The sequence below is a fragment of the Dermacentor silvarum genome, chromosome 3 (assembly GCF_013339745.2).
Source record: "Dermacentor silvarum isolate Dsil-2018 chromosome 3, BIME_Dsil_1.4, whole genome shotgun sequence".
Lineage (NCBI taxonomy): Eukaryota > Metazoa > Arthropoda > Arachnida > Ixodida > Ixodidae > Dermacentor > Dermacentor silvarum.
In genome coordinates this window covers 153,752,109-153,817,733 of record NC_051156.1, presented here as the reverse complement: position 1 = coordinate 153,817,733, position 65,625 = coordinate 153,752,109, and the positions used below count along the sequence as shown (strand labels likewise).

Below are 65,625 nucleotides of genomic sequence, written 5' to 3'. Positions count from 1 at the left end.
GGTCAGAGAGAAGGGCGTTGAAATTAGTTTCGAGGCGAATCTCAAGATTTCTTAGTTTTTTGTCGAAATGGTCGGAGAGCTCTTTCAGTTTAGAGTCGACATCGGTCGGCCCGGAGGCAGGCGGTGAGGGAGGGATGCGTTGTTTTTTTGAGGGTGGTGATTGAGGGGGAGCGGTGTTGGTTTGTGTTAGAGTAGGAGGTGAAGTTGAGAGAGAAAGAGTAGGAGAGGCAAGTGAGCGCTGAGTGAGGGCGGTGAGGCGGCTTACCTCCTCCCGAAGGGCCCGGAGCTTCCCTTCGTTGTGGTCCGGAATTTTCTGGGTGGAGGCAGGCGGCGATTTCCTTACACGGTCGGCCCATGTGAGGTCCTGGCGGGGCTTGTTGCTGCGGTCACGGGAGGCGGAGCGCGCACTGCTTGCACTGCGCGATGACTTTCGAGGGGCTGGCGTCTGCTCCGGGTTCTTGACTGGTGTCCGATAGCTGGCTGGGTAGTGCGTGGTTGCGGGAGGGCGTACCGGTACTTGCATTGTATGTTTCCAGTATGATGCCCGTCCCCACAGACGATGCACTTGGGTGGGCAGGTTGGGGGATCGCTCGGCGTGTGCGTTTCACCGCAATTGTGGCAACATCCGCTGGCTGGTGCGGGGCAGACATCCTGGTGGTGTCCGATGCGGCGGCAGTTGTAGCATGTCTCCATTTTGGGTCGATGGGGAAAACATGTGTGAACACCCGCCCAAAAGCGGATAGCTTTGGGCAGAGGTCCAGTGGCGAAAGTGATAATGATTGACCGCTTTTTTCCAAAGGACCGCGCGTCAATGATTGGGAGCTCAGGATTGAAGGGGACAAGTCCATTTATGATTTCCGCGTGTGACTCACCACTGTGGGCCATATGAATGACGCCCCGCACGGCGTCATCGGGCGGAGCGAGGTAGGCGGTGGCATCATTTGAGGTAGTGCCGATGGTAATTGATGTGATTTGGGCATAAGTGCGAGCTCGAGCCTCCACTGGTGTGCTGATCGTGAAGGTGTTGTTGGCTGGGTGCCGCCGCACCTGGTCCTGGGCGAGCGCTTCCTGCAGGGGTATTTTAGTCGCTGCGCATATCGCTGTGAAAAGCCTGCGGGGGGTCTCCTTGGATACGTGGAAACCGCCGCGCGGTCTAACTACGACCTTGAGTCAAAGCTGCCGAAGGTGAGTCGCTGTGAGGCAGCAGCGATAGCTGCGTGGCCACCTGTTCACGAATAAAATATTTTATATGCTGCGATAGGGTCAAGTTGGGCAGAAGGTCGGCAGAAACCGCAATTCTCGAGACGGAATCGGCGAGCTGAATGTTTTGGCGAGCGATGGAACGTTGGCGGCGCAGCTCGTCAAAGCTCTGACATAGGTTAGTAAGGATTGATACGCTTGTTGGTCTTTTTGCCAGCAGCATCTGGAATGCGCCGCCCTCTATGCCCTTGAGGATGTGCTTAATCTTGTCATCCTGTGACATGGTGGGATTTACCCGCTTGCAGAAATCGAGAACATCCTCGATGTAGCTGGTGAATGTCTCTCCAGGCTGCTGTGCGCGCAGACGCTGTTCAGCGCGTAGCTTACGCACAGCGGGGCGATCAAACACTTCGGCAAAAAAGGTCTTAAATGCTGACCTGTTTGAAAAGTCTGATTCGTGGTTGAAGAACCACAGTTTGGCTACGTCGGTGAGGTAGAAAGACACATAGGACAGCTTAGACTGGTCGTCCCATTTGTTATGGGCACTTACACGTTCGTACGATGAGAGCCAGGCTTCCACGTCGTGTTCGGCGGTCCCACTGAAAATGGGTGGATCGCGATGAAGAGGGACGCCGGCGCAGACGACAGTGGCAGCCGGTGGTGCAGGCAACGAAGTGGCTGGATCAGGCATAGTGCAGGGCGATCGTGTTGGTGTTGGCAGGGTTCGAGGGCGGAGCTCCAGGACGAGGCGAAGGATCTCAGCAACCTCCACCAAATGCGACGAGGTTTATTGTCGTCGATAACGTTGTAAGAACGCTAGGTACCGGTAGGCACTGCAAGGGCTGTTTGTAGCACGGGGTTCTCTCGCGATCACAGCACGGTCCTTCGTCTTCCTCTTCAGTCGGCACATACCCAGGGGCGCCTCTGCTTCATTACAATATATATATATATATATATATATATATATATATCTGTCTGTCTGTATAAGTCTCTCACCGTTTTTCCGCCTACCTTTGTCACTGTTCTAATGGGTAGCGCATCAGCTGCAGTGCATAGGGAACCGGGTTCGAAGTCAACCATCGGGCCAACTTTGGTAACTGAGCATGTGGAAATGTGTACATATTTGCCGCTCTCCAACGAACCTATTTCATATTGGCACCGGTGACTGTAGATGCGGTAATGGCCTGTATAGGGATGACAATGTATCGCTATATAATGGAACTATTTGATGTCGACATGGAGGTATGGGTATGTGCCACTCGGTTTAAGCTAGTCAATGAACCCCAGCTTCGGTCACTGGGTATGCGCCGATAGGTATGTGCTGCTTTTTCCATGAATGTCTTTGATGCCAACTTGGGCAACTAGATATGTGCCACTCAACCTACAATGACAAAAATGAACCTTTATATGTCTCCGTTGCTGGGCGGGACCGAGCCCACGTCACACTGTTTCTTCAAGAACAGCAACCCGAAGCTTTCGTAGGCTGCGCCCCAAATACACTGGGGAGGTGCAGCTATGGTGGACGTGGAGCTCGCTTCTGACTTGGTGGCTTCTGCTTCTTTATCTTCCCTTCATAGTCACATCGAGCTTTCATCGTCACGGTCGATGGCTGTGTTAGGCTAGCGTCTCTTATATATGCGCCATTTACTGATATATGCCTTAGGTATTCAGCACCAAGTGGCAGCCTCTGTGTTAGTGGATGCTTGTTGAAGGAAATTTGCACTTCAAGCTCCATACGAGCCGCACATAAGAATGCGGACAGTTCGAGCTGACCTGAGCTAGGTTCAGATGCATAGTGGTGCATGCATCCCTATATGTCGTGCGGTATATCAGGGCCTGTTTTTTCGAATTGGGCTGAGGAATCCTTATGCGTCAATAAACACTCTATTATTGTTGGTATTTGTACGACAGGCCGTTGCTCTACGCTCTGCATTGTGTTGCGGTAATTTCTTGAAAACGGATTTGCAAATATAAACAAGACGTCTCGCCATCGTTCCGGAAGTGAAATGAAAACTGGCGCATCTGAAGATCGTGAGTAAAATGTTAGGGAAAGCAATCTTCTGCCGTCCTCCATATTTTTCTGGCATAGATAGCGACCCTTCATGCCAACTTTGATGAAGTATCCGAGTGTTGCCTGACCAGAATACTTATGCAGTTTCAAACTCGAGCATGTCTCGGAAGGCCTGTTATAGCACGCAGGCATTTAAGGTACACTTTCAAATATTTCAGTTTTCTTTAACGTGAAGCACGCCACTCCGTAACGCACATTCGACGCTAGGGTCACCAGGCACAACGCATTTATTGTTCGTGCCTAGGCCCCACCTAAGTAGTTTGTCATACGGCGGACGAGCTGAAGCTGTTGGTATTAGGTTGTCTTCAGGCGGCCCTATCTATTCCTTTGGTCCGCCGTGTTGGCTAAGTAAAAACACCCACGATTCTGACTCATGGTTGCGAGATGGGCCAACCTGCAATTTGAAGGTCCACCTTCGCCCATAAAAAGTAGTAGCCTCCCACGAAGACAAATGTGGTCTTATCTGGGGACGGCAATAAGGCGGTGGATTGCATGTAATCTCAGTAGGATCCAAAGTTTTTTAGATGGTATCTCGAACTTCTTTAGTTCCCAATGTCGTTCCCTTGGGGTCTATCCCCAATGTAATTTCGTATGAGTAGAACGTTCGACCGAGACGTTGAATTTTACTTAAGTATACTTCCAAAACTCTCATCATAAGGTTGAAAAAGAGAGGTGAGGGGATGTACTTTTGCGGTCCTTCCACTGGTGCTCGGAAATGTCTTAAGTTTTGTCGAGTTGCCTTCTCGAACTTGCGACCTGTGAGGAACGGCCATACAAGGTTTATGATGCCTGTGCGGGACGCGGTATTCTTTAAAGCTCCTCGAAGCACCGAGTGTTCCACAATATCGGTCCACCGCCAGCCGGTGCAACTGGAGGAAATTGTTTTGCGTTCCCAGGCCTGGTCCAAAGCCTGTCTGGGCCTCATTAAAGAATTATGGTTGATCCCACTTTCATAGGATTCGGTAGAACACGAAAGTGAAATGTGTCTTCACAGAAGCTGTTGCATGTTTGTGTCGTAAACTCACCGAACGGTTTGCGGGCCGGCGACCATGTTGCAGGTTTGTGGCGCGCGGCGTCCTGTTGGCGAGTGGCTTGGGCGAAGTTGCGAGCATTCTGGTCCGGCTCCGTAGTGGCTATGGCAGCCAGTCGAGCTGCGACGCGCACAGCTGCAGGAATGCCAGTAGGCAGAGTTCGCATCGTGCGCTGGGAACGCGCGCGCGCGCGAGAGAGAATAAACATCTTTCTTAGGTAAATGAAGCTTCGGAGAGGCGTCCCCATTCCAGAATGTCTTGAGCTCGGGCCGCGTCCTGAGCCCTCGCAATCAGCTGTTGCTGAACCTCGAGGTCGGAGCTGGCCAAGGCTCTCTCCCAAAGCTCATTGGTGTGATAAGGGTTCGGAGAATTTAGTGAGGCCTGTCTGCAACACCATACTATGTGCATGAAGGACCCGGGCTCTGAGCAGAAGCGGCATTGCGGAGAAGGAAGGAAGGAAGAACAGACGGAAAGACAGGGAGGTTAGCCAGTTCTCAGACCAGATGGCTACCCTATGCTGGGGAAAGGAACTTCTTTAATTCCTAGTGTCGTGTCCTTGCGATCCACCCACAATGTAATTTTGTATGAGTAAAACGTTAGGCCGAGACGTTAAATTTTACTTGAGTATACTGCCAAACCTCTTCTCACAAGGTTGAAGAAGACGGGTGAGGGGATGCATTTTTACGGTGCTTCCCCTGGTGCTCGGAAAGGTCTTAAGTTGTGTCGAGTTGCCTTCTCGACCTTATCACACCATCATACCATCAGCGTGACGTCACTGAAATTACTATCAGGGTTTGAGACCTCCTTTTACGTTGGCGCATCGCTTCGCTTTGTCTTTACCACAAATTATTTTTACAGTTCTACCCTTCATCAAGCATCCTATATCACTCCCGCATCGCGCATATCATACCGGACCAGTCACTCGCAGCAGGTTTCACGTTCACGAACATCAACATTTCTAGCCTCGCTTTTTCTTCGCATGGCGGAAGACTGGAACGGCCTCCCTCCTGCCATTGTCGACATAACCTGCCCATCCGTGTTTTTACAACCGGTCACTGACCATCTCAAACTACGTTGTACTTGAATTTTCATTAGATACGTATGTTGTGTGTATTTATATGCGTGTATGTGTATGTACATATGTAAGCGTTAATATGTGTGTGTAATTGTGTGCGTAATTGTGTGTAATTATATATATATATATATCTTACTTGAACGAGTGTAATGTCGAATTTTGTACCCACCCCTTATGTTATAGCCCCTGAAGTTGGGGGTCTTTAAGGAAAATAAACTGAACTGAAGGGGTATTGTGTTCGCCCCAAAGTATGAATTGCTATGGGGCATTGTTCAGTACCCGATATAAATATTGACGATGCAAATTAAACTAAATGCCTTGAGATCAACATCTTCATTGAAAATACGACGAATAAAATCAAAATTTTTAGTGTTTTCATTTACTTGCACAAGCACTTTATATCATGCATGAGCGGCCCTCTGAAGCAAAGTTAACTACATTGTTTGGAATATTCGAACAGAGGCTTTGTGTGCATATATTTAACAATGAGTAAGTGCTTACTGGAAAACATTCAAAATCTCGATCAACAAGTTTAACTGATAACTACATAGCCGCTGTTCTGGCTTGAAATCTGAACTTGAAGATGCAAACAAGACGGCTTCTTCGCACTCTGTTGTGCTCCGTCTTCATAGCGAACGATATCCTATCAGGGTTAGTTAGTACGCCCATTAAATATTCTTGCTTGAGAGTGGTAGCCGACGTTGCATGCTTGCCTTTCGGTGATCTGACTTCAAAGTATATGCTTATAGATTGATCTCCGGCACTTTGCATGTATATATACATCCTTCGAAGCACACTGTAGGACCTCGTGCAAGGCCTAGCTATAGACAGGCTGTCGGAAGTCTGTCTATCTCGATTAATGCTTATGCTTTGAAGATTATGCCATGAATTACTCCCCCCCTCCAGGATTGCGTCACCATTTCTCTGGAATCAGTGCGAAAGACGAATGTCGCAAACAGTGACCGACCAAACTTCTCTGGAATAGACTCACAAAGAAAGCTAAGCCATCCCTCACATACTCACAAGAAGGTTCAACATGTGACCTGCGCTTTTCAGTATTTTTGCTCTCCGCAGTACAGAGCTTGTCATTCGACCTTGAACGAGCTACATCATGGAACTCACCCGGATTCCTTTGCGTTAAATAGGCGTTTTCGTCTGCGCTTGGCAGTCATCGAGACATTAAGTCATATTCTTGGATTAAAAAAAAAGCATCCCTACGAATACATTGATTATGTGCAGTTGGTGTAACAACCTGTAACTTTGCATACCTTCTCCACAAGGAAAACATTATTGGTCATTGTACGCCTTCCACAGTGGACACTTGACCACTCAGTATATTGAAGAACGAACAAATGAATAAGTTGCATGAAATGAAATTCATTGCAGAAAATTATTACAAAAGCCAACATTTTGAAGTCAGGAATAAATGAAGCAGATCCAACGTGGACTTTTGAAATCTATATAGAGTGTGGCGACACACTATGCGCATATTTCGATGCGCAGAGAGAGAGACGCATCGGAGCGTCCGCGATGCACTACGTCTCCGACTGCACTGCGTCTCTGCACCGCGTCACCACCGTAGTGTCTCCCGAGGTATACGTCACCGACGGCTCCTATAAAAACAGGCTGGCCTGCTTCGAAGGGGTTCCTTCTTCTCCCGCCTCCGAGACAAGCGTAGCGTCGGTATGCTTGTCCACTGCCGTTGCTAATCGAATAAACAGTGTTACGTTTTTATGTTGGGATTCGTCCTTCAGCAGACACGACATCCAACATCTGGTGACCCGGACAACGGACAATATCGAATCGCCATGGACGAGAAAGACGCCCTTCAACAACAGCTGGAGCTTCTCCAGAGGCAACTTCACACGCAGCAGGAGGTGATCCAGAAGCAAAAGCAACAGCTTCAAGAACCGCACCGCCAGCTCAATGATTCCGTGCAGCAGCATCCTGGCGAAGCCTCCGCTGAGGTCGTCAGAACCCCGGCAGACGACATCCCGCACGCTGCCCCGCACGACGTCTGGCATGTCGCTGTCAAGCTTCCGCCGCTTTGGGCCGACTCGCCCCAGGTATGGTTCGCCCGGCCAAGTCGAGGCCCAGTTCTTCCTCGCGCGCATCACGCAAGACCGGACCCGCTACGATTATGTTGTCGCCCACCTCGATGCGCGCTACGCCAACGAGGTCCGGGATAACTTTGCCAACCCACCAACGGCCAACCTTTATGAACACCTCAAGACTGAACTCATCCTCCGCCTGTCACTCTCAGAAGACCAGAAGGTACGACAACTCCAATCCGCAGAACTCGCTGAACGCAAGCCTTCGCAGCTCCTCCACCACATGCGTGCTCTCGCGGGCAACATGGAAGTTCCGGATTATTTACTGAGAGCACTTTGGCTTCAATGACTTCTAACGCACGTCCAGGCTCAGCTTACGCTACCTCTCGACCAACTTGCCGAGATCGCTGGTCGTGTCATCGAGGTGTCTTTGCCGCAGTTGTCGCCCACCGTCCAGGCTGTCGCCGGAACGCCGAGCAGCACAGAGCTTGCGCGCCGCATCGACGATAACAATCGACAGCTCAGCTCCGTTCAACGACACCTGGATCAACACTTGCTGACACGCCACTCGCAAAGCCGTGGCCGTAACACCGCCCCGTCGCAGCAGCCTCGTGACGACGACCGGTGCTACTACCATGGACGCTTCGGGGACAGAGCACGACAATGTCGACCATCCTGCTCCGCTGGACATAAGGGAAACGCCAACGGCAGCTCTTAGACACGGCTGCGAGCTGCCAACCTGGAGGCCAGTCGCATCTTCGTCACCAACCAAATTACAAAGCAGCGGGTCCTTGTCGACAGCGGTTCCGATATTTGCTGCTACCCACGAGCCGATCATCAAGGTACCCGTCCTCCTACGTCTTTCGAGCTCAGCGTGGCAAACCAGTCCACAATCAAGACTTACGGCTCGCTCCACCTGCACGTCCAGTTTAAAAACCTACGCCGTGACCTTCATTGGAATTTTGTCATCGCCGACGTCATCTTGCCTATCATCGGCTGAGACTTTTCGCCGCACTACAAGCTCCTTCCGGACTGCCGCCACCACCAGCTAATCGAGGCGACAACGGGACATTCTTCGCCAGGACAGCAAACGACCATCCACCAGCCAAGCATCAAAGTACTCGGTGTCGAAAATTATTCGCCGTACCATGCCATCCTCGCCGGATTTTCCGGTTTGAACCGCCCTAGCGGGTTGCCACGTGATGTGCAGCACACCACTGCGCCCTACATCCGGACCACTCCAGGCACCCCGAGTTTTCTGCCGCGCCCGTCGCCTTGCCCCGGACCGCATGCGCATAGCCAAAGCAGAGTTCGAAGCCATGCTCCGTGAGGGAATCGCCTGCCGCTCCGACGGCCCATGGGCCACGCCACTTCACCTTGTCCCGAAGAAGATCGAAGGCTGGCGGCCCTGTGGGGACTACCGTGCCCTCAACGCATGCACCATTCCGTACAGGTACCCCGTTCACCACATACAGGACTTCGCCCATCGCATTTATGGCTGCCACGTTTTCTCCGTGCTAGACTTGGTGAAGGCCTACACGCAGATACCCGTCAATCCCGACGACGTCCCGAAAACTGCTATCATTACCCCTTTAGGCTTGTTCGTGTTTTCCTTCATGAGCTTTGGCCTGAGGAACGCTCGACAAAACTTTCAATGCTTCATCGACGAAGTCGTCCATGGCCTCGACTTCTGTTTTGTCTATCTTGACGAGATATTGGTCTTTTCCCGTAACGCCGACGAACACCACAGGCACCTTCGTATACTTTTTCAACGCCTCGATGACCACGGCCTACTCGTCAATGTCCCAAGGAGCACGCTCAGCGCTTCAGTCGTCTAATTCCTCTGTCATGAAGTTTCATCAGAGGGAACTCGAGCTTTGCCTCAACGCATCTCAGACCTGAAAAATTACCCTCAACTCACCACCGCTAAAGAACTTCGCCATTTCCTCAGCATGCTGAACTTTTACAGGCGTTTCTTGCCACACGTAGCCGGCTACCAGGCTCCCCTCCATGATGCCTTGGCTGGTCTACGAGGAAACCAACCCGTCACGTAGACACCGGCTTTAGCGCAACTTTTCGAAGAATGCTCTCAGCTCCGAAAACGACCCCTTCTGCGGCCAGTCGCACCGACGAAACCACGACCCCCGCCCCATCGAGTTCGCCAGCTTACTACAGAGAACTTCTGGCGATGTACGAAGCAGTTCAACACTTTCACCACATTCTCGAAGCACCACACTGCACTATCTATACCGATCATAAACCTCTGACATACGCCTTCTCTCAACGCCAGGACAAACCCCCGCCTGTCCAGCAGAACCAGATCTCGTTCATTGCCCAGTTTACCACCGACATTCAACATGTCAGTGGGAAGCACAACGTGGTCGCCGACGCGCTTTCACGTGTGGCAGCTATCAGCTTTTCGCAGATAACTGACGTCTTCGCCGAGGCTCAGACTACGGACATCAAACTGCAGGAACTTCTTAAGGGCGGGTCCTCACTACAGCTGCAACAGGTCCCCATACCTATAGATCGACAACGGCTATCTACTGCGACATGTCAACAACACGAAGCAGGCCTTACGTGCCCCTGTCCCATCGCTGTGGCCTCTTCAACCAGCTGCATAATCTCAGCCATCCTTCTACACATGCTTCTACACGCCTCCTGGCTGACCGATATCTGGCCCTGCATACAGCGGGATTGCCACACCTTGGCGCGCTCCTGCATTCACTGCCAGCGCGCTAAAGTCACCAGGCATGTCACTTTACTTCTCGAAGCATTCCCCCAGCCCTCTGGTCGGTTTCAACACGTCAACCTTGACATCATAGGGCCCTTTCCCCCAGCTGGACCCTATGGCCTACTGCCTCACCGCCATCGATCGGTATACTCGATGGCCTGAGGCATGGCCCCTCGAGGGAATCACCGGCATAGATGTCACCTCGGCCTTCTTCGCCGGCTGGATTGCTCACTTCGGGTCCCTTCGCCGCGTCACCACACCAGACCAAGGACGACAGTTCAAATCGCTCTTTTCAGGCTCCTCGGGCTGACCATCGGGTTTGAGCGCTCTAAGAACACCAGCTACCACCCCTGCGCCAACAGGATCATCAAGCGCTTCCATCGACAGTTCAAAGCAGCCATCATCTGCCACCCGGACTCAAACTGGCTCGAAGCCATTCCACCCGTCACCCTAGGTCTTCGCGCCTCCTTCAAGCCGGACATTCAGGCTACACCCGCAGAGCTCGTCTACGGGAACCACTCCGTCTCCCAGGCGAATTTCTTGCACCACCACCATCGACCACCGCGACGTCAGATCCCGCCGATTTCGTCGCCCTGCTCCGACGCACCATCGCTGCCCTCCACCCGTCACCTGCACCTCACCACTGTAAGACTGCCCCTTTTGTCTTCAAGGATCAGGCACGTGCCCGCACACTTTTCTCCGCGACGACACCGTCTGCAGGCCTTTCCAGCCACCTTACAGCGGACCCTAACTAGTTCTCCGTCGCGACGACAAAACCATCACCCTGCGCGTTAACGGAAACGACGTCCGCGTCTCTATCGCCCGCTGAAGCCAGCCTACATCGATTCCGCTGAACCAGAAAATACCAGTGCATCCACAGGCGTCCATCCACGACCCCCTACATCGCAGCCTCCTTCAGTCACTACACGCTATGGACGTCGGTTACGCTGCACAGATCTTTACAGGCCCTGAGGGCTCTCCACTCCGCGGGGGGGGGGGGGGGTGATGTGGTGACACACTCTGCGCATATTTCCGCGCAGCCTCCACCTTGTTATCATCCGGCCCAGCGTAACATGGCTACACGCTGGACTGCGTAACCGATAAAACACAGTGCCACCACTGCGTCACCCAAGGTATGCGTCAGCGACGGTGGCTGCAAAAACCGGCGGCTCGGTTGGGAAGAGTTGCTTTTTTTCCTTCCGCTACCGAGACAAGCGTAGCGCTGGTAGGCTTGTCCGCTGCCATTGCTAATCGAATAAACAGTTGTTACGTTTTTATGTTGGGATTCGTCCTTCTCCAGGCGCGACATCCCACACTACGTTTGGTGGCCTGGGATTGGCAAGGTTATCGAATAAACAGTGCGACAGTGCCGTGAATTGCATTTAACGCAGAAGAGTGCACCTAAAGTTCCTGTTACCACCTGGGACCGTCCCCAGACACCGTGGAACATAGTGCACATTGATTTCGCAGGGCCACTACACGGGCACACCTACTTAGTTCTTGTGGACGCGTACACAAAGTAGGTGGAAGTCCGTCACGTGACACAACCAACATCCACAGTTGTCATCGATGTACTCCGAAGTCACTTCCCTACGCTCAGAATACCCTGAAAAGTCGTCTCCGACAACGGAAGAGCCTTTATTTCTAGCGAGATAAAGCAGTTCTGTGCGGCAAATGGCATACAGGCCATCACATCCCCAGCGTATCACCCTGCAACAAAGGGCCAGGCAGAACGCTATGTGGCAGAACAGAAGAGACCGCTCCTGATGGATACAGAGTGCTCCATACAGTGTCGACTTGCGAGGTTCCCCTATCGGCAACACACCCCTGTTCACACGACTGCAGGAATGACACCTGCGAGAGCGACGTTTGGACGAGAACTTTTGTGTCCTCTCGAGCTACTCAAGCCGGAGACGGAGACACAGATCTCTAAGCCTAACGGAACGAACGCCTGACCAGTGTTTGCTCCTACGCCTGGACTACTGTCTCCTCATATGTTTTACAACGTAAGCTGTTATGAGTTCATTCCAGTAGCCGTTTTGGTTCGGGGTGGTTGTGTCCGCCGCCGCCGCCGCGTAACCGCTATCGCCGGAATTGCGAAAAAAAGCACCCGCTCTCCGCCGGGATCGAGCCCGGGCCCGCTGCATGAGAGTCTGATACTTTACCACTGAGCCACGCAATCGCTTACTATCAGACAGCAGAAAAATTCCCTTTAAACGCGCCCTATAGGCAGGCGCACAGGCGCAGACGACCCTACCCTCCACTAGTATGATGGCGCCATCAAGTTAAGGTGCCTGCAACCGCCGCGTGTGCAGGCGCAGCTGACGAGATGCGATTCAGACGAGGCGCGCAATCAATGCTATCCCGATGTTAGATGTGGGCCACGTATTCTGGGTCCCACTTCGGTACATGTTGTGGCGTCTCCTCGCAAGGTACGCACCACTGCTGAAGAGGAGAATCGTACAGCTACGTGCGCGGCTGCAACCAGGCATCGTCGTGCTCAGCAGACTGTGCAGAGAGCATTAGAAGCCACAGCTCGCCGTCGACGTCGGGCGGACAGTTCCGATCGTTCTCGTCAAAATCGAGGCGAAGGCAATTTGCCGCGAAGACCCTGTTCTATAGAAAGGCTACAGAATCACAAGTTCTCAGTTTCTCGTAGGACAAAGCATATAACGCTATTTTTTTTCTTCATATGCAGTTAGCACAGAGTGTGGTACCCACGTATAGTAGCATAGTCTACGCGCTAAATCATTTCATAAAAGTTGAATTCTACTCATGCGTGCACTTCACAAAAAATTTATTTGGAGTCAATATCAGATGTATCACTACCGAATAAAAACAGGCTCTCCCGTAATCAAGAGTAGGTATAAGCAGCGCCTCCTCTATTTTTTCAATGCCACCCAGATACGGCCGATTCAACACACATATGCGAACGGTTCACCACCCTCTCCGATTACCCTTTCGTACTCTCTCCCGTCGGCTAGCGCTCGCTCTTGCTTTACGGCCATGGGTGAGATTACCTTCTGGGTGGCGTCTCACAGTCGCAGTTTCACCCTAAAGGCGAAGCATCGGTTGCGATAGCAAATTAGTGGACAACTTCACAAAATAAGGATAGTAGTTTTATCGTCCGTATAAACTTGTTAACATAGGCACACTAACTGAACTAACAAGCATGGTGTCACGCGTGCACAAGCAAACTGAACGCATCTCACTCGATGACCGAGTGACTTCGCGGCTAAGATGACGGCATCCGGCCGGTAATAAGCACTATGACAGATCGATGAGTACACTGGGTAAAACTGTTGACTGCTTAAGTCTAGCCTGCCTTGCACTACGTGCAGGTTAGTAGGACCACCATGGACACTAAGGTAGAACCGAATTACGTTAACGCATTCATGGTTCAACTGGAGAATAGGTTCCTTGACACATGTGCGCTAAAGCTGTTATGGGAATTTTACGGGCAGCTCTATTTGTGGGTAACTGTACTTTATGGGTAACTTCAATGATGTTCATCAATCAATTTTTCTCTCGCCAATCTAGTCAGTTTCTACCATCAACTTTTAGACGTCACAGTGTCCTCTTCTGTTTATTGACATGCTTCACAGAAAACCGAGGGCCTACCCTCGCTATCTTCATTTTGACAGTAGCCACACGTAGCATAAGAAGACAAGCGTACTATACATTCAGGCCCTCCGATTTTAAAGGATGTCAGTCGCACATTCTGACTTTCGATACTACTGTGATGAACTACGCGATGCGCTAATAGTACATAAATATCCGCCTGAAATAATTGACGGCGCCATTATGCCTGTCGACGCAGAAGAAAAAGATGCGAGCTTCTAAATTCGAAGAAACGTGCTCTACAGCGACCATCTACTAACTTATTCTTAACGAATTCTGTAACAGTACCAAATGTTAACCACATGCTAAAAAAGCATCACAGCATCCTCATGCAGAGTGATCGTGGAAAAAAAAAACGTATTTTCGGAACTACCATGTGCAACATATACCGTCGGTCAAGAAATTTGCGCGATATGCTATCGTCGTCCAAGAAAACGCCTTCCGTTCATGCAGATTGGCGTCCTTGTCGCAAGAGTTATATATAATTTCACTTGCTCTAGAGGGCAGCGAGCAATACTAATTTGGTTGTATTCTTGTAACTCACGCGCGGGTTATTTCATGCTCTGCATGACTTAGCTAAAACACACTGCATAAATATGGCCAGTCACTGACTTCATGATACTCACAGTGTCACTGTGATGGTGTGCAACTTAATGGCTGTAACACCGTTGTTCGTACGTATGAACTCGGCAAAATGAGCACACTTCGCTTAATTAGTGCCTAATAGTATAAGACAAAATATTTGTGAAGAAGTAGGCACGCAGACGATTCAGACCAAGGGGACTTTATAGACGAATCACACATGGCTCGTAGTATTTTCGGCGATCAATTGTATGTACGTCAGCTGTCGGCGCACTTCGCATTTCTCAAATTGGTGCAAGTTCCGTTATTACAAATGCCAACCAGGCACTCTTGCTCGCCTCCGGAATGCTTCCCGTCACTCATTATGTATTTCTGCAATGAGAAAGTAGTTCAAGATCGTAAGACAATAGCAAGCAGAAACAGAAAATGTGGTGATCATTGCGCTGGGTTAGAGCGTTGCTAATATACTGCACTTTAAGATAATAATAATTTGTGCAACCGCTAACATAAGGTGGTCTTTGCAAAAAAAAAAAAGTTTTGTACAGAGCCAAAACAAAAGTTACGCACCAACAACGCCGCACTCAGATGTAATCTTGAGGACTTTTTAAAGTAGAAGTTTCACACAAGGACAAGTTTCAATTTTCTTATTCATAGCTGAGTATCAGGAAGAGAAAATATGCTATGCCGTGGAAAAAAATTTCAGTGCCTACTTCATGAAAATTATGAGTATATCTTAAATGTGATAGCACTTTATGCGTGTCCTCACATTATTTTACTATTCTTCGTTCAAAGCCTCGAAACTGTGCCGAACTTGTACAGGAATGTCAACCTTATTTAGCGTTGTTGATTCTTTGCCAGGATAGTTATAATACATAGTCAGCCTTATGTAATTACATGAAACGTTGGCTGCATAACAAGCAGGCCCCCATGGCAGTAAGGAAACGGGCTCGGAACGGTGCTCTTAGAAAACCTATCTGTATGCGGTCGTCTTCCGAAATCAAGACCAGATACTCTCTATGACACAAAAATTTATTATGAGAAAGTCTTTCTTAGTGAGGTACCACCACGTTTCCTAATCTGGTTTGTTTCTAGCCTCTTACCATGGGCCAATCCCGAAGATAGTGGCCTAAAAATGTGGGACAATATGTGCCCTTGGGACCACTGCTCGCCGTTGTATCCGATGGCAGGATTGGAACAGAGGACCCCAATCACATCAGCTCGATGATCTATTACACCACGGGTGCAAGCCCCGAAATACGCAAAATAAATTTTTATTGGTTGTACCTGTTCTTAGAAAAAGAGGTGACACTCAAAGCACTACGATAGCGGTGAGAAGAGTGTGCTCGAGTCGAAATCTGATATGCGGATCAGAGGCATTGGCTATACAAGACGCATTTGACTTTACAGCGCAATCACTGGGGCTTGCCTAAGTTATAGAATCTACAGCCTATTCTCGCCGAGAATGCACTCTGACTACGCAAGCTTAGGCGACAACATAAACAACATATAGAACCAGCGACAACATTGCAGAAACTTATGATGCAGAAAGTCGCGTCTTGCAATGAGCTAAACCTTTGAACGTTTGTTAGTCGATGAAAGACGGTTACCTGGAAAGATAAATGAGTGCTCGTGGACAATATATTTAACTTACCGCACATCCCACTCCATTTCTTACATGATGGCCCTGTCCATCACTACATTGGTCTGGGTGATGTTTCTGCATAAAATAAGAAATAGCGCTACATCTACAGGAAGCAGATATTTTTGAAATACTTTTGATGAAAAGCCATTCAGAGGCTGTTTTATTGGCATTAGAATGTAGTGTTAGCAGTTTTTAAAAGAAGATTTCCTTGTAACTGCCAGTTTTGAGCCGTCGTTTACATAAGACATAACGCAAATGAGCTCTTCATCATCGTCATAAAATATAAAACATATTGTGCGAATGCATAGCAGCTTTCTCAGGGCAGTGGAAATGAATCGTTCGCTAGTCCTGCGGAGTAACAATGTTTTAAGTTGTCATAAGTCGCGAAGGGTAGCGCTTCTTGCCTATATGACAGTGCAGTACAGCCCAGGCGAAACGTCAGCAAGTAGCCACGGACGGCCGAGTTGGGGGTGCGCGATGTTGAGGCCAAACGTAAGCGAAGAGCCTCCGACCCTGAATTTAGGGCAAACGAGGCGGAATGCCTGCAACAGCGTCGTCTTGCCACAAGCTTCGCTTACCCCCATTTTCGAGACAGGATAAGGACTGCTGACGTTTTTATAAGTATGCTATTCTCGAGCGATGCGCCAACGACGTCATTCTTGGATTGGATATTTAGTCGACTCACTAGGCGCTCATGGACTGTGCTACCGGCGTAACTGTACTTGAATTTCCTGATCTTGCCGGTATTTCAGCTGTAACGCCCCTTCACTTGTGATCAATTGATTGTGTGCGGTTGCAACCACAATCCATTAAGTGTGTCATCTTGTGGGAATCACCATCCGTTCCTGACGATGACTACATAGTGTCTCCGCTGGTTGGCATTCTATAGACTAGCTCTAAATGTTGCCGTTCCGCACACGTCACCAACAAACAAGCACACCTTCCACTCCTCAACTTCAGATTCTCGACTCAAGTTATACTAAATATATACAGGGTGTTTCACGTAACTTGAACCATATTCGTATATACCGGCTGGAAGGCAGGGGGGGACATGTAAGGTTGCCTTACCGCGCGAGAGATACGCCTTTGGTTCAAGTTGTGGGACACGCTCTATACATTTAGTGGTGATTAAGTGAAGAATAAACGATATATATGTGCAAAGCACACACACGTCTACGTGTGTGTGTTTTTCAGATATATATTGAATCTCAAGATTGCTCAACAATGCTCAGTAATACTCAATATTATTCAACAATACGTCAACAACAATTAGTTTAATGACTTTAATGTTGTGGAGTGCTCAACAACTTTATTGTTGAGGTATCGCTGTGTACGTTCAATAGCAACTGAGGCATTATTGAAAGGATATTGTGTCAACAATTCCTCAACAATATGCCAACAACATTTCAATACTCAGTTTTATAAGGGGTATACGGCAATTTTCTGGTTCCATTTCTCCACTTCCCCTTTGTTAGCATGTTTGTAAATGTGTTTTAGTTTTTACCATGACATTGGCATTGCTTTCTTTCGAGTGTCTGATTGCCTGTTGTTTACGTTACACACCGTGAGCGTTATACACAAATGAAGCAGTGCTGTAGCGCTTACAGTAATAGGTTATTACAGCATAGTTACAATCAATGTACAAACTATAAAGTTTCAACGAAAATATATCGGTCTCGAAAAGGCTCGCTAAATTGAGAGCGCCATGAAGTGCGCTCTCCGTGATACGCAATTCAATGTGCACAACTCTGGGTATTTCTTCTTTAGTGGCACGAGCATCGAGTGACAGTCTTGTTTCTTGCGCAGCACTTCCGGTTCACCTCCTGAGACTACTGACGACTAAATTCAGATATAATAGAAAAATATATAGTACAGTACGAAATTCATGGGTTTCATTATAGATATAATATCAGAGCTTAAGTTTAGTTACAAGTTGAGTTACTGAAATGTCTGGAATAATTAGAAATAATTAGAAATCACTGATTACCGGCGACGAAATTCAAAATAAATCAGAAAAAAATTGTACAGAAGAAAAGTTATGGGTTCCATTATATGTGAGATTTAGAGCAAAAGGTAAGTTAAGGGCTGAGTTACTCAAGTGTCTGGAATATTTATAATTGATTAGAGGAGACGACCGGGCACGAAATTCAAAATAAATCAGAAAAAATATAAAAAAACACTACAGTACAAAATTCATGGGTTTCATTGTGTATGTGATATGAGAACATAACTTTAGTTGCAAGTGGAGTTACTAAGTGTCTGGAATAACTAGAAATAATTAGCTGAGAAGAAATTCAAATTAAATCAGAAAAATACTACAGTACACAATTCATGGGTTTCATTTGGATATGTCACAGTGTAAGTTTAGTTACAAGTTGAGTTACTGAAGTCTCTGGAATAATTAGAAAGAATTAGAAATCACTCATTACCGCACACCAATGCACAGAACACCAACGCCGAGGTGCGTGTGCCACTAAGAGACACCTAAGTCAAAGATTAAAGTCTCCTACCGTTTTAAGACGATAGTCTTTCTTGGGCTACCCAAACACGAAAAACTCCGTCCGTCCGTCCGTCCGTCCGTCCGTCCGTCCGTCCGTCCGTCCGTCCGTCCGTCCGTCCGTCCGTCCGTCCGTCCGTCTGTCTGTCTGTCTGTCTGTCTGTCTGTCTGTCTGTCTGTCTGTCTGTCTGTCTGTCTGTCTGTCTGTCTGTCTGTCTGTCACTCGAATAAACCGCCCGGTCAAAACCGATTCAACCGCCCGCGGCCAAAACCAACCAAGCTACTGGCACTGGTGGCACGGGGTCATACACGTCAACATTATACAGCGCAAAAGAAACCCCAAGCCAATTTGAGGCAAATTATGTCTACACAACAGTGATCTGCAGCGTTAATTTAATTAAGAACACACATAGGACTGGTTTTTACAATAGTAAATGAAAAATCAACGCGTTAGAAATGGTGTCGAAGAGACACTACGTGTTAAAAACAAGCCGTCTGAAGCCGCGGCTTTAGTAGCCGGCTTTAAGCCAACAGTAATAAAAGATCCCAACAGATGGGCGCGAGAGCAGGGTGAACGCGGAAAACTTGAATTGAATTCAGTAAAACCTCCATTCCATCCATCCTGGGAGGAGTGAGAGGGGAGGGGAAGAGCGTAAGGGGTGGTAGGGGGAAGAAAAGAGGTTCTTACATATCAGGGGCGGCAGAAAACTATCGTCTTTCGACGGAATTTCCAGCGAAGCAAGCAGATATGCGGCCAATTTTTTACTTCACCCACCTTCATATTTATGTATAGTTGAAAAAGAGTTGCTGGAAACCGTATAGTTATTTGAAGACAGCCACATTCAAAAAACAAAAAAAATCATTGTTCACGTGTGTCACAAAACACTTCACGAGTCACACACACACACACATACAGGGTGTCCCAGCTATCACGCAGCACGATTTTAAAAAAAGAGGAACGGCGTTACACGAAGTAAACTTAGTGTGTATTGTTTACAGTACAGTGGAGTTGCCGCCAGTTATTTTTTCGCTAGTGAGATTTATTTAGGTAATTGTAATTAATTATCTAACTCGAGAAGTACTCTCCTAAAAACACTTTTATGTAGCACGTATTCAGCAACAGAAAGCTGTATCGGTAGTTTTTCATGTTGCTCTACAACTTTCTCATTGACACTGTGAATTATCACAGTGTCAATGAGAAAGTTAAGCGGCCAGTCGTGCGGCAATTCTTCGTGTATTCGCGGGCTTCTTTCACACTCGGAAAAACGCATTTATGTGGCACGTATTGAGCAACAGAGAGCTGTAGCGGGAATTTTTCATATTGCTCTACAATTTTCACATTGACACTTTGATAATTGGGACAGTACTTCTCAAGTTAGATAATTAATTACAATTACCTAATCAAATCTCAGTAAAGAAAAAATTACTGGAGGCTACACCACTGTACGGGAAACAATACGCACCAGGTTTGTTTCGCGTAACGCCGTGGCGCTTTTTTAAAATCGTGGTGCATGAGAGCTGGGACACCCTGTATATATATATATATATATATATATATATATATATATATATATATATATGTGTGTGTGTGTGTGTGTGTGTGTGTGTGTGTGTGTGTGTGTGTGTAAAACCAAGGCGACGTCGCAGCAGAAGGGTGGGAAAGAGGAAGTTTATTGCCAGAAGGACAATAGCAACGCGTCCATACTGGCTGTTCGAATCAGTCCAGCCCAAGGAGATTGAAATAAAAAACGTCTCTTTGGTCCAGCCGCGCAAGATCCCGAGTGAGCCGCCTGCGCTCAGCGCACCAATCCCCCCTCCGGGGCCTGAGGTGGCGAGTTTTAAGGGGTACAATTTCTGCACAGGTTGGATCAACTATGAGCCACTGGGTATTTTCACTTTACATGCACCGACGTTGCCATCTTTACTTTGGATGCAGTCGCTCACTACACCAGTCTTCCAGAACAATCTGGGAGCTTTGTCTTCGAGAATAATCATGACATCACCTTTTCTGATGCTATAAGCTTTTGATGCTTTCCTCAAGTGAATGTTTCGAAGTGTCAGAAGATATTAACGAAGCCATCGCTTCCACAGTCGTTCCATTATTAGCTGCCTGTGGACCCACAAACTGAGCAGCTCAGCATTTCTTTCTCACCGTCCTTCCGACGTTTTAGGATTAGACAGGAGACGGCTGCCTAACACAAAATGAGATGGGGTTAGAATGTCTGAGATTAAATGAAAGTTATGGGTCTGGAATTCAAAACGGCTTCTGTTTCAGTCAGCAAAGTGCTCAGATGCTCTAGGCCCACAGACGCCCTTCTCAAGGACTTGCGAAGGCACATCTTCACAATCCTAACTAACCCCTCCCAAAAACCACCCCACCAAGAAGCTCTCTCTGCAGTAAATTTCCAAGTCATGCCCTGGGTAGAGCAATACTGGCTGACTTTCCCTTTCCTCAACAACTGGTGCATGGAAGCTAGCTCGCGTGCAGCTTTCCTAAATGTAGTAGCGTTCTTCGAGCATGCTATTCGCGGTGTTCCTCGTCTTGCACAAAATCTTTTGAAGGCCATGAGGATAGCGTTTGTAGCAGGTACAACCACATGCTCAAGGTGAATTGCTCTAACTGCTGCACACGTGAAGAGCACTATGTACACTTTAACGCCAGTGCAGTATTTCACAAAAACTGTCCCTGCAAAGTCAACTCCCGTAACCTGAAAAGGGCGCGAATTGCACTCACGATCATTGGGATGAGGGGCTGCCAGTGCACTCGCAGCTTTGAGTCGGAACCGAGCACAAATCAGACATTTTCGGAGCACTCTCTTCACTGCTTGTCGCACTATGGGCAACCGGAACCGTGCGCGAAGTTAATTTAGGGTGTCACCGACATCGCCATGGATCACAGTTCTGTGCACTTGCAAAATGGCGAGTCGCGTAACCGGGTAGTTGAATGGCAGCAACACAGTCGTCTTTTCGTTGTATGTTGTATGGACTTCGACGTTCTGAAGGCGAGTTTCTAATCCTCATGACGCCCTTCTCGACGATAAAGTAATGCAGGTTTCTTATAGACGACGTCTTGTCGAGGTTTTGTCCCACTTCAAGTTTTGCTCTCTCTTTGGCATAGGTATATGTCTGCATTTCCTTGAACCATATGTTCTCAGTTCCTTGAACTTCAGTAGCTGTAAGTGATCCTACCCTATGCGACGTTAGCGATCGACAGTTGTCCACGAAGTGTTTTATCCATGCTGTCACTCTTGCCATTCGTAACCAAGAACTAAATCTTTTGGCACTGAAAAGTGGTTCTATTATTACGCCCACCAGTACAGGAACGTTTGTTTGTAACTCGGAAGCAACTTGGTCGTCTTCCGGTCCAAAATCTGGAACGTCAGATTTCGTTGGCCAACTATTTGCCGCACGTAGAAGCCAGTTAGGATCTTTCCACCACAGGTGGCTATTTCGAAGGTTTGCAAGGGAAAGCCCACGCGTCAGCAGATCAGCCGGATTTTGTGTTCCCGGACAGTGATGCCACTGTCCTGTTACTTCACGTATCTCGTTAACTCTGTCATAAACGAATTGCTTCCACTTGGTTGTCGAGCTTTGTATCCAACAAAGCGCTCCAGTTGAGTCCGTCTACAGGTGCTCTTCTTTTTATTGCGATAGCAATTATATGGACACTCAAAAGCAGATTTCTGCCGTCGGCGTCGCCGTCGCCGTCGCCGTGAGGTTCCGTATGACGTCAATGGAGATGAAATCGTGACCGCGCGCCGCCGAACGCTGTATGTGCGAGTGAAAGGGCGCGAGGGACGCGCTCTTTCACGGGGAGTGAACGCACGGCGGAGAACAAACGCGCGTTCTGCGCCGTGCCTCCTTAAGGGCTGCAAAAGTAGGCGTCTCTTTCCTCCTTTACAATCACCATATATGTAGAGCAAACGCGCCTTCTTCCGATGCGCGAGAGGCCGTGGGGGAGGGGGGGAAGGGGGAGGGAAGGGAGACGACGTTTATCTGCGGCACCAAGTGCCTATTTATATCAGAGGCTCCGCAACAGTCACCAACGCCGCACGCATTTTGAGCGAACGCGGGCAAAACGCCGACGGCGTCGACAACAGTTCTGCGCGTTGCCGGTGCTACTGCATGTCCAAGTTTATACAGCTGATATAGCTAACATCATTACTCTGTATAGCTCTCTACAAATTTGCTATCGCAATTGATGCTTCACCTTTCAGGTGAAACTGCGACAACTTTTTTCCAGTGCCTCGACTCTAGAGCCTCCCGCAAGAACTTTAGGGCTCTAGAAGCCAGAACCGCTGCTATCAATTCCAAACGTGGTAACGTGGTCCGTTTGATTGGAGCTACTCTACACTTCGAAAGTAGAAGCTGAATATTGACGTTACCGCATTGATCTTCAATTCTCAGATAAGTTACGGCACCATAAGCAATAGAACTGGCATCAGCAAATACGTGAAGTTGGGAGCTTGTAGGCTTGTCTAATAATAACTTCACCTCACATCTGGGAAGTGAAAACACCGGAGAGCATTTCACCTCATTGGACCCAGTTCCCCATTCGTGTCCAAGTTGCTCAGGCATAACTTCTTCCCACGCTGTGCCGTACTCCTAGAATCTTTGAAAGAGGACTTTCATGATAACGACGAACGGTGATAGCCACCCTAATGAATCGAAAATCCGTGCGGTCGTCTGAAGGACACATCTCTTGGTGCCGTTCTTTGTTTCGAGAAGCTAATCTGCAACAGATATTCCATGTCTAGAATAAGTTTCTCAGCAGCGGTGTCCCATAGCAAACCAAGAACTTTCGTATAGGAGTTAGAGCACTGCACGAGCCGATTTTTGCGGCCCGGGCCCGGCCCGGGCCCGTTTTTACATTGGGCGGCCCGCCCGAGCCCGATCAAAACATTTATGGCGAGACCCGAGCCCGGCCCGGGCCCGGAAATAATCTACGTTACCCGCCCGGCCCGGCCCGCCACCCCTTTACCTTAAGCCCGAGCCCGGCCCGAGCCCGACTCGAAACCGGCCCGAACCCGGCCCGAGACCAAAAAATACATGTTTTTCAGAGTTGAGAAGCCCGAGAATAACTCGCAGAAAGCCCGAGCCCGGCCCGGGCCCGCGTCAACAAACCCGAGCCCGGCCCGGGCCCGGGTCAAAAAGCACACGCCGTGCCCGAGCCCGGCCCGAGCCCGGCCCGAGCCCGTGAAAAAACTCCTCTACCCGGCCCGGCCCGGCCCACGGGCCGGGCCGGGCCCGGGCTTTCGGGTAAGCCCGAGCCCGTGCAGTGCTCTAATAGGAGTCATTGCTGAGACAGAGTCCAAGCCATCAGTGATGTACTGTCTTAGCTCATCATCATTGGTGGACAATTTTTGCAGCTTCACGCCCGCTTTGCTCAGGATGAGATTCGCTTCTCTATAAAGACGGAAAGCTTCTTTTGAAGAAAGAACTATGGGGACAAGATTGTCAACGTAGAAGATCTCGGCAAGTTGCATGGCAGTTAATCTCAGCGCAAGATCGACGTGCTTGAAATGATACTGCGTCGCTGTTTAGACGAAGATACTTGCTGTAGTTCCAAAATGGCACTCGTGTCATCCTATACTCCACTATTTTCGGCACATGCTCATTTGACATTGGTGTGCTGTCAAACCATAAAAACTGCAAGCCGTCGCGCTCAGGCTCTTGAATGCCGATTTGAAGAAACGCCTTTTGTACATCTGCAGTAATACGTCCTTTTCAAACAAATTCCTTGTAGGTGCCTGTGCGGCAGCATGCAAGCTCCTTAACTCAGTTTCTTCGTGCTAGCGTAGTTGGGGTCACAAACAGCTGTTGCGTGCTTGCCTTTACAGGTAGCACAACAGATGTTGCGTCGGCAATCTTTCGAGCGGTGGCCCGATACCGCGCACTTGAAACATCTGCCCGACTTGGCCAGAAGGCTCTTTTTCTCATGCAGGTTTAGTGAAACAATGCACGTTTCCGTAGCGTGTGTGGGTGCAAGGCAGAAATAAACAAGTGCATTTTGTCTTGTTGGATTCGTTGTGGAGTAAGGAGGCGGTAGGCGTGGCACAGGGCTTCCTGTAACGCCTTCCATCGTGCGTGTCGGTCACCCAGGTCACCTGGTCACCACTTTTTTCACGGGCTTCGACCTCTAGTGGTAGATACTCCAATAGCTGACGCAGCTCCGTTTCTGTAGACTGGGTCTCGTCGGGCTTTTGTATTAAGCTCTGTCGCTTGTAGTGTTCCACCACGATGTCATTGGGGATCACTTTCATTAGAATCTCGAAGAGCATCGCAGCGTATGAAACTCCGATCGTCCAAGAGCCTTGAGACCTCTCACGTTAATATGTCCGGCATCCAGGAGTTTCCTCATAGTGGTCACGTCAGTAGAAAACCTCACTGGTATCCGCATTCGAAGATTCTCCAAGTACTTCTGCTCGATGATCCTCACGTTTGCGAAGCAGTTGGTTAGAATTTCAATGGCATCTGCATATGATGCGTCCGTCACTTGAATTCCCTCGATCGCTTTGGCCGCTGGTCCAGCCCAAAAAGTTTTCAAGTAGTGGAAGCGGTCGATGTTCTTTAAGCTGGCATTTTCGGGGACGGCATGCTTGATGATGTCCCAGAAGGGCTGCCACTGTTGCACTGTTCCATTGAAGTGAACCAAGTTGAGCTTCGGAAGTCGAGAAGCACCGACAACCGGTCTTGAGGTATCACCGAGGGCTCGATGCCCTGAGATCGTACCTGAAGCTCAGGCGTCATTAGGGGTCGGTAGGCCTCGATCCGCGGTCGTTTGAGACTGAAGCTGCTTGATGTGGTGACAGAGAAGGGACAACGTTTCTGCCGCGTCGTATTCATAATCCGCGACCGAGATGTAGTCTTCTGATGATTGCTCGTCCGTGAGGTAACCCTCCATCTGTTTGTTGAGCACCCATGGTCCGTCGTTGCAGTTCTTCAGTCTGTCATGCAGCACTCGAAGCGCCGGAGTGCAAAACTGACTCAATTCCATGAGTTGGTTTGCCTCGTTTTGGATACGCGTGTGCAAAGCTCGTTGGGTCGCCTGCTTGCCCTTGATCCGCTCCATTCGTTGCCGGCGAAGTACTTTCGTGGTCGGGTCGCTTGGATCACAGAGTCTCGGTGGTTTTATCGGCACGAGAAAACGTAAAACAAAGGAGTCTTCGCCGTACAAGGGCGAGAAAGGGGAAGTTAATTGCTCGAAGGACAGTAGCAACACGTTCGTACTGGCTGTTCGAATCAATCCCGTCACGCAAGATCCCGAGCGAGCCGCCTGCACTAAGAGCGCCAATCCCTATCGTCGTCCGCTTCCTCTAATATTTAACAATATAACTATATATATATATATATATATATATATATATATATATATATATATTCCTATAAATGAAGGAGGGTCAAACAGCAAAGCAATACCTGGAGATGTCAACAGCGCTAGCTAACTCCCAGGTTTAGGCCAAGTAAACATGAATACCCAAGTTCGTGGATGGATTAATAGCCGTCGCGGCAGCACAATTTGTAGTGCAAATAGAATGTACTAGACAATGGTCGAGTGCACCGAACAGCGCTCTCCTGTTAAAGCGACGCGTGTGGAAAAGTTATGGTTGATCCTTCTTTCATATGAATCGGTAGAACACAAAAGTGAAACGCGTTTTCACAGAAGCTGTTGCATGTTTAATCGGGAACTCACGGTCCGCTACAGCGAAAGGCGCAGGATTTACGGGCCGGCGACCGTGTTGCAGGTTTGTTGGTGCGTGGCGTCTTGTTGGCGAGCGTCGTCCTGCCAGCGAGTGACTTCGGCGAACGTGCGAGCACACTGGTCCAGCTCCGTAGTGGCTACGGCAGCCAGTCCAGCTGCGACGCGCCCAGCTGCAGGAATGCCAGTGGCAGAGCTTGCACCGTGCGCCGCGAACGCGCGAAGGCATTCTGCTTCACGCTCGCATATCTCTCGCCGGAGCAAAGCCAGATTCGCCCGGCGACATCGTTGCCTTTCTGCGCCTTTCAGCGCAGCAGTTGTCTTAGGTGGTGCCATCGCAAGCGAAGCAGTAGGCGATGCACTGCTGATGCATGTTGAAGCCGCAATTCGTAGACGACGAGGCGCCACACGCTAATCCGACGCTAATTGCCCACACGACGCCACAGTCCACATACGTGCATGCATCTGTCTGATTTTCGTGCCTGTGGATTTAGACGTTCTTGTGGTTTTGTTTATTTCGCTTTATATGCCTTCATTGCCGTAAATTTTCGCGCAATGTATACTTTTGGTAGTGCAGAAGACACTGCAAACACGCACAATCGCTACTAACTACAACGCTTCAGCTTGGTGAGGTAGCGAAATCGAAATGCGCCAAGTGTCTCAATGCATTAGCTCGCCCAGTGATAAATTCATAAGGGCGTTTTATTTCGCGTGTCGAGGCTTTCAATGAAGAAAAAAAGTTCGTCCGTGGCGTAATGGTTTCAACATGCGGCTTCTCTTCTAGAGTTCCTGTGTTCGAATCCTTCCATCGGACAATATTAATAGTGTTTTTATTGTACGATTATTTATTGTATAAATATTGTATGAAACTATGCACGATTCTATACTTGGTTGTTTATTCTATTGCTACACCGTGTTGGACCCTCCGTTGTGCTGTGACTGCCGAAGCGCTCCCTGTCGGTGCTCGTTAGTGTCACAACGCAGTGCTTCGCTTCACAGCTTCTAGATGGCGACTATCACATCCGTTATATCCGTTGCCGGACATCAGTCGTGAAACACGGTATGAAACACTTTCGTGTGAAAATTGTGTGAGGGCGCTGCGAGTGAACTGGATTGGGGTGGAGACGCGCTTATCGGCATATTGAACGTAATTTTGCGGCGGGTGCGGCGACCGTTTGCCCGCGTATGCTCTTAGAAGGGTGCTTTATTTCAACTGCAAATTTATATTGACACTTTACTGCAACGTCTACATACTTAAAGCATGGATCATACAACATGACGTCTCCAATTCTGCTGCCTTTTTCAAGCGTGTCGTTATCTAGCGAGCGAGCGTTCACTCCGTAGACACTGGCAGACGCCCAGTTATTCTCGCAGGAAGTCTGTGCAGCACATTTGTTTATGTTTTTAGTTGCTTTGGTGCGCCCATGACTCCGGTAGTCCGGTACCAAATGTAGTTCTAGCCAGGTGAACGCTGTTTCGAACACTGTCTTCTAAAAGTAACTGGTAATAAGCCTGAGGTCTGCAACATGAAGTTATGCAAGAAAATGTTGTTGATATCGTGTCATTTTACGCTCGCTTCTTGTTGGTGAATATTGATCAGGGACAATGATCGAAGAAAGCAATATTAGAGTGAAATAAACCAGGTCGATCAACCTTTGTGGCGCGGAGAATGGCCAATGCATTTCTAGGTAATTAAATCAAAGGGTACATAGACATATATATTCACGATATACCGGGTGTTCAAAATTAAGCTTTACGGAATTTTAAAAAAAAATTGCCTGTGGCAGGTAGCATAATTCTTATCGTTGAGTTGGGTTATTCAAAGAGGCGGACATTAGTAGCACGAGAAATCGAAACACATATTAAACTAACGAACAAAAATTGAGTAATGAACTTCTGAGTTAATAACCTTACGAGACATATTGCAATCTACGGATTGTAGCCGGTGAGTTTGCGCACGCATTCCCTTGAATTGAATTTCCAGGATGACACCAATTTTGAGATATTATTTTCCAAAGTGTAGGACGAAATACATGGGCGTTCCAGTTAATTTTGTGCTTCAATCTATAAAACAGTATTTTCGTAAAAAAGTAGGGGGAACAACACTGCATTTTTAGGGCAAGTTTGATGGCACATATCTCCAAACTGCTGTCATTCTGGAAATTAATTCCAAGTGGATACGCCTGACAAGCTCACCGGCTTCAATTCGTAAATTGAAATATGTGTCGTAAAGTAATTAATTAAGAATTTAATTGGTGAATTTTTTTAATTATTTGGATATGTGTTTCGATTGGTCCTCCTACTAATGTCCGCCTGATTGAACAACCCAGCTCAACGATAAGAATTATGCTACCTGCCACAGGCGATTTTTTAAAATTTCGTGAAGCTTAATTGTGAACACCCGGTATATATATATATATATATATATATATATATATATATATATGCATATATGTGTATATATGTGTACATGTATTTCTTCTTTTGGCCTCCCCCATTATTGCGTCATTTGGTAGGTGCTGCAGTTAACCGAGAGGCATAGTAGGCTCATTTTTATTCATATTTGTCCCCTCACGCTTCATTTTACATGCGTATTACTCAATATCTTCCATCGGCAATCATGAAACTTCGCTTTTGGCCGCGGGATATTTCTCCTTCGACGTCTCGCACTGTTTCATAATGCGCTGTTCGCATTTGGGCATAGACTTTCCATTGTGGCGTAGTGAATTTAGTGTTGCAGTGCTAAGCGCGAGGTTGCGGGATTAAAGGCCAAATGCGGCGGCGCAGATCAATGGCGGGAAATGCAAAAGTACCTGTGTACCATGCATTAGGTGCGCCTTAAAGAACCACAGATGGTAGAAATTAGTCCGCAGTCCCCCACTACGGCGTATCTCGTAATCACATCGCGGTCCTGGTACTAAAACCCTAGAATTTAATTTTATTTATTTTGGCATACCTCTCGAAGGCTGTAGCATATAAATATAAACAATACATAAAAAATATGTAACGTGTATGGTGCACATGACATTTGAATACACATCCAAGTGAATAAAAGTAAAGAGAATTGTGAGCACCAAATTAGGTTAATTAACTGAATTGTGAACGTTTCGTTTCACATATTCTTGACATGTGCATTGCGCCTGTTGAAATTGAGGTCATAATTTTTATCTTGACATTGAGTTTCTTTTACACTATGGAAAAACATTTTGCTTAAACTTGATTCAAACAGGCGCGTTGGATCTAGAGTAGTTTGTATTGACAAAACATATTGAAGTTGACACTAGCACAATGCTATATTAGTGAAAAGCAACTCTTTACTAAAACGCTTTGTATGCAATAAATAATTTTATGTTTCCCGTACTATTAACTTGCAACTGCACACAATTATATGAAGTCCTCATGCGTTGCGTTGAAATTACACGGAAGGCATGGACAAATATTTTAATGTATTACGGAAAATATTTTAACCAGATAATAAATTTTCGCTTTTCATGTTCCTACCAGAGCGCACTTATTTCTAACGAAGTATGATTAGGTGTGCCTATTGTAGCTCGCAAGCAGCAGACATGCTTGTCCCGAGGGAAGCATAGAGAAGAATTCCAATCAAACAATATTGATATTCTTTGAAGACTTTTCCACAAAACGTACATATATAAGGTTACTCGAGCCTGCTCATTTAAGCAATGCGTATTTCACAGTTTTTCATACACTACAGAAAATGCTGATGGAACATGGGCTTTAGTTCTGCATGGTCGCACAAGTGTGCTGTCTCGGTATCAAGCATGCAGATGAAGTCTATAAATGCTCGCGGACTTTTTCTAGCTACAGTAAGCCATGCTATCTGCTTCAACCCTGAACCATTGCATATTGAAAAGCAAGGAAAGCTACATTCAGTATCATACTGCCCTAAATTTTATTAGCCGTGCGTTCCTGTAGTAAACAAATTTGAACATATGCTAATTGAACATATGCTGAAGAGGCTGACTCTTTTTATTTTATTGTACATGAAAAACATTGCCAAGAAATTCAGTGTACTTACCCCATGCTTGTGTGGTTTGGAATGATGGTTATCGGTCTTCTGCTGTGTTTGCTGTTCTAAATTTCTTGAACTAATGAGCAGCGCATTTTCCGGTTCACTACCTTGTGAGACCAAATCTAAAATAAGCAGAATCTTCAACTATATGCATTCCTTATGGCAATGTGATGCATGAGGGACCGCGACAGTAAATACTACTGCAGGTAAGTAACATATCTGTATGAAAATTTGCCACTTTCTTATTGAATCTTCAATGTTGAACTCCCAAAATGAGACAAAAAGAGCACTTGTTTGCTCTTTTAAAAAACGTTTGAAGAAGGAAATAACAACATTACGTGAACTGAACTATTTTGCAGCGAGGCGTTAGAGAAGCTTCAGGCTCTGAAATGCTTTCCTGTTGCCCTGGGCTAACAAATCCGATGCGCCAAGCTCTATTTCAGGAAACATGTGAGCGATAAGTTAATAAAAGCAAGGATATAGCTTTCGTAAGGACTACGAAAAACAAAGGGCGGCAATCGAGGGCACGTGGCATGGGGGTTCCTTGTCTGTTTACTAGAGAACTGGGGTGTACGACATACGGCTTCTGGTTTTTAGAACGTATTGTCCTTCACCGTACTTAAGGCCTGTTCTTCGCACAATATCTTCGAACTTGACAGCCTATTCTTGGTTCCGCGCAGGTGAAGTATAATGTTTCGAGTTAGTTGTGCTCTTTGTGAATAATTAGCAAATACTGCTTATCTTCGTTCTTCGTGGCCTAATACAAAGAATCCTGGGAGAACATCATGGCTGTTCTGTGAGAACTTCATATGGCACAAGGTTTCAATTTGCACAAAGAGGGGCATGCTAATGCCATCTACCTGCAAAATTTTGCGTTTGTGGTGGCAGGGTCATATAAAAACAGAATAGAAGCGGTCTAACGTCGTACGCCCACCTAATCTCTGTGTTCCTGAAACGCGAAATCATCAATCAAGTTTGCATTTCCTGGGGATGAGGAAAACGGGTGTGGAAAAAGTCGTTTTTTATTCATGGGTGGCCATTCATTTACCCCAATCAGCTTGTTGTCGTTTCGCGACATACCGAATCTGAGATTATAAAGACGAATAGGGTGCTCGAGTGAGAAAAAGTCTCATTTTGATATTATGTGTAGTCACTCTACAAAAAATATCGACGTGTCGCTACCTATGATTCATAAAGCAATGCTTTGTAGGCGGAGTTTCAAACAAGGATAAACACTCCCATGAAACATATTCGGCTGCATTCATTTAGGTGCATCCGTCAGCTTTGCAATATTTACTGTTTAGAGGCTTAAAAAATGGCGACAGAACCCATCTCACGATGAATATTGATGCTAATGCCAATGGAATTCCAACAATGTAGCGACATACCATATTTCTGATGTCAGGTTTACATATCTCATTACAATACTGATGTCATTATAACCAAGTTGATTAAATTTTCTTAATCGTCTGCCTTATGACGACACAAATTGTGTGAAAAGCTTGTTACAAAGTTGTTTCATCCTGTACCTTCGTGTAAATAATCTTGTGTATCCTGCTCACCCTGCTTGGACTTCTTGTCCGCAGTATTTTATAAATTAATTAATACATATATAATCAGCAGTGGTCAGTCGGAGACTTCCTTTGCTTCGGCTGTATGCGACATACACTGTCTGCGGTATCGGCCTACTTTGTTATGGTACTAGCTTGGCCAATGTCGGCCATGAGCATGACGGCATGACATCAACTGTGCGACGGCAACGTGGGGACGGCGATGGAATGACGAAGACGAATGACGTCGATGGAATGATAACGGCGGTTTGACGACGACAACATGTCGACCATGCGATGACGAGTCCCTAATAATGACGATGATATAACGACGACAGCGTCACAATGATGGCATGACGATAGTGGTATGACGACGCCTTGGGGATGACGATGGCGTGCCGATGGCATTACCAAAGTAGGATGAGGAAGTTAGCATGACGACTTTGGAAGGACCAGAACAGGGTTACGATGACAATCTAACAATGAAGTCATGACGGTGACCATTTAACGACAACAACCGCATGACAATGGCGTCCGGACACTTCGATGACTACGAGTGAATGACAACAATGGCGTGGCAACGGCGACTGTATTGTGAAGATTGTGCGAAGATGATGGCGTGACAACGAGGGTATGACAACAATGTTATGAAGACGGCTGTGTGACAACGGCGGCATGACGAGAGCCAGATGAAGTTAGCTTGATGGCGATGGAACAATCACGACCACGGCATGAAACCGAATGCATGATGTCGAATGAATGACAAAGATGGCGTGACAACGAATCAGGACAATGGGCTGACGACGAGCGTATGACGAGGATGGCGTGACAACTACTGTACTGCATAGACTGCTTAAAGATGATGGCATGGTGACGAGGGCAACAAGAAAGAGACGAAGACGTTGGAGTGATGATGATGACATGACCACAAAGACATTACGGCGACGGTAGGACAATGAATACCTGAAGACTGTACGACGATGAAGGCATGGCAACTATGGTATGACGAGAGTCGGATGACAAAGCTGGAAGGATGGCAATGGAACGACCACGATGGCATCATTACCACGCACGTACCCAGTGGTTCAAGGTTGTAGACAACTTGAGCGATTAGGTAGGTGTAACAGGCTAGATAGATAGATATATAGATAGATAGACAGATATATAGATAGATAGGCACATAGGCAGATAGATCGATAATTAGACATATAGATAGATTCAAAATGGTTTAAGTAAGCAAGGAATGCCATTCGCTATAAAAAAGTTGTCGCAGTTTCACCTGAAAGGCGAAGCATAAATTGCGATAGCAAATTTGTAGAGAGCTATACGGAGTAATGATAGTAGCTTCATCAGCTGTATAAACTTGGACATGCAGCGGCAGCGGCAACACGCAGAACTGTTGTCGACGCCGTCGGCGTTTTGCCCGCGTTCGCACAAAATGCGTGCGGCGTTGGTGACTGTTGCCGGAGCCTCTGATATAAATAGGCACTTGGTGCCACAGCTAAACGTCGCGTCCCTTCCCTTCCCCTCCCCCCCCCCCTCCCACGGCCTTTCGCGCGTCGGAAGAAGCCGCGTTTGCTCTCCATATATGGTGACTGTAAAGGAGGAAAGAGACGCCTACTTCTGCAGCCCTTAAGGGAGCACGGCGCAGAACGCGCGTTTGTTCTCCGCCGTGCGTTCACTCCCCGTGAAAGCGCGCGTCCCTCGCGCCCTTTCACTCGCACATACAGCGTTCGGCGCATTGGCGCTGAGCCGTGCTCCGTCAAGGGCTGCAGAAGATAGCGCCAACCTTTCCCTTTCCCTCAAGAACCACTTATCATCGGCGACGATTTCATCTCCATTGACGTCATACGGAACCTCACGGCGACGGCGACGGCGACGCCGACGGCAGAAATCTGCTTTGGAGTGTCCATATAATTGCTATCGCAATAAAAATTCGAGGGAGACGTCAGACGTACTTTAGCCACGGCCTTACGCCTATCATTTTATAAAATACATGGCATGAACTTAGTAGTGTCACACATGCATGTCGTGACACGCATATCCAAAATATATCCAGTTGAAAAATGCATGTCACATCATTCATACCATTGTAGTAATCCCATTTATGATATGATTTCATGACATGCATGAAATGTCATGCATGTGACGACATGGTTGACATTCATGCGAATTTTTCTAAGGTATCCATCACGATATCCATGACATAAATGGAATGACATCACATGCATCACATGAATGAAATGATATGCATGTCATGGCGTCATTGCCATGAATGACGTAAGTGACATGAAGTAATGACGTCATGGTGCTTTCTTTAATCGGATATGTATCGGATATGCCTGGCGCGAAATGAGTGCATGATATGGCAAGAATGGCATGGAATGACATGCTCATCCATGTATTTTCCTTAATGTCATTTCCCGCAATTCATGGCATTCTTGTCATGACACGCATGTCATTCATGTGCTGACATTTATGTCACGCCATTCATGTCAGGTCATGCACGCATGTCGGGCCATTCAGGTCCAGATACCGGGCGTTTCAGCAAACACTTTCAAAAATTTTTAAAGGTGGCCTGTAGCAGATAGCACATTTCTAGTTCATGATCTGGTCTACTGAAGAGCTGGACATTACTTGCACAACAAACGGAAATGCTTAATCGACTAATTAACTTAATTTCACTAGTAAAGTTTTTCACTAATTACATTATGGCCCATGTTGCAATTTAGAAATTCTAGCCATGGAGCTCGCAAGACGGCTTCACTTGAAACGAATTCTCTGGAAGACACCAGTTTCGAGGTATTACTTCCAAAACGTTGCAGAGAAATGCATTGACATTCAAGTTACTTTTCTGGTTCAATGCATAAAGCAATGCTTTTTAAGAAGGTAATTGGAAGGCCAATGCATTTCTCCGCAAAGTTCGAGAATTAATATCTCGAAACTGATGTCATCCGAATAATACGTTCCAAGTGGATCCGCCTTGCGAACTCCACGGCTAGAATTTGTAAATTGGCATATGGGCCATAAGATAATTAGTTTATACATAATTAGTAAGTTTTTCTAAGTAGTCGATAATGCATTTATTTTTTTGTGCAAGTAATGTCCGCCTCTTCGAGCAGACCAGCTCATGAACTAGAATTGTGCTATCTGCCACCGGCAACCTTTCAAAATTTTTGAAAGGGTTCGCTTAAATACCCTGTATAAATCGAGCTGAAGAAACGCCCTTAATAGCATCATGCCGTCCATACCATTTATGCGAAGACATATATGCCATCACAAATATGCCATATAACTGATGTCGTGACATGTGATTCATGTTACGCATACCTGCATGTCATGCCACCCCATGCCTGTTCTAATATATATACAGTCGAAGAAACGACCTCGACGCTCAATCACGACGTATGAGGCTAGATATATCGATAGAAAGACTCAAAACGCTTGAAGTTCGCAAATAATGCTTCGCAATAATGTAAAATTACGTCTCTGCTCTTCTCGCGATGTGTGACAACGGTAACGCGATTAGCATTTGAGCTACGTAGCAATACACTGCTTTTTCTGAATTCTGGATTATTAACATCTGTAGGGGTCATTTAGAGACTTTTCATGTTTCTGCTCTATACGACATACACCGGTATTGTCCTAATCACTTCAAATCATAGGTTAGCACGAAGAATTTTTCCTCCTCCTCACCAAAACCTCAAGAAAGCACAGGCCGTCACTTACAGACAGTTGCAGACTAGGACGTACATCACACCAACAACACTAAGCAGGATCAATCCAGACTTTCCTACTGCATGCCCACACTGCGGCCACGAATGCAACAACTTCGAACACATGCTCTGGCTGTGCCCTGCCAACGCGGGCACGGACTTTCCTGTCCAGTCCTCCTGGGACTCAGCGCTCAGAAGTACAGAGCTCATCGCTCAGCTCAAGGCTGTCCAGAGGGCCCGGGCCGTCGCCGAAGGACTATGTCTACCGGCCCCGACCTGGGTGGAGCCACCGGATAGATTGGCGGGGCCTCCGGCCCCGCTTTAATTCTTTCTGCTCAGGACCTAAATAAAGTTCGTACTCACTCACTGTCCTAATTTGCAATGGCGCTTGCTTGCCAAGGCAGCCCAAGAGCATGGCGGGATGATGACTACTGTTTGGCGCCGGAGCGTTGAAGGAATGAAGAACGAATGACGTTGATGAAACGACAAAGGCGGTATGGCCGACGATAGCATGATTACAATGAGATGACGATTACTAAATGAAGACTATTAGGTAACGGAGAAAGCGTGACGGCGGCGACATGAGGACAATGGTACGGCGACACGTGTATTATGACGATGATGTGACGATGACGATATGACGACAAACGGATGACGAAACTGGAAAGACAACGATGGCACGACCACGATGCCATGACGGCGTTGGTATGAACAACGTAAGCACCATCCCAATTGAATGGCGACTCTAAATTATGACAGGCTGATAAAAAAATTACGTTGATGGATCGACAGAGGGGGTATGACGACGATATTAGGACAATGGGTGTCATGAGTAAGAAGCCCGCGGCGAAAGAAAACAAGAGAAGGTCGAGGTGAACGGAGCGTTCCAAACGGCACGAGACCTCGAGGCGCGTGAACCGAGCCCTAATTGAGGGAGAAACGGCACTGTTCGAGCATTATCGACGTGTCTCTGGGCCAGGAAGGTCGCATCGTCAGCTACACTCTGGCGACGGGAGAGTTGGAGGCCTGGCCGAGTCCGTGACGCAGGCAGTCCGAGGTGGAGCCGCTGACCTCGGAGACGTTCGAGCGAGGCTACTTGGACCTGCTGCAGGATCACGGGCCGGGCACTCCAGAGAGGATCCTCCTTCATCGGCAGACCAGCGCGTTCGATAATCCCCGGAACGCCACGTCGGCATATGAGTAAGAACTAGACGGAAGCAGCGGCCGAGAACGTCGTTAGGCCTAGTCCGTCGGGCCTCTCTGCCATGTCAGCATCAGCGACCGGGATAAGCAGGCTTCGGAGACGAACAAGTTGACGGACCGAATACAAGGCAGCAACGATTATGCGACAGTCGGTGAAAGCAACGACATTGAGAAAGGCCCAACGAGATTCTCACCGGGAAAATACCAACAACAGTGACGAACTGAGTAAGACCAGTCCATTCTTGTAGCGAGATAGCAGTAGGCCAGAGTTGCCTGACTTTCGTGGAAAAAACGCCCAGAATTAGTGTAGGCGGAATTAAGGACATGTTTAGTGTTTATTAAGGATTAGGTTGTACATTTGTTAGTATTTTTCCCGCAGTGTGTTTTAGTGGGCTTGAGCTTTAGTTTGAGGTATTGGGTTTTGTGTGAGATTAAAATCTGCTTGCTTTGTTTCCACGCGTCTTCCAACCGATGACGAAACTGGAATGACGACGATGGCACGACCACGATGGCATGACGGTGTTGGTACAAACAACGGAAGCACTATCCCAATTGAATGACGACTGTAAATTATGACAGGCTGACTAAAAAAAAGACGTTTGTGGATCGGCAGAGGGGGTATATGACGACGATATTAGGACAATGGGATGACTTTACTGAAGTGATGACAATGTTAAAGCCACAGCGTGACGACGTCAGCATAACGGCAATGGTATGACGACCATTCACCATCATCATCAGCCTATATTTTATGTCCACTACAGGACAAAGGCCTCTCCCGGCGATCTCCAATTACCCCTGTCTTGAGCTAGCGTATTCCAACTTGCGCCTGCAAATTTCCTAACTTCATCACCCCATCTGGTTTTCTGCCGACCTCGACTGCGCTTCCCTCCTCTTGATATCCATTCTGTAACTCCAATGGTCCATCGGTTATCCATCCTACGCATTACATGGCCTGCCCAGCTCCATTTCGTCCGCTTAATGTCACCTACAATATCGGCTATCCCCGTTTGTTCTCTGATCCACACCGCTGTCTTCCTGTCTCTTAACGTTAGTCCTAAGATTTTCCGTTCCATTGCTGTTTGTGCGGTCCTTAACTTGTTCTCGAGCTTCCTTGTTAACGTCCAAGTTTCTGCCCCATATGTCCATTATGTGACCACATGTGACGACCATTATGTGGCCACAATTGCGCGACAACGACGACAGGAGCAGAGTTGGATGTCGACGTTGGGTGGTGGAACAACCGGGACGACATCACGAGAATCGTACAGCCGTTTGAGCACAAAGGGAGGACGAACGAGTTATAACGACAATGGCTTGACGAGGACTGTATCGTGAAGTCTGTATGCTGACGATGGAGTGTCGATGATGGTGCGATGACCACGACATGACCAGCGTTCAATGACGAAGCAGGAGTGACGAGGAAGTCCGACCATGAAGGCATGACGACGGTGCTATGGAAACGCGTGCATGACAGTGACTGTCTGACGGCGACGCCATGACAACGATGCCGCGGCCACGGCGGCATAATCACGATGGAATGAAGACAGCTTGATTACGATAGAATGATGGAGAAGGATTGACGTCGTTAGAACGACGAAGGTGGTGTGCGGACAACTCTGTGACGACAATGCCATGATGTGATTCCTATGAATGTAATCACATGCAGGACAATATTCAGATAGATCCATTACGTGCATGAACGCATGTACGGCATGATGTTATCATGAAAAGAACTTATGCCTACCCAGTGGGCCAAGTTGGGCAGTAACTATATACTTGCGCTCGCGATAACGTAATGGTCTTTGCTTCATCATTCCAGCTTCGTAATGCAACTCCCGCCTTCTCATTCTCGCGTGCCAACTGTGCTCGAGGCAGGTGGCGCACTGAAGAGGATCGCGGCATCTCGGTTGCAGAACACCTGGTATTGGTTGCATTCGTTCAAACAGCGATGGAGAAGCGAGTTTCCCGCATGAGTTTATTTCCGCGCTCCAGCACACCACCTTCTCGTTCCTTCGTAAGCTCGTAGCAAATTTTCACGGTCCGTCTCGGCGTTCCCAGGCTGCTTAAACAAAAATGCCCTCTCTTTCCTGGTGCACATAGTGTCCGAGTACGACAATGCTGCATCGAATTCCACCATGGCAGCGCTATCACGGCTCGGCCAATGCGAGCAGCTGCATCTCGCCACTTAGCAGAATGGCTATAAAAAGACACGGGTTTCAGGCTGTGCTATAGTATCGCCGTCGTCAGCCGTTTGTGCCCTTTGATACCACGTGCTGCCGTCAGGGAGCATTTAGTTCATGCGTTTCTTGCCCATCTTTTACCTCCATGCAGCTCGTTTACATCAATTCGATCCTTCGAAGAAATCTTACAATTGTCGTTAACGTTGTCGCCTTCTTGCTGCTGGCGTAATACACACACACACTCGCGCTAATTATAATCCACTGTACTCACGTTACACCCATAAATACTGAATTTACACAAACACCTTGGTCCACCTGGTAACGTTTCGCGGAATCCCAAACACTGCTGAATAGCCAGCTACCTGGAAAATGCGTCGCGTTCGGTCGATTCCCACAGTGCGTTGCGAACGGCACAATTTATTCAGTAAATTTACCTCTCACAGTCAAGGTCCTGTGGTTAGTGAACGTTGCCTTTGTCCTCTGCATATTATTATTCAGCCTTACTCTTACACTTTCCCGGTTAAGGACCTCAATCATTAGTTGCAATTCATACGCAATGCTGCTGAACCGGACAATGTCGTCTGCGAACCGAAGGCCATTGATCCTCACTCCTAAGTCTTCCCAGTCAACTAGCTTGACTACTACTGAGCTAGGATTGAGTAGCATTGTAGAGATTGTCTCTTCTTGTGTGACCGTTTCCTTGGTAGTTAATTTTCTGCTTTTCTTGTGAAGTAGCAAGGTAGCTGTGGAATCTTTGTAGATATTTTCCAACATGTTCACGGATGCCTCCTGTACTCCTTGATTGCGCAATGCCTTCATGACTGCTGTTATCTTCACTGAAGCAAATGCATTTTCATGAGCTATGAAAGCGACATAACGAAAGTACTCCCACAATACTGAATTACCTGACTGATAACATGGACGTGATCCATTGTAGAATACCCGTCCTGAAGCCAGCCTGTCCGCTTAGCTGATTGAAGTCAAGTGTTTCCTTGATTCTTTTTAAAGTTACTTTGGTCTGTGGTGAATATTTTGTACAATAATGTAAGCAAGCTAATGGGTGTAGTACTTCTCAATTCTTGAACCTCTCTCTTCTTATGACTAAGTATTATGTTGACATTCTTCCAGCTAAATCGTACCATTGTAGTCGTGAGGCATTGCGTGTAATTGGCCGAAGGCTTTTCAAGCATATATTTCCTTCATCTTTGAATAAGTTTACTGTTGTTCCATCTTCTCCATCTACTTTTCCACAGGACATGTTTTCCAAAGGATCCTATGTACCTTGTTCTTCACAACTTTTAATCAAGATTACGTGTACGTGGTTGCTCCCGATACTGTATAGGTCGGTACAGAATTCTTCAGCTGCTTTTGTTATATCATGAAAATTGCTGACTACAATATCCTGCCTACCTTTCATTGCATGCAACTTTCCTTGTCCTATGCCAAGTTTTTCTTTACACTGATTTCATGCAGTGGCCATTTTATTGCGATAGCAATTATATGGACACTCCAGGGGCATTTCTGCCGTCGTCGCCACTGTCACCGTGAGGTGCAGTGTAAATTCCAAGAGCAATAAAATCGTCGCCGCGCGCCGTATGCCGCATGTGCGAATCAAAGCGGGCGAGGGCGAGGCTGCGATCGAGGCTCAATCTCGTGAACGCAAGGGAAGGAAGCGTAAGAAAGCCCGCCGTCTTCCACTCGCGCGCAACGCTCTGGAGCGAGGGTACAGAGGGGGTGGGAGAGGCGTTCTACGAGGTGCGCGCCCGAACGGGCTTCTGTATCTTGAAAGCTATCTGCGGCGGGGACAGAGTCCGCCCTGCGCTGTGCTTTCGCGTTGATGCGAGCGCCAGCACGAAGGTCAATTCGCTTACTGTTGCCGCCACGCTTACTTAATCCAGCGTTCTGAAAGTGAGTTTCCGCGGTCATCGAGTGAACCTCATTAACTTATGATTGCTGCTCTTTACTCTACGTCACACATCTGCCCCCTGCACTATGTTGGGAGTGGCGGAGAGTATTAAATATTTTTCATTTCTTGTTTCTTCAACAAGGATTTTCCACGACCACTTCATGTTACTGTGCTTCCTGAAGAAGGCAATCATTATTCGGAGTCTATTATATTACCTGAAGTATGAAAACATCGCTCCTCTACTATTTATAGAATCGATGTGGCACTTGCCAGTTCATAGTTCCCCAGCCTGATGTTCCCCTACGTTTCCAATCAAGCCGCCCATGAATACAGTGTACTCAGTTTGGACCTTTCTCATTGCTAATTCAACGTCTTCATTAAACAGTTCTATTCATCTTGATGACTCTAGGTTAGAGCGTAGGCTTGTACTACTTATAATCGAAATATCCTGCTTAGCTTTATTACGACTGGTACCTCCTCAGTAATGATTTAAAATTCATCAATGTTGCCCGCTATGTTCGTATGAGTTAGATTTTCTACCTTATATTCTCTCATCTGGAAGACCTCTGTAGCAGAGGACGAGGCCGGTATAGAGCACTGTATAAGCCCCACCAGTTCTTGTAACCTCACTGAGTTTCGAAATGTTTCTTGCTCATGGAATTCAAAAAGAATTAATTGTAATAATTTATTTTTAGAGGCCTTAGTATTGCGACTCTCAAAATATGAAAAATACACTGATTACTATTCCTATTTTTGTATTCCTATTAAATTGTATTAATCAGCACTTCAAAAAGTGTCTAAACATTTCTCCACAATTGGCTTTCACGAAGCAGATCGTTTATAACACAGGCAACGTGGAATGACAGAACTACAACACGCACACCTCTGTTATCCATCGAGCAGCCCGTACTTTCAACTGCGCTGCCTAGTGTTGGTTAGAAATTGCAAACTCTCCAATATTGTGAAATGGAACCTTTACCCTTTATTCAAATAGCAACAATTTTAATTGTTGAGATTTTTGAGTGAGAATGTCACTTACGGCTATTCGTGATTTAAGTTTCATACTGGAGAATACATACACGTATTGTTTTTTTCAGCCAGTGAACCTGCTTATTAGCCAATCTTTTGTATCCTTTCATACTGGGAAAACGTGTACACATTTGTGACAGCACTAAACGAAACGGGAAGGTAACTCCAGGAATGGATATGTAGTAGTATTCAGGAGCAGATAACCAGCTCGTCGTCCTAAACCGTACATTGAAAACGTGCTTACAAACGCACTTTGTGTCGCCTCACCTGCATGCGCAGCGTAGCCGTCTGTAGTTTGTACAACAATACATTACCATCTTTCCAACGGGAATAAACGCGTGAATATGAAAACACCTAGGACAAAGCTGTGTGTTTGTTTAGGCGCACTTTTACCTTTCGAAAGTCACTGTAAATTTAATAGCCACCTGTCCTGCTACAAGGAAAAACATTACAGAAAGTTTGGATGCGCCAACACGGGAAATATTGTGCGAAAGCACATTTTCTTGGACTAAATTAACCATTTTCTTGCACCAAGTTAGGCATTGCTAAGCTATTGTTTCACTGGTTGCTAATTAAATTCATTGCAGTCGCGATGTCGTTTTCGTAAACTGTTGTTTAATTGCACACGTCATAGGCATAATCATATACACTTGGTTGCATATTGCATACAGGGTTAATCGGTGGACACAGGAGGAGGAGTATTGCAGACTTGCACAAAGACCATTTTGTGGCCCGTATATGGATTGACCACGGCTTTGATGTCTCCTACGAGATTAGCATTTTGCAAGACGAGAACTATGAAACGTTTCCACTGAGTCGTAACCGTAGCGTCACCCCTGTTCTGAAACTCGATGCGCTTAAAGCTTTTGAGAACCATGTTCGACGTAAAGCCCGATACGCAAGCGGGCGTCGTGGCACACAACGCGAGGTGTAAGGGAGGAGCGACTAAGCGGCGCGGCATGCGTGCACAGTTTATAGGGAGCGCGGTAGAAGTCCATGACGTCACACGTGGCCGCGCGCATGACGTCATGAAAATGTTTAAGGTGGAAGGGCTGTTTATATCTAATGAAGTGTAATTTTGCAATCACGAAATTGGCGATTCTAAATTTATACAATGGTAGTAGGTGACTGTAGGTGATAACGGAGCAGCTGCGATTAAGGCAAGACGAGTTGGGAAAACTCACACTTTGCTTCCGTGCACATTGTCCACGTGGCTATCAGCACAAGACAGCACTTTGCGAAAATCATTACTCAGGCTTGTCGCCGCCCGAAACAAAATTCTGAAATTGTAAAGGGGAGATACCTCTATTTATAAATCAGCTTCAAGGCTGCTAGTATTGAATATTCGGAAGGTTCTGGTAGGGATTTTAAAATAGCTATTTGTATTTTACCGAGGAAATTCTATTACATGGAAACTTCTGAATAATTATTGCGTGTATATTTAGTAATTTATATGATGAATTGTCAAAAACTATTACATTCTTTCCAAGCAATCATGCAACACTTTCCTTGCTTCGTCAGTTACCAGCTCGAAAAAAAAAAAAGAGGCGGAAGAGTACAGCAATGCCAATTGGCCAATTCGGACACTTTAAAGAAACAACCCAGAATTTATACTGTTGCTTTACGTGGTGAAAATTGGTCGTAAATTGCTGCTTACATCTGGTGGGTTTTACTATCCCCCAAAGTTTTACAATGTCGTTTAAAGAAGATTAGAGAAATTATATCTTGAAATGGAAATGTTGAAATGCGTTCATAGCACGGACTTTAATAACCTCGTTTCTTTACATTGTACTTCACTGTACACCATTCACCTTCCATTACCATCATTGTCTTTGCGTTTCACCTACACATCCCCGCTTGGTGAACGCAGCCCGTCTCTTGCTTAATACATAAATGAAAAATATACCTCGGAATAATTTTCATGTAAAAATTTTATACCATCTGCCATGTTTCAGCACACACACAGAGCAGTGCGAAAACTAATAAGAATTACACAGGATCATTGCACATGTTCGAATCTATGTAGGGCGAAGTTTTCGTGAGGGGTTTATCCCTTGTAGGCCCGTATGTAACACATATGCCACTTCATCCAGATGACTTGAACGCTTAAGAAATAAATGATTTTGTAGAGTACTACGAATATTGTTATCCACCTGATATACTAGTTTCAAAATTAATTATTATATTGCAACCAATTAGCGGTTGGAGCGTCCAATCTGCGTCGTGCCAGACACTCTGGCAAACCTACGCGTGTTGTCCGCTCCTGGAACACGCGGCAAAGCTCCCTGAGCGGCTACTTTCTGCAGCTGCCGGAAGGCGGCGACAAGAGTTTATGTAGCGCCGTCGGTTCAGTAGCTTGCATCCCCATACGTGAAGGCAAATTTGCGCATTTTTCTTAAAAACCAGGGAATTAATTCTGGTAAATGTTATACTAAATGAAGCGCACCCCGAAATCAGATCGTTCTGGAAATTTTGAGCAAGAACAGTGCAGCGGTGAGTCCACAATCGTTTTTTTTTTTTTTGTTAACAACCGCTGCGAAATATTCAGGATCTGTACATGATTCACCGCTTAGTACGATTTATTGTGAATCGCTCTTCTTAGACCTAAAGCTTGGTGATAATTAGAAAAAACACTGACTGCCAAAAAAATTTCCGTGTCAATGTATACCCACCCAAGGAAACGCAAATACTGCTAAATTATAACAAAATCAGAGCAATTTTTTATACTCGTGGCGGAATAAAGCTGGTACTTACCTTGTTAAGGCTTCACGAAGGAAGACGGGTACGTCGACGCATGTTTCCGATATATATACTGACGTGCGTCTAAATATCCTTTTCGAAGCTTTGAAACAATGAAAATAACACCAAACAAAATATCATACATTTCAGAGCTTGAAGAATTACACTCGTACTGATGACGACAATGTAATCATTACATTGCCGTCGACACATTCGCATAGTCATGAAAGCATGGGGTCACTGATTGCACTGGGTGGGAGAATTGTTGGTGAAGTCTTCAGTTAACTGAAATAAGGGCAAACGAAGTAACCTAAAGTTCGAAGTTCGAAGCATATCCTTAGCACCTACTGACAAGAATGCGGGGAATCTACTGCTGTCGGCAACGTTTCAAAAAAAGAACATATGTTTTGAAAGTTTAATGCCATATATTTGAAAATAATGTTCGAGTTTCTCTTAATGGTACCCTGCGCACACAACTTCAAGTAAGTTAGGCGTAGTTCATGATTTAGAATAACGTCATTTATGGAACATAATAGCTTAATATTTTTCTGGGTTATTGGGTAATAGTGGCGACTGATTATCTGACTGGCTACGCCTAAAGAAAAGCTCTCCTGCGGGGCACAGTAGCAGAAGTGGCGCGATTTTTCCTAGAGAATGTTGCGCTGAGAAAAGGTGCTCTAACCATCGTAATAACACACTGAGGAACCGCATTCACGGCAGCGCTTTTATATAACGTCCGGATGCTCAGTGGAACGACTCACCGCAAGACGACAGCCTACCATCCACAAACCAACGGACTCACAGAGCGCCTAAACAAAACTTTTGAAGACATGCTTATATAACTTTGAATAACTTTTGCTAAACACACCGCTAAGCAAGAAGCAACACGGATGACTCCGTTCATGATTGTTCACCGAAGAGAATTACGGACGATGTTGGATGCCATGCTCCCACACGAATGCTATGCCGCTAACGTGGATGCAGATGCGTTTACGCAATGCGCCGAAAAGCTAGACAGCCAGCACGCCTGCAGATCTGCAAACAGCAAGACTACGACGGAGGCCGCTACAACGCTCGACATAGACCGGTAACCTACGAAACCGGCGACAGAGTGTGGGGTTTGGACGCCCATTCGAAGACGGGGACTATCCGAGAAGCTGTGAAGGCGACACGTCGGAGCGTATAAAGTACTACGATGCCTGTGTGACGTCACCTACGAGGTAGTTCTAGATAACCCGTATTACACAAGGCGTCGCCAGCACCGGCGTTGTGTGGATGTGAATGCTTGCGTGAATGATACGTATGATGAGGATGGTTGCGTGGCAAAATAAAATGGGAACTTGATAACAATTTTGTTGCTCTGCATAAGATGGATGGTTGAAGGCTACTACAAGTAAGCAAGGTGTATGATCTTGTACGGTTGGCCAAAAAAGAATAGTAGCGAGCGCTGAAGCCTCTCCCGGTTCAGCTGCATAAACAATTGGGCACTCACCAGCGTCATCCTCTCTAATATGCAATCCAGTGAGTCTCTCATTAAACCGCTGCAAGATATTGGCACCACGGCCATTCAAGAAGTTCGACTGTACTAGGGGTCTTCACCTGATGTCATGGAAGCATTGTAATCATCTTCTGCTACTTGGAAGTTTGCCCTTGACTATGCATGATGTCCTTTGGCTGTGGAGTGTATTTTGAGGAAAGCGTAATGACGATTGCTGCAATACACAGAATGACAGAGGCAAGAGGTAAGCAATACTGGAGCTAAAGCTTTTCAATGCAGATGCTCCTTCGTGTATTGCACATTTATCTGCTCTAACACAGCGACTGTCACTGGTATTAAAGTGTTTCGTCGAAAAGAATGGCTGTCAAGCAAGCACTGTTATAAATACTAAGAAAGAAGAAACCTTCTGCGGTAAATACTTCATAGAGGATTAAAACAAGAAAAGCACGTATCACCAGCCAAATGTAACACAGCTAACAACCCACAGGCCACATATCAAGCATATCGGCAGCGGGAACATTCACTTGAGCGGGCACGAAATTTAAATCGTAAAACAATTTATTCGAGCTGGCGTTAGCATGGTAATGGCAGAGGGAGCGTTAGTCAGTCTGTTTGCACGCGTAGCTTTTGTAGCGAAAGCTACAATGGCCGCATTCTCGCTGTTTAGCTGTGGTCGGTGGCCGTACCGCGAGCTGAGCCGCCGCCTAGCAACCGCCGCAGCTGGCAGCGCCGTTCGCCGCGCCATCGGGCATGACGTCAGAGGAGGAGCCGGTGAAACCGCGAGCTGAGCCGTTGCCTAGCAACCGCCGGCGTTGCATCGGCGTTGCCAGCGTTCCATCGCCGGAGGAGCCGGCGTTGCATCATATATGTAGAAGGGACGGCTCGGTGGGATTCGCCAGCAGATATGGAAAGTGAGTCGGAGAGACTGAAAGAAGCCAGGCTTTGTCATCGGAACGAATCCAAGAGGAGGCAGCGAGCCGAGGAGACCGAGGAAGAACGAGCCTTACGTCTAGAAGCGTCGTAAGTACGAAGCGGTCAGGTGAGTGCATTCCCATGAGGATGGTTCGTCGTGTAGTTCGGCATCTCGTGCCAGGGCCGCGGATCAACGACGGAATGAAACACCAAGCTAAAAAATGACATTAACCGTACCTCTCGCTACGCACACCCAGGCATAACTGAGTTCAGTCACAGCCATTTTTTTACGGGCACCCAGGAAGGAGAGTGATTATGCGTGATCACGTCTTGAGAGTGCGTGTGCATGCTAGTATGCGTGTGTCCGCGTTTCTAGTATGCGCGTGCGTATGCCTCCGTATTTGAATTTGCATGCCCGCGAGTGCCTGTATGCGTCTGTGATCATTCCCGCCATGTGTGCATACGCGCATTTGCGTGCGTGTACGCGTGTTCGCGCATGTTAGTGTATGTGTGCGAGCGCGTCTACATTTGTGTGCGTACGCATAGGCCATTTGTAGGTGCGCTTGCGTGGTTGCGGTGCATGCGTGGGCGCATGTGAATGGGTGCGTGTGCCAACCTGTGCGTTCGTGTTTCAGCATGCAGACCGGTGCGCGCGTATTGTATGTCTGTGTGAGAGAGAGAGTGTGTGTGCGCGTGTATGTGTGTGCGCATGCGCATGCGTATCAATGCGTGCGTATAGTGCGCGTGAGGGTGTATTGTGTATGTGTGTATTTCCAAGCTTACAGCTACAGTCGGGGACAAATGGGCTTTAGAGTTTATTTATGCCCATATTTTATTCCATGAGACAACAACAAATGACGCTGTATTTAAAACATTGTCACTTTCTGAAAGTTAAGGTGGCGCGAGAAAGAAAAGCGCCTGGGACATCAACATCGCCGCGCAGATTTCATCACGATGACACTATCATCACGGGCACGGCTCCGTGAGGAGCTGCCTAGCTGTTCACCTTCGTTATCTTCCTTGCTTCAGCAGCAGGGCATTGTCTTTATGCCAGCGACGTGTTAAATATGCACTATATTAGCGTCGTGCACCGCTTCTGCGGCCTAGCAAGATTTCAGCGGCACATTTTCTCTGCCATATTGACATTAAAAGTTTAAACTGCTTGCCTTAGAAAAACAAAGTCAGTAAAAACTGAAAGCGGGCCGACCACAAGGAATCTGCTCGGGGAGCCGTGCCATTGATGACAATGGCAACGTCACGAAAGGGTGGGCGTGGTAAGGTTGACATTATAGACATTCTTTTTCCGCGTCAGTTACGCTTTCGGAGAGAGTAACATTTGTTCGCGTAGCTCTGACGGAACATGTTTAATGAAACTTCTTCGATCAGCTAGAAAATCTCGAGGCTCCAAAGTACTCATTTGCCTTAGCCACCTAAGGTCAAATTTTTTAAAAGTTAAAGCAGATTTGTTATTTAGGCACACAACTGCTGAAACTGCTCCGTAGCCATAGGTTACCATCCGAACACGCGAATGATAACAATAACGCCCGCAAGATTTAAATTGGTATATCGTTTAAACATTGATGCCATAATCAAATACCGCCGGAATATTCATGGTGCAGTAGGGGCTTCTGATAAAGCAAGGGTGAATTCTTAAACACGTTTTCTTGACGCGAATGCTTTAAATAAACGCATATGCCGTACCGCGCACTTCTGCCTTTAAAATCAAACAAGAACTGTCCTACATTAAACACCTCAGCGCTACGGTGCATCACACAAGGTGTGCGAGGAGATTGCGTACGCTCCTGATTAGATTTCTGAGCATTGATGTCATCAGGCTCGGTTTCCTGGCATTATCAGGAATAAGAACAGCGGCCTGGAGAAAATGATCGGATAATTTTTTGAGTAGTTCGTAACAGACGGGGCAGTACGGCCATGTGCGTGGGAAGGGATTATACCCAATCTTTAGGATGTTAGCTTTGCGGCAAATTGATTGACTGGCTAAGGTAGACCGAAAGAAAAAAATACCGGGATATTGGGGCAATACTGACATAGATATAGTGTGAAATAAGAAAGTGAAATAAAAAGTCAAGCTAAAGTGATGGAGCAATGCTCTAGAACGTCTAAGGCGTCAATATAACCGCGAACAGAGCTTTAGTAAGCGAGAAATTGAGGTAAATGTAGGACACGATAAGAGACGCCCCAGGGACAATCCGGTACTTACCCGATGACGAAGGCACTCCTAAATTAAAAAAATATGTCACTAGTACTCAACTACTCGTATCAATCAAACATTCTTTTGATTGTTTCGTTGGATTATAAGACGGAAGCAAATGCTACATCTCTACTTCTATTAGATTCTTAGAAAACAATACCTTTTGGCGTTACACTTGATAACGACGCGGGCGGTCAAAAGGTTTCGTTTTCGCTCGACTCTGCGCCGCGCTCGCTTTCGAGTTTCAGAAGTTTCGTTATCGCGTAGTACTGCGCTCATGGAGGAAAATATTTTCCTCCCTCCATGATTGCGCTGGTGTTGCTGGCTCGCTAAACTCGAACTTGAATTTGCTAGCAGATTGAGAGTCGCGATGGTACGTCCAGACGGTGACCAGCTTCGTCGCCCGACGTCGCATTGCAGGAGTCCTCGCTGCTTTCGCGCTCAGAAGAGCCGGTGTCGAGGCCACCGTGGTAGTAGGCAACGACGCCGGCAGCGCGAGCCCTCAGCAGCATGTCACGCTCATCGGAGCTTAAATCGCTAAAATCGATCCCAGCATCGCAAGCCAATGTGTCGTTGTCAGGGTCGTCAACTAGTTGGTCCATTGTGACGAGCGTCGACGATCATCGTGTTGACAATTCGGCGCGCGCTTTACCTTCCGCTACAGTACTTTCGCTTTCGCACTGCCGTCGGCTCTGTCTTGGCCGGCTCTGTTTCTGGCTGCGCGTACGCGCTTTCCGCAAAAAAAAAAAGTTGCAGTGGCTTAGCTCGGCTATGCCAGTATATACGTAGCGTTAGCAAAGGTTCAGCTGATTATTCTTAGCTTTCCTGGTTGTCTAGATTGTCAAGGATTAGCTTGATTGTCATGCTTACTGCTGCTCCAATGACACACACGCGGTATACGTATTATGTGGCACATGTATATTTATTTTTGCTCAACGTCACGTTGCTTCTCTATTGCCACAAAGACGGCTCGGTGATCAGTGAAGTAACACGCTGCCGTCTCTATGGCCCCAACACAGTATTTGGAGTTCTTCTCGGCTCCGTTCTTCTGCGCTGCTGAGCAGCATTTGCGCTCTCCTTCTCCATGGTTATACCACACTGGCAAACGCCAGTCAGAAGCGCAGCGGCTCCAGCGCAGTGTCAGACGGCGACTGCACAGCGAGCGCGCGCCGGCGCCAGTGCGTCTACCACGGCTACGACGTCACTCCTCTGGAATGCGCAGACCGGCGGCGGTGAGTCGCGCGCGGCGGCGGCGGAGTGCGCGAGAGGTGCCGGCTCCGGTGGCTCCGGTGCGCAAGCCATGTGACATCACTGATCCTTGCGCATGCGCAGCACGGCTCTTGATGTGCCGCGCGAAACGGGCTTGGCTAGGCCAGTGTAGCTAACGCTACAAAAGAAAAAAAAAAAAAAAAAAACGCCGTCGCCGTCTGCGGGCGTCGTTTTACTCACCGGCTGCACAACGTCACGATATGGCCATGACGTCACCACTCCTCGCTCGGGCGCGCGATTTGAATTGCGTTAGAGGTACGCGGACGCTTCAGACGCAATTTTCTCTTAAAATAACTTTTTTCTTGGCACGAAACAAGCGTTTCGAGGTTTCTGGTGTCATATTTTACCAGTCCACGTTGAAGTAATATTTGCCTTTAGTGTCCCTTTAAATATGGGCTTTGGCGTAGCGCCCGTGGTGGAAGTAGTCCCGAAACCACGCGGCTGCATTGGCACACGAAATATTCGGGTACTTTTTGCCACAAATCGGAACTGTATATAGCTCTTCAATTTTTGTTATGTCGGTGCAGCAGTGCCGTGATGGGGGCCCCTTTGACCGTGTCTGAGGTAATATTTGAGGCGACAGTACTACATTTCTTTTAACTTATTCCTTTGACTTTTCTTAAGCGTCCAGCCACTGTTACAAAGTTACACTGTTACAAAGTTATCGTTCGATGCAAGCCGCGCCTGCATGCATGCAGAATTTGTAGAAGCGTGTCGCATATTTTATAGCGTAAGAGTGTTGTCTATTCAGAATGCGTGCATGAAGCGAATACTTGCGTACATTCCCCATAAAAAGTTAGCGCTAGCGATTACCCCGGGATGTATGGTGATTTAGGTCTGATTAACCCACGCCTTGTCCTGCAGATAAGATTCCGACGATGGGCGACAGTGCGCGCCGCTATCGTTGGGCTTTTAGCGTTACTTCTTTTACTGCGATAGCAATTATATGGACACTCCAAGCGCATGTCTCGCGTCGCCGCGGTCGTGGACGGTCGCTGTGACGGTTCGTATAAAGTCAAACACGGTAACATCGTCGCCGCGCACTGTACGCTGTATGTGCGAGTGAAAGCTTGTGAGGGGCAGCCGACTATTGCGGCTCAATCTCGAGCGCGCAAGGCAGAAAGGTGGGGTAGAAGCGCGCTTCTTCTGTCGAGCGCGAAGCACCGGGGGGTGGTATTACGGCGGCGGCCACGCGAGCACCGTCTCTTGAAAGCGATATGCGACGTGGAACAAGTGCGTGCCCACGCGGGGCTTATCTTCCGTCCGATCTGCGATGTGGACAAAGTGCAACTAGTGACGGTAGCTTCATATGCGCTCTGCTTTCGACGTTCGCGTTGAAGCGTGAGAAGGCACGAAGGTCAATGCGCTCGCTGCTGCTGCCGCGCCTCCTCTCTCCAGCGTTTTGACATGGAGCTTCCGCGGTCATCGAGCGACATGTTCTCATGGTTACCAGTGGATGCGTTACATCGCGCTTGTTAATTTAGTTAGTAGGCGAATGTATACAAGTTTACACGGGCGATGAATCTAGTATCCTTAGTTCGTATTGTTTTCTATAATTTGCTATCGTAATCGATGCCTCGCCTTTCGGCCGAAACTGGGACACCTTTTTTCAGGTCCCAAGTACGTGAAATAAGGAGCTAGGTTCACTACTCACAATTTCGGAATTGCCTTTGTTCTTCACCATCACTTCTACGTGACTGTGAAGGCGCGCTACATTTTCATTGAGTGAATACGGGGAATTGACTATACGGACGTTTGTTCACTTGCGTTTACTCATTTAAGGCAATATTTTATTATTCGCAACTGACTTTTTCCTCTCATAGATTGCAAAATAAAGTAACTTGAATATTAGCCGGATGTCTTCAGAGAAAATAAAATCTTACTGCCTATTATTCAGTTTTCACCGGAATGCAGAGAAGGGAAATTCTACAAAGATAGCTAGCCTTAGCATATTTAGAAGTGTATCCACTTCGAAGCGATTCATTTGAGTTCCTCCTGTGCAAGCCGATGCCGACTAGAAGGTGGGTCGTATCGTGGACCCTCAACATATCTCCAACATTCAAACCGAGGGCAATTCTCCCGAATATTTCATTTCTGGAAGGCATGTTACCCGCCGGTATTTGGCTCTGGTTCCCAAGCACGCAAAAACGAAACTTGCGTTAAAAGCGTGGTTTGTCTAAAACCACGCGCTAGCATAAACCCACGTCACCTTTATGGTGACCTTTTGGGGTTAGACACGAAATGCGGATTTTAACACTATATATCTTGAGTTCGAGGAGGGTGGCCCGGGACCACATAGTCCAGTTAGGATTCATTCGCTTCCCACTTCACCCTTGAATAGTCGCGGCCGTTGATTCACAAGAAGAGTCACATAACGGGGTAATGAAGATGAAGGCCACCTCGGCTAACTGGCCGATGATGATTTATTTTTATGATGATTTATTGGCATCCACTTTGAAACGGGGCGGCGACAAATAGTCACCTAGCCTGCTTGATTTAATCAGGTATATACTATAAATGTTCGTTATCTAGCATTTTCGTATACCTCTCATTAATCTTTTTCTTTTTTTTTTCAAAAAGTTACCTTGTACCGGTACCTATAATTTTAAGAGATCAGGCATATCCACCTCTTCCCTGCTTTTTTTCCACCAGTACACTAATCGTCTCTTGCTTATCTCTACGGCTGATCTGTTGATGTTTCCTTCCACTTTAAAACGAAGCGCTTCTGGGAGTTGCACGTTACCTACGGTTCTCGCTGGGTGGATCCCGTCGCATTCCATTAGGATGTGCCGAGTGGTCTCTGGATCCTGACTGCAGCATAGAAATGCCTCATCTGCTCCGGTATGTTTTGGTCCTTAGGCAACCGGCTCGAGCCTCAAAGAGCAAGGCACTGCCCTTGGTGTTAGTCGTACAGATTTTCCCATCTAATTTATTTCTTCTCATTCTTGTAAATCTCCATTGTCCTTTTTGTTTCCATTCTTTGCATCCAATTCACGGTCTATATTTCTCTCACTTTCGTTCTGATGACTCCTGGTTGTCGATTTACAGTTTATATTATCCTGTACTTGGTTGCCAACTTCCTTGACCTCTTCCTCCATTCTGTGTCCACGCTTTTCATGTACAGATACTTGTGCACTTTAGCCGCCCATTTATTTTCATCCATGTTCCTGAGCCTTCCTTCAAAACTAATTTTGCTCTGTGCTTCTCTGACTTCAAAAGAGGCCCAACCCATGTCACCCTGCACTGCCTCATTTGTGGTATTACCGTGGGCTCCCAAATCCAACCGGCCTACTGATCTTTGGTTAACTTCCAAACCCGACAATATATCCGACTGGCACCATTACTCCTTTCCAGATTCCACGCACAACCTCATACTTATTGTGGCCCCACAATGCTCTGTTTCATTATTGCTGCATTCCGCTTCCCCTTTATTTTCAGATTATCTTGGTGGTTGCTTGAGTAATTCTTTCATTCGCTTATGTGTACGCCTGAGGTACTTATATTCCTTCACTATGGGTATTACTTGCTGTTGAATTGACACCACGAAGTTACTCGTCTCTTCATAAAAGATCATAATTCCTGATTTCTCTGTGCTAAACTTAAGGCCTAGATTTGTCGCTGCATTGCCACAGATATTCGCAAGTACTGTAAATCTTTTTTATTGTCCGCTAGTAGCACAATTTCGCCTGCGTACATCAGTCCAGGGACCTTCAGTTTCACCATTTGTCCATTACGCATGTAGGATAAATCAAAACCTAATTCTCTGTTTTCCAGTCGTCTTTCTATACCCTTAACGTAAAGCGTGAACAACAATGGTGACAGAGGACATCCTTGCTTCAATCCTTCATGAATTCCCACCATTTCATTACCTTTTCGACCTTCCCATACAACTTGTACTTGGTTGTCTCTATATATCTCCCTTAGCAGCTCCAGAAAGTCGTCATCTATGCCTTCGTGCTGAAGAATATCCCATAACAATTCCCTGTCTACGTTGTCACAAGCTCCTTTAATATCTCGAAATGCTATCGATAAAGGTCTTTTCTGAGCTACTGAAATCTCTATGCACTGAGTTAGTACAAACATAGTATCCTCTAAGCGTCTGCCTGGCATGAACCTATTTTGTAGTTCCCCCAATACATCGTTTTTCTCATCGGCCTTTCTTTACTACGGCGCCCCTAGCAGCAGGTGCTGGCTCTATATTAAACTGAGGCGCGAGTTTCGTGACCAGAAAAATCTATTAAGGGACTATGCTAATGGATTGGCCTGGTTGCTAATAGACGCATGTTTGATAATAGATTATGTTGGCTGAGATATGTTTGGCAGAAGGCAGAAGACTGCACTCTGTCTTCTAGCGCGTTCCTATGTTTGCGTTCGGGTAAATTAAACTCTGTCTTGAAGGGACGCGCACCGGAACATGCTGCAAAAGTGCTTGCGTTGAACGTATGTAAGGTGCGAAGCAGTATTCTAACCTGTCTGTTTAGAATAGCGTTTCGGTGAAGTCATGTTTTAATATTCCCACAATCACAACAGTCAAGGGTATGACTTGCTCTCTAAGTTGTAAGTAGTTGTCGCCACTGCTCAGTTCTAGTTTAAAGCGCCTGTCGCTAAGAAATGTGCGACGTATGGCTGATGACGAAATAATTGCCAAGAATGGTATTCAGGAAACTTTATTACCAAAAACTGTGGGCCTCTCTACCACTGCAAACAACGGATGCTGGGTGGTGACCCAATTCATTTGCTCGCCTGATCGCACACCTAGACTGAAATCAACTGGTTTCACCAACTCCCGTTTTTATCTTCTCGACCCTTAATTGCGGCTTCACCTGCCACCTGGACTCTCTTCTTTCCTCTTTATGGCCCCCACCCCTTTCCCGCTGTGCTGAAACATACTTCCACCGATCTTCGGTCCTGCCTTTTCTTAATAAATTAATTCGTTCGTTCGTTCTACGGGCGCCACCGCTGACCTACGCCCTCCGGCGCCGCCACGGACAATTCCCTCTTTCTCCCGAACACCGCTATTGCCCTTTCCCTCCACGCTCCTACTACGCTCCCTCGTCGTTTCTGAGAACTCTCCTCCGGCACTGCCCTTTCCCGGCGCGCTCCGTTTCCCTGTACCTCACCACGTGATCTGGAAACATAGAGATCTACCGCTTTCACTTTAAAAAGTACCGAGACTGCAGCAAAACAGGCTTGTATACACACAGCCAAACCACGTGAACAGCCGTGGACAGTGCTTCGTCCCATTGTCGGCGCCGTGCTGACTGAGCAAAGTTCGACAGCAGTGCCACGAGATATGAGAATCGGTGGCGGGTCCACACAGAAGTTTGAAAACTGAACCTAGTCTAGTAACGTTGGCCCTACGCACCGCGCGAAAATATAAAACTACCGACGATTTTATGGATTTCTTGCGCCAACCAGTTTACTGTCCAAATAATTTTTGTTTTTGAGTTTTCTGTTTATTCTTGAGTGGCGCCAATTTCCAGATGTGGAACAAACATTGCCGTACGCGCTGTTTGGGAATGAAGATGGTAGGCGCTCTCGTTGCCGGAACATCGAGAAAAATAACGTCGCTCTGGCATTTATGTCGCGTCGTTGAGTGGTTATCTGGATACCAGTGACTCCTAGTTTGATGCCAGATGAAAAAAATTCCGTTAGGGCGATGCAGACGCGCACAGCCAGCCTGCACTGCTGTTCTTTGAGAATTTTGTGTGCACTGCCATTTAGCGTTGTTTATTTTAATGTCTTTCCTCAACAGCTCATTTTGGGTCACCGTACTTGCTCTAAAGGTGGTGCGATCACTTTTATGTGAGGTACATTCCGAAGGATCACTGTCGGTTTCGGGAGTGGTGCGAGCACGAGAAGTGTGTGGCGAAAAGCCGGGTCCGCTGCCGGAAATGCGATGTTACCGTTTGCATCGCTGATGAGAAGGACTTTTTTTTCTAATATTACAACCTGTGAACTCATTGCTGTACCAGTCGCACAACCATCAATAAATAATTTCCATCTTTTCTGTAAATTGACAAAGCATACTGGCGAAAAAAAAAAGATTAGTATTGAGTCACGATGTCTAATGTGAGGACGCGACAAAATTTGAATAATAATTGTCCTAGAGATGTGATTTTTTTTCTTCGCGCTCTGGACACCTAAAAAATCAATACCTGCAAGTTAAAATTTTTGCGCTGCAGAATATCACAATTAGTGACTGAACGGGATATTGTCTGATTATACCCGGTGTCCCAGATAACTTGGATTACATTAAAAACAAAAAAGAGATCTGCAGAATCCCTGCCAACTGCATATTAGCGGCACTCGTGTGTGCTTACCACCGATATTTTTTCATAATTAAATAATAATTATATGTTTTAAATTCGTCAACTTTTTAATAATTGGTTGAATCTCCAATATCTCCAGTATAAAGCTGTAGAGCGCCTAAAATAACCTCGGATTAAAGTACATTTTTCATGATAGAATTGGCCTGGTTGTTTTTTACGAGAGAAAAACAAAAGCCAGCGAAATGCGAAAATAAAAACCTATGATTATGCGCCTGCGCGACTGCTATTGGGCTGCGCTCAAGCGTGCAATGAGCGAATAAGCACGGCCACAGCCCGACTGTGGCAATACTTAATAAAGTTGAACAAATAAAAACAATGATGTGGTGGTGGTGGTGGTGGTGAATTGTAGCAACAGGCGGGTTTAGCCTGGCGATCAACGCCGGCAATTGCTCCGCCCGAGCGTCTCTTACAATACAGTATCTGTGCAGGGGTTTCACCATATGTCAATCAAACTAGTCTCTCTTAAGAATTCGATAAGGAGCACGTGAAGTTTCTTTGTGGGCTTCAACTGATCCCTCGGGAAATGCAAGGTGTTGCGGGCACACATGCAGAAGGTCCTTTTAACGCGAGAGCGTTAAGGGCACTGTGTCGCAGAAAATCCGGCGTCGGCAACCGGCGTCGGCGTGCGATGTCGGTGGGTGGCGGAGAAAATCATCCCCAAGCACACAGGCCCTCCGAATATATTTAGGCACATGCATATGCCACGCCTTCTTAAATGGCATGCGGTATATGCGGGTTATATTGCCACACCATTCTATCATTAATGTTGCTCATACCTTGTCTTGCATTCTTGGCAAAGCTATTCCTCGGAATTTTGAGAATGACAATCCACAAACAAATGCCATGAAGCAAAACACCCAGAGCGCATGCCTTTTATGTTTAATCTTGGACTGAAATAATAAAAGTACGAAACAAAAACAGAAACCTGAAAATTATTCAATTTTTTGGCGCGGCTGTGCAATATCTCCGGGATCGCCCCACGCAAGAGGCCGCGTTTCTACTAGAAAGCTCGCCTTCGTGCATAGCGTTCGCCGCCAGTGTTTCCCGGTAACCATTACGGTTGCGCTGCAGTTGTCGGGAAGCATGAGAAGAAGTCAGGGATCCTTGGATGCTATCACGTTCCACTCTTAAAAGCGAAGCTTAGGCGTCCTCCCAATTTTTTTTGCAGATTCTCCAGGTGCGCGTCTTTTTCATCTTGGAATTTCGGGCACGACCACTGAAAGTGTTCAATGTCTCATGCCTCGTCACATGCCCTATAGTTCGGTGAATTGATTCGCCCCGTCTGAAATAACCAGGCCGGTGTACTAGCAGATCCTGTCCTTATTCGATATCGAAGTGAGGCTTCCTCTCGGTGAAATCTCTTGGTTACGCAAAGCATATGTGGTGGAAATCAAAGCGACCCAAATTGATTACGAATTTTCACTTGATTTGTTTTTGAAGCCTTGATTTTGGAAGGACGATAGAGCGCTGCGTATGCAAGCCGTCACCTTCTTCGTTGCCAGAAATACCAATGTGGGAGGGGAATCCACTGAAACTTTACTGTGAAGCCTTTGCTTTTGAGTTCTTTCACGAGGGCTTTTGATTTGCGCGCGAACTTGATGGATGGCAAACCACAGTAGAGTTGTTGTAACGTGGCTTTCGAATCCGTAAGGACAACCACATTCTGCGGAGGCAAAGTCCTTTAGTTTGCGCAGAGCAGCAGATATTTCCACGCCTGCCACAACTGCTCGACGGGACTATGCAGTCCGGACGGCCTGAAGACATATGTCTCAGAGAGGGAATATAGAATGCAGCTGCGCAGCGGTCTTCGTCTACTTTGACACAGACATCTGTGTATACTTGTAGGTGATGCGGGTAAGCCGTGTTCAAGGGCCGTATTCTGAAACGTTCCACTTCGGAGAAATTTTGTCTAGGCGAAAGTCGCGTTCAATAAGTCTACCGGCTGCTCACCCGTGACGTCAGCATGCACTACCAACACGCGCACTCGAACGCCCGCAAAACACAAGTGAGGGCGCACCGTGCGAGTGCAGAGCGGCTCGGGTGTGTTGTTTTCGAATGTATCGGCCGCAGAACGACACAGGCGTGTTCGTTTATTCAATACATGTCGGGAGCACCCACTGACACCGTGACGTCAAAGTGGCGTACACCTGGAACTGCTAGGTGGCGCGACTCCATTTCAGGTTTTGGTCAACCAGCCAATCAACGCGCGCCTGAAAGCGAAAAAAAAATTTTCGCCGAGTGGAACGTTTCAGAATACGGCCCCAATTGTTCCAAGACTAGTGACTTGGCTTCTATAGATGGAATGCAGCTCTTTGACTGCAATCGTGGTGCACTTCAGTTGCATGTGATGTCCACGAATGTCCAGGGTGGTTCTATCTTTTCCCGCTGTCCCGAGCAGCGCAAACCTAAAACTCCAAGCATGTTCAGTGCTGCGTAAAAAAATGAGCGCGGCCTGTTAAATATACGTCTTAAGAGGGCTTTGCCGGGCGTGAAATCACTCAATCGTAGTAGCTGGGTTATAAGTGTCTGGGAAGCCTGAAGTCGCAGAGGGCGTGACTCAGCTTCGTAGAGAACTTTCTTGTTCGATGCCGGCTAAGGGACTCCAAGGAACAGTTGAATACCTTTTCCATGGATGGCTTCTAAGCGCTCGTATTGGCTATCTGAGGGTGACATCAGAGGTAGCTGGTATAAGGTACGACTGGTAACAAACGTTGTATGTAGCCGTAGCATCGACGTCGGATGGTTGCCCCATCGTATGCCAGCGACTCGCTTGAGCACATGCAGCCTTTGTGACGGTAACGTCACAACGTGGTCAACAGCGTGGCTCCAGAGTAACGTGTGGTCCAAGGTAACGCCAAGAAATTGGACGTTGGTGACTTGTCGAATCGGGTATCTGTCCATATTCAGCTTCAAACGTCTATATTTTCCATGAAATATTTATTTAGTGACGAAAATCATTGATTACAAGTACACCCGACTACCGCTAATACGAAGTTGGCAAAATTTCTACAGAGCTCCTGGCTTTTTCTTTAATGGATGTCTAAGTTAGCTGGGACAACCGGTATATTTACACAAGCACCACGTGGGAAGAGCGAGAAAGGAATTCAGGTGCATGCAAGCCTGATACATTAAGCGTTTCGGTGATGGCTATACAGTGTGTCGCAGCAGTGCTTCAAGGCTAATCCATTACCGTCGATATTCGTCGTATGATGCGTTCTACTAGAATTTGTTTTGTTGTTGCTGCCAAGGAAATTTGGTTGTTGAGCAGAGGTATGGCGTATATACTTCGCAGCTATAACAATTCTTGCTGGGAACGCATATAATATAAATATTATTCATGTTCCAAACGCCGAAACATTCAACCGTTATGTTGACATGTGGCAAAAATATGCTGCTTCCTAGCTTGTAGCACCTAGCGCAGTGCAATGACCGCCCACAGCGATGTTGCTGAAATGTCAAAGCTTGATGTTCTCCTGTGCATCATGGCATGAGCCAGAAATAACGCTACTTCTGAGCATTTTAACATTTTTTTTTGTTTCGCCCGAGCCGCGCGAGAGGGATCCTAGCTCAAATAACACGTATACACTGATTGATATATCAGTGTTCTTTAGCACAATGGTGCATCCAAAATTCACTTATTTTAATGTTTGGAGTTTGGAGTATTTTCTAATGCATTACCAAATTATGCATTTTATATCCTGATTTTTTCTCTGATGAGACCCGTTAAAATGGTTTTGTTAAACTAGTGCTATGAATAAACGGTATTTCTGTAGCTAGAGTGAACAGTTCTGAATTATTCGCAGACCGCCAGCGTCGTATTGAGTCATTGGTTCAAACTCGAAAATGCTTATTTTTCTTGATTTACGTTGTGGAGGCCTCAAAGCATGACGTTGCACACATTGATTGCCTTCCATGCAAGTATAAAGTTTCTGCTTTGCTGGTACTAATTTTCTAGTGTTTATCACAGGAACACCAAAAAACAACAACGAAGAGCAGGCGAAACACACACAAGCGCCCAACATCTAGCTCATAGCTTGTCAGCTTAGAATACTAGGCTCTTTGAAAAAAGTAAAGGGCAAAGATTAACACAATGCGCGCCCGTTCTGACTTCGCCCTACAATCAGGCCTATAACAGGCGTCTTACATTGCTATGCAGTATTCAGAGCACATGGCATCCATGCTAAGGGCACATCTTTAAAGAATACAGGGCCTTACATTCCAGTCATGATCGTCACAAAAATTTATTCGCGTCATTTCAACGTTTGGAACTTTCACATGACGAACACAAATATCTCAGGAGTGACTGTTGAATTTCCGGTTTATTTTCATTTCTTAGATAGCAAGAAAAAGCTAGCAGCTAGTAAACAAAAAATAATTATGAAATATACTTGGATGCTGTGCCTCACCTTCTATAAGACAGAATGATGAAGTGTGTTAGAAACCAATGTATAAAACACCTAAAAGAAGAATAAATTTGCAGAACCTGCGTACATGCGTCTAAGCCAACCTATGTCTACGTCTAAGCCAAGCTTTCGTCAAATGGTATGCGATAACCTAAATGTCACCATTGTCATTATGAGGGTTGTTTCGGCTATCTTTTTTCACTACAGTTGTTGCTATGCTTTCATTTTCGAATGTCTGTTAATAGTTCGTAATGTGAATGTACTGATTGTGCTTTCTTGTAAGATTTCGTGAAATCACAAGCAGTACGTCCATGTTACCAAGCTTTGAGTTAGATTTCATGTGATAGGTATTGCGATTGTCGCTGGTACTCTATTTTCGTGTGTGTTCTCATTGCTAGTATTACTCTGCCTTCTAGCGTCTACAGCATTGTCAACAATTTATTTTATTATTGTCATTTCGTCAACATCGAAGAAGCTTTTAGTGCGGAATATAAGCTATCGTCTTCTCATTGACCGTCCGTTCGCTGGCAATGCCAAAATGCAAATGCCATTTCAGGAGAACGTATAGCTCGGGACATCGACGAATTGATGTGAAGACGAAGGTGACGTTTAATGCTTGTTAAGGGAAAAATTGTAAGAATAGATGTCGCGCAAGAGTCTACCACGCATATTAAATACATTTCATCATTTTAGTCTATCGCACCATAGTGACCTATCCTTTCAGCATTGCCTCTTTGCTGCACATTTTAAAATTGTTTATTTGTTTGGGCAAAATAATAAAGGCAGGCAAGGAATCCGTTGAGTTTGAAGAGCTACTCATTCAAGCTTTGTGTGCTTAAGAGATAGCTAACGACCGATATTGAAGCGAAAGCTTCATTACGCTACCTCGGGCAGCCGTCGGCGACTCAACAGTTTTCACCTTGAGAGCTAGAGGTCAGACCACAAGAGAGCATTAAGGCGCGTTTATAGTCCGACGGTATCGGTGTGTGTGTGTGTGTGCGTGCGGGCGAGCGTCATCAGACGCCGGGCGCGTCGGAGCGCATTGGCCGCGCGTCCGGTTACGTTGGTGGCGCCAGTACGTCGAACCTTCTGTCGAACTGTAGCCGCTGTTGTTCTTGCCAACGTGACATAACGTGTGCGCGTGTTCATGCTACGTCGGACTATATTGAGGCCTTTACGGAGCCCTGAAAGGAGCCAGTGCCTCCGTTTCCCGAGTTGGGCCCGGCTGCGAGTTGCAACCAAGTCTCACTACTTTACTAATCACCGCAGTGTCTTCATAGGCATAAAAATGATTAATAAACACTGTATCTATTGCAAACATGTCTGTATGTGATTTCGAAACCACACCTCGGACACGGCTCGGGAATGGGCTTAGCCAGGGCAGTTAAGCTTTCGCTACCAACCAGGGTTAGCCAAAGCTAAACAACACTAATTTTTTTCTGTCTACGGCAGAGAGGAATTACGCTCGGCATAAACAACTACACTGTTAAAAACTGCGTTACGCAGCTCTTCGCTGCAAGGGAGAGAGAGAGAAAAAGGTAACGGAAAGACAGGGAGGTTAACCAGACATTATCTCCGGTTGGCTACCCTGTACTGGGGGAGGGGTAAAGGGATTCGACAGGAGAGAGAGAAAAAATAAGTATAAAAAAGGGGGGAAAAGGAAAAAGAAAATAACACACACAGACACAAAACAGAACTGTTTCTGTGGGCATAGTCACGCAGTCTGAGAAGGCGTTCTAGTGTTGCACAGTGTCAACGTCCCATCCTACGTCACACAGTGTAGAGTCACAATTTGTCACACAGTGTAGAGTCACACAGTGTAGAGTCATAATTTGTCACAGAGTTCGGTGTCTTTAAATAATGCAACAGTGCCTTCAAGGCGGCTCGCGCTGTTTTTCGTGTAGGCCAGTTTCCAAAGGAGTTGATTTGCGTTATTGTGCGTTTGTCCAGTATATATATATATCGTGGTTGAGAGAGCTGCTCTCTGCGGGTTAAAACGAGGGCACTCACAAGGAAGGTGTGCGATTGTTTCGTTGCACCGGAAGAGTGTTGTAATCACAGTCGGTCAGATAGGCCGGTGGCTCGCAAGAAGCGCAGAAGCGCCTGCACGGCCTTCTTCTGTGACGTTAAGTCCAGTCTGTGGCGGAGAATTTTTTCTTCCGACAGAGGCCGGTCGTCCAATTGGTTGAACGCATTGGTAAGAGAATGTCTTTGCGCACTGTACTGCGGGCAGGCGCACAAAATATGCACAATTGATTCTTCATTGCCGCAGTGGTCACAGGCTGCGCTGTCGGCCATTCCTATCCGGAACGCATAGCCGTTGGTAAACGCAACGCCCAACCATAGCCTGCCCAAAAGAGTTGCGTCTCCTCGGCGAAGCCTTGATGGTACGCGAAAGCTTAGGGTTGGGTCCAGAGAGTATAAGCGAGCATGCACGAAGTGCGATTCATTCCATTGTGATCTTGTGCGTTGGCGAGCAAGCACGCAGAGCTTCCGTGCAGCGTCAGTCCTAGAAAGTGGTATGGATCGTTTGTGATCTTCTTTATGAGATGTGCAGGCAGATTGATCGGCCCGTTCATTGCCGATAATTACACAGTGACTTGGAAGCCACTGAAAAGTTATTTCTTGCCCTATCTCAGTCAGATTGTGTATTGCCTCGGCAATCTCAAAGACCAGCTGCTCGTGTGGACCGCGGCGTAAAGGTGATAGTAGAGACTGCAGAGCCGCCTTTGAGTCGGAGAAAATTGTCCATTTGTGTGTCACTTGTTCACTAATGAATTGCAGTGCGGCACAAAGCGCTGCGAGCTCTGCTGCCGTCGATGTTGTGACGTGAGACGTCTTGAATTTAATAGTTGTGCCCATCGTTGGTATCACCACTGCCGCGGCAGAGCTGTTCGGCAGGACGGATCCGTCGGTGTACATATGGGCAGAGTCTTGGTACTTCTCGTACAACAGAAGTAAGGCCAGCTGTTTAAGGGCTGGTGATGACAGCTCTGCTTTTTTCTGGATGCCAGGTATTGTCAGGTTGATATTTGGCTGGGTAAGGCACCACGGAGAGAGCCACCTTCCTGTCACTTTGTCTATATCTTCTTCTCGATTTTTTCTACTTCCAAGTTTGCTGGCATTCCAAGTATAACCACGGAGGAATCGAAGGTCTTGCGGCAGGAGTGAAGCAAGTTGGTAATGATTCACCATGCGTGGCTATTGTTTGGCAGAAAGAGGTACGTGGTCTGTCCACTGGTAGAGATGCCAGGTGGTGGCGGGGAGTCCGGGCAAGATGTCGTATATGTGTCCTTAATGATTCAACCTCAATGTGAGTCTTGGCGTGGTGCTCTCCAGCAATTGCGATAGTCGCCACTGTGGATGCACTCCGAGGCAGGCCTAGGCAAATGCGGAGCGCTTGTGCTTGAACACTTTGTATGGTGTGCAGACTCGTTTTGTTGACGTTAGTTAAGGCTGGCAAGCTGTACCGCAGGAAGCCAAGAAACAGCACATTGTACAGTTGCAGCATAGCACTTGTGGACATTCCCCATGTCTTTCCAGTGAAGAACTTAAACAGGTGACAGATGCCTGTTAACCGCTTCTTCATGTATGAAACATGAGGGCTCCATGACAAGTCTCTGTCAATTATAACGCCTAGAAACTTGTAAGATCGAATGTATGGTATTCTTTGGCCATTTATCAATACGCATTAGTTCGCCATATGCCACAAGTGCGCATTTCTCAAACAATATTTCCAGACCTCGATTCCGGAGGTAAATAGCAGTCTGAGATGCGGCTTTCTGGATCCTCGCTCGCAGTTGTAGACGTGTTACTGCAGACGTCCAAACGCAGATGTCATCCGCATACATTGATAGCTGAACTGTGCTTGGCAGGTACTCAAGGAGAGAAAGGAGAGTCAGTTCGCTGCAAGGAATTGTCGATATGGTTTGCGTCCTACCTTCTCATGAAAAGTGAAGCGCACAATTATTTCTAAAATGAAAAACAAGTTCTTGAATTGTAAAACTTAACAAAATAAGGTGTCAAATCTGCTTATATTCCACCAAAACGTAATATAAGACTACTTGAAATAATCATAACTAGTACGAAGTTAAGCGAGAAGTTAAGCTTTACGCGCGCGGCTATCAACGAAGACAACACGTGGTATATAGGCAGAAATAAGTAGAACTCACGTGTTGCTTCAGTGCACATTGTCCAGGAGGCAATCAGCAATAGACAAGCCATCTCGAGAATCATTGCTGGAGCTTGATGGTGCAGACAGAAGACAGATAAACCTTGAAGAAACAACGACATTCGCATGTTTCAAAATAAATCGCACACGTGCGACTGACAGCTACTGGTAGAGGCTTTGGTGGAGCACCTAAATAAAGTCGCAGCTTCACCAGAAAGGCGAAACATCGATTGCGATAGCATATTACCTGACAGCTATGCGAAATA

The 65,625-nt window shown here is 46.8% G+C and overlaps 1 long non-coding RNA gene across 1 annotated transcript; it reads right to left on the bottom strand.

The window, feature by feature from the left end:
* Positions 1-14,556: 14,556 nt before the first annotated feature.
* Positions 14,557-43,110, bottom strand: LOC125944549 (uncharacterized). Its single transcript, XR_007466267.1, has 4 exons — positions 43,008-43,110; positions 30,243-30,358; positions 16,017-16,082; positions 14,557-14,737 (listed from the first exon to the last, which is right to left on the bottom strand). It is a non-coding gene; the product is annotated as an uncharacterized LOC125944549 (long non-coding RNA).
* Positions 43,111-65,625: the final 22,515 nt, after the last annotated feature.